The sequence below is a fragment of the Labrus bergylta genome, chromosome 23 (assembly GCF_963930695.1).
Source record: "Labrus bergylta chromosome 23, fLabBer1.1, whole genome shotgun sequence".
Taxonomy (NCBI): domain Eukaryota; kingdom Metazoa; phylum Chordata; class Actinopteri; order Labriformes; family Labridae; genus Labrus; species Labrus bergylta.
In genome coordinates, this window is record NC_089217.1 from 11,407,678 (window position 1) to 11,460,787 (window position 53,110).

General features: G+C 41.3%; 4 protein-coding genes across 7 annotated transcripts; 1 reads left to right on the forward strand and 3 right to left on the reverse strand.

The window, feature by feature from the left end:
* Window positions 1–3,748: 3,748 nt before the first annotated feature.
* gxylt1b (glucoside xylosyltransferase 1b) lies at window positions 3,749–11,656 on the reverse strand. Its single transcript, XM_020650410.3, has 7 exons — window positions 11,359–11,656; window positions 9,650–9,863; window positions 9,404–9,535; window positions 8,818–9,069; window positions 8,511–8,634; window positions 8,234–8,406; window positions 3,749–4,920 (listed from the first exon to the last, which is right to left on the reverse strand). The coding sequence occupies exons 1-7, from the start codon at window positions 11,559–11,561 to the stop codon at window positions 4,759–4,761; spliced, it is 1,260 nt and encodes a 419-aa protein (XP_020506066.2). The 5' UTR covers window positions 11,562–11,656; the 3' UTR covers window positions 3,749–4,758.
* A 584-nt stretch (window positions 11,657–12,240) lies between these two features.
* On the reverse strand, window positions 12,241–30,167 carry yaf2 (YY1 associated factor 2). Its single transcript, XM_020650404.3, has 4 exons — window positions 30,009–30,167; window positions 29,474–29,596; window positions 17,464–17,619; window positions 12,241–17,085 (listed from the first exon to the last, which is right to left on the reverse strand). The coding sequence occupies exons 1-4, from the start codon at window positions 30,032–30,034 to the stop codon at window positions 16,827–16,829; spliced, it is 564 nt and encodes a 187-aa protein (XP_020506060.1). The 5' UTR covers window positions 30,035–30,167; the 3' UTR covers window positions 12,241–16,826.
* Window positions 30,168–31,539: 1,372 nt separating this feature from the next.
* zcrb1 (zinc finger CCHC-type and RNA binding motif 1) lies at window positions 31,540–33,821 on the reverse strand. Of its 2 annotated transcripts, none has more exons than XM_020650406.3 (8): window positions 33,684–33,821; window positions 33,453–33,556; window positions 32,809–32,837; window positions 32,537–32,648; window positions 32,332–32,439; window positions 32,114–32,217; window positions 31,945–32,023; window positions 31,540–31,852 (listed from the first exon to the last, which is right to left on the reverse strand). In XM_020650406.3, the coding sequence occupies exons 2-8, from the start codon at window positions 33,534–33,536 to the stop codon at window positions 31,700–31,702; spliced, it is 669 nt and encodes a 222-aa protein (XP_020506062.1). In that variant the 5' UTR covers window positions 33,537–33,556; window positions 33,684–33,821; the 3' UTR covers window positions 31,540–31,699. The 2 variants fall into 2 exon arrangements, with proteins under 2 accessions (XP_020506062.1, XP_020506061.1); XM_020650405.3 differs by having other exon boundaries at window positions 32,108–32,217; window positions 33,684–33,818.
* Window positions 33,822–33,828: 7 nt separating this feature from the next.
* Window positions 33,829–51,797, forward strand: pphln1 (periphilin 1). 3 transcript variants are annotated; one of them, XM_020650407.3, is made up of 12 exons: window positions 33,829–33,884; window positions 34,423–34,461; window positions 34,665–34,729; window positions 35,326–35,541; window positions 36,700–36,761; window positions 38,024–38,140; window positions 38,398–38,576; window positions 38,922–39,008; window positions 39,992–40,027; window positions 40,869–40,924; window positions 45,779–45,919; window positions 50,797–51,797. In XM_020650407.3, coding segments are annotated over exons 2-12 (1,233 nt in total). In that variant the 5' UTR covers window positions 33,829–33,884; window positions 34,423–34,460; the 3' UTR covers window positions 51,070–51,797. The 3 variants fall into 3 exon arrangements, with proteins under 3 accessions (XP_020506063.1, XP_020506065.1, XP_020506064.1); XM_020650409.3 differs by having other exon boundaries at window positions 38,398–38,570; XM_020650408.3 differs by lacking the exon at window positions 33,829–33,884 and adding an exon at window positions 33,902–34,045.
* The last annotated feature ends 1,313 nt before the right edge of the window (window positions 51,798–53,110 follow it).

Consider the following 53,110-nt stretch of genomic DNA (forward strand, 5'->3'; position numbering starts at 1 on the left):
TTGATGAATACATCTGGTATTTTTGTACGCAAAGTTTTGGTTTATCTGTTTGGGTGCCCTCTGAAAGGTGCAGGGGAAAAAATAAATCAGGCTTGAGAAACTAGGCCATACACTGAGATGGATTTCAAAGATGTTTTTTGTAGGAGCAATGTGAAAAGATACAAAATTAGGAATGCAAGAAGAAAGGGAGGACAAAGGATTTTGGGGTAGAAATACAAGGAGGAAAAGGAAGATGCGTACCACACCATGAGGATAAAAACAAGGACAAGGACTGAATTTGGCAGAAAGCCTGCAAACGGCGAGCTTTTCCACAGTGTTGGCTGCTTTGAAAGCAAGCGAGATGTTGCCGAGAGCTGGACAGACATCCTTTGGCTTGGCTTCGTGGCATTTGTTGTGTTGAGTCTGACAAACACAAACACAAACTAAGCTGTGAAGTCAATAAACCAATCTGCTGAAATACCCATCACTCTCTCTGTGTCTCTCTATATTGTACCCAGTAAATTGTAGGAGCAGATTCAGTGTCAGACTGAGCAAATATGTCATATTCCATCTCACTGGGCATCAAACATACCCTGGAGTCACCCACATGTAAATAAGGAACACGGGACATGTCATTCTGTTTGTGGGGAACATTCAGAGCCTGTTCTCTCTCATCTCCTACAGCAGTGATATGTAGACCCTATTACAACATGTAAATGACCCCCTGCTGTGCAATCTAACAGTATGATGTGACATACAAGTGGAGCAGAAGTCATATTTAATATAAGACCGGGTGTGCTGGTGTGTGATGCCTCTCGACCTATTACCTCCACTCGCTGTGGCTGTGTGCGTGTGTGTGAGTGTGTGTTTGAACATGTTTGCATAATGCATCCATACAATTCATGGATGTTAGATTTAAGCTGTCATACTTGGACAGATGTGGCCTTGTCTTTGAAAATGACAAGTGAAAAACAGGGAACTTCGTCTTTAGATCTAAGCATATATTCACTAGAAAAGTCATAGAAGCTCAGCAAAAGCTCCGAACTCAAGATAAAATAGGTACCACTTGTCAGTAAGGCATGTCCATAAGGTTGTTTTTTTATGAGAAATTAGTACAATTGAAAAATCTGTATTTTTTTAAAGCTGCTCTCATCAAATTGTTTGTATTACCCATGTTACAGGAAAGCTACTTTAATGTGATGAACCTATAAATATTATCTCCTTTTTTTACCCTAACTATGTCATTAGCCCCTAAAGGTCCTGACACACCAAGGAGATCATCGGCCGTCATTGATGAGCGATCATCCCGCTTGGTTTTTGCGTTGTTTCCGGCTCTGTTGCGACCCATCAGGTTTCATGTAACTCCAGCTCTTCCACCCATTTAGTACGGTTTCTCCTTGCCGCCTCCGCCTCTTCTTCTCTTCAAGGGCTGACAACGCCAGTGCCATTTTCATCTTTTAATCAGACATGATTCTTGATTACACCTCTGTGCAGAACGTACGTGGTGGTTGCCCGCCGACTGTAGTCTTTGCGATGTGTTCAAGTGTGACTTTTTGGCCAAGACAAAAGGCGACATGAGGTGTCCCCACAGTTGGTCTTCGTTGCCACTAGTTCTTTGCCTTGGGCTTTTATTCCCAAGTCGCGTTTGATCACAAGAGTCTCTCTGAGATCTTGTGTCTGTAAAATCTTTCTGCAAAAAGCAGGTGTGTGGTCTCTGGGTCTGGCCGGGTGCTCTAGCGTGTGCGTTTGGATTATAATCTTACAAATGGGTTGAAAATGTCCTTATGTCTGTGGTCTCCCACGGTTTTTTTTAAAATCAGGTAAGATTTGACAATTGTCTAGTGTGTAGCCAGCTTTAGTAACATTTCTTTTAAGTTGTAAAAAGCCATTTGTAACTCCAAAGGGCGCCTCTAACTCATTGGCCCAATTTATATTCCTCAATTTCATCGTCAATGCTAAATCAGGCACTCCTGTCAAGAATGTCCTTGACTGAACTGTGGAATTGCATTGTGGGAAATGTAGGCACTGGGTTTGCCAAAGAAGGAAATCATCCTCAAAGCCTGAAAGTGCTTACATAGTGAACTCTTCAAGTGTCCCTAAGTAATTCTTCTTTTTGATGCTTTTTGACGAACGAGTGTGATCTAACACAGACCACATATTATAGCTTACCTTCTGTAAAAAGGTAAGCTAACCTCAGTATAATAAAATGGCTGGAAGGACGGTTTGTATGCCTTTGTGTGTTAATTGACAAAAGTTTGAGAGAGGACATCCAGTATGTAACTTTATCAGGTTCCTCCTAAAAATGCTATCCAGTTTTTCTGCTTATTTTAAAATCCATTTATTCATCCTAATGGGAAAAAGTTTTGTGTCCTTTTACATGTAGCTCAATTTTAGGATTTTTTTATATTCGTGGTTGTTTACCATGTTTGATCAAAGAGCCCACTCATAATTAGCCCACTATTCCATTCACTAGTACACTGAACCCTTACCAAATAGAGAAAACACCTTGAGTATGTTTGTTTCTCTCGAAACCTCTCAGTTTCTCTTTTTTTCATTTGATGGAACCATTTCGAGGTCCTACTCTGTTTTCAGCAAAGCTATATCAACAAGATATAGCTCTGAAGCACCTAAGTGCCCTAATTGCTATATTGGCAATGACAGCCTTGGTTTTTTTTTTCTTTCTTTCATCACTAACACACTCTCATCAGCCATTTTTCTGTGCTCCCTCTATGCTCTTATCTCACCCTCTTCAACATTTTATCCAGTGACAAAGGAGAAAAATGGCCAACCGTACCTTGAGTTAAAAAAAACAAAGCTAAACAAACAAAACACACAGAGACACAGGGACATTTAATTATTCTCCTATGTGCATATTCCCCCCCACCCCACCCCCCTGCTCTAAATGCCGGAGGTCACATATTTATTTAGAGCAGTTTCTCTTCCAGACTGGATAATACAAAAGAAGAAATACCAGAGTTATTTATTATGATATAAAACGTGCAGTTTCAGGAAAATGAAACCTTGGAGGATGGCTCATATTGAATTTTTCAACATGGTGCTCAATCCAAGCTATTGTCTCCCTCTCCCTGAGGACCTGGCCTGTTACAAGTTGCCTTTAAGCACACAGGTCAATAAAGGTAATTGATAAGCTCTCATATGGATATATAGTGATGAATGAAGGATCTTTCATGTGCAATGAATCAAATGTCTTCTGGAGCCATAAATGAACGCTCGTATCCCCTCGCCTAATGGGAATAAGCATAAACTTTTTCCACAAAGTCAATGCGGTATACGGGGTTATCTATACATCTGTGTTATTAGTCCATCACTTACACTTTATGAGCACCTCAGTGTTGGTGGCCTAGTCATAGATTATTGGCAAGACCATTGATCCGCCTCAAGGAGGTAATGGAAACATAGCATCAATCTTCAAGTTAGATTTTTATAGGATAAACTAACAAAGATGCATTTTGTCGATAGAAGAAAAATCAAATGGGCTTGTATTTGCCTACTCAAAGCCCACCCCAGCAAATTATCTACATCTGGAAACAAAAGGTCAACAATTGCTTGTTTTACTTATACTTATAATAAACCCTTCATCCATCCATCTTCTTCTGCTTATTCAAAGTCGTTTTTTTTTCTCTTTCAAAAGTGTCTGTTGTTTTAAAGTTAAGTTAGTAACTATATATTCCTTCCCTGGATTGGAACATCCAAAAAATGCTTCCCCCTGGTGGTTAAAAAAAAAAGTACACACTTACAGCACTTTTTCCAAAAATAATGAGATGACCTTTATTTTAAGAAACCACACAACAATCTCACAACGTATCAACAAGTACACATGTAACAAAAGATCTCCCCTCACATTACAACCACACCAACATAAACACCGATACGATTTGAAGTGTTCAAAATACATTCAACAATGGAAAAACACAACACTTGGAAAAAGAAAAAGAAGAAAAACTTTGGCATTAGCAGAACTTATAGCTTATTCACATGTTCAAGACTGACATAAGACAGAAGAATGAACTATTCTCAAATGTGAGCAATCATTTTTTGATTTTAATTCAGGTTAAGAGAACCTGTGTCACAGATATATCACATAATGGGACAAACACTGTTCAATCTGACTCTGATAGTGGTTATATAGGCCCAGCCCCTGCAACTGCAGAACATTATATGTATATAAAATATTGAAGAAATTGTTTGCACGATCAAATGACACTTAAAGTTCCTGACTTCTCGTCCATCATGTTGGTCCTGGAGTGGTTTCTGATGGTTGAAAAAGTGGTCCAGTGCGTCCATCTCCTCATTAGGGCCCGTCTGAAAGCCTTTGTCCGGTTCTGATGTGAGTCTCGTCTCTTTTTTTAATAAGAGCATTTTTCATTAATTCTCCAATATGGAAAGACAAAAGCTACTCTTCCAAACATCAAAGATCTGACAGCAGTGAGTAATTACAAGGAAGAGAATAAAAGATACTTAATGCTGTGAAAGTCTGCACATGGAGAAAAGAATCCATACGTGCATGTGTGGTACTTAATTTCCACTGCGAAAAAATCTGTACTTTGCTACAGGGCCGATCGGCTTTTATAGCATTTAAAGTCAATTTCAGGCATTTACATCACGCTCTAATCCAGAGCAACTTAAAAAGAGCAGAGCGGTTATTAGTCTCACTCTGAGACAACCCTGACTGTCTTATTGAGCTTTCAACATCTCCTCACTTAAATAATAAGTCTCTTCTTTTTGGCTTCTTTTCCAGTCATTAGCGTTTCCTTTGTGTCACCGTCCACGTGGGGCTTTTCTGTTGACGTTGGCCAGGCTGTGTGCCAGTCTCTTAGTGAAGAGCGGGTGGGCTTTACCACAATAAGTGTGTGTCGTCTTTAAGAGTTCTTCCTCCAGGGGCTCCAGCAGAGACGTCACTGGATCTGAACCGAAAGGGTACTGGAACGAGAAATTGTCACATTGAGTTGACACAACAAATACTGATAAGAAGGGGTGTGCTTTAAGAGACAGAGTGTCCCATTGAAGTGCTAAAACAAGGATTTGCACTGGATATAAAAGCAGATTCCTATGTTATGAAGGAAGCTTCTTTTCAGATGACTTGTACTCTCCTTCCTCTTTCTCTCTCTGGAACATGGGGGTGGGTTGGCTAAAGGTTGGATGAGTGGGCTTGGAAGACTTCAAACGAGCAGCTGAAATCCCAAACTACAGTCTAAAGTCCCCTGAGGACAGCTCACACCCCCCTACTGTGCCACTGTGATTGATCAGATTCCTCCTGTAACGTGAGCAAAGTGCTGCTGTGGGTGTTCATATCTGTCCCAGGATAAATTAAAAATCCAAATCCGGGAGGCATGCTGGACTCAGATGGGACTCCAAATCTAATCTGATCGGTCAGCTGGGCAGAAAAACATAAAGCAGTTGTTGGGAGTGCGTTTTTATGCTATAGGCTTCGTGTCCAGTGATAACAGGGGATCAGAGCAGAAATTTCATGTCTTCCCGATAATGAAGGAGCCTTTACAATGCTCTGAGGAAATCAAAGGGGAATTACCATTTTTTATGCCAGCTCATTTGCTTGCGGTTGGGTCCCTGATATTGGGTCACAAAGAGAATGGCGTTTTTATGAGCACATACTCACACACACACACACGCGTTGGTCATAAAGTTGCATTTACAGTTGCTGTATTGATTTTGTGCGGCTGATGGGGCACCCTTGGCGTACAGACTCCAACTCTAAACGTACCATCGGCTGTAAAATTTTACTGCTGCTTCTTGGGCTCAGCTTTTTTGCAGCGCAGGGGAGGGAGGAGATGCTTTATGACAGACAGACGGCTGTGGTCTGTCTGAGAAGGAAAGACAAGCAGACAGACAGGGAGGAGCAGTGCTGTCTGTGCTGCCCTTCCTTTGTGTGAGGATACAGGGACATGCACACTTATTTCCTTAAATGTGTTGAAGTTGAAAGTCATCAGTTGAGAATCATTTATTCCCTGCCTCTCTAATGTGGAATGCTGCTTTATTAATTTGATATAACTTTACTCTGAACGTGTTTAAATTCTGTACTCTGTGAGTTTCCCGCCTCAGCCTCTCACCTGACCTGCCATCTGATTACACACCTGATCCACATTAGTAATGAGGAAATCAGGCCCAGCATATCTGAGCTTTCCAAACTGCTTTCTCAGTTTGGCCAGATTGTCTCTGTTGCGTGAGCTTTCTGGAAAGGTTTCTCTTGTTAACCCTTTTTTTGTAAATGACCGTTGTAAGACAGTTGGTCCTATCCGTCTCTCTGGCTTCTTTCTGCAAACATTTGCATATTACATTGAAAAGAGTTGAACTGTATTTCAATTAGACATTTTGTGACTTTCACAGTCGTCTTCCTTTAGGTGGTTTTCTGAATGCTCACTCTCACCGACCTGTCAGTGTGGGACTGTTAGTCTTTCATTGCACAGACACTCTGAGGTTCTGTCGTAGTAAAACAAGACAAATAGAAAAGAGGAGGTCTGCCCAGTGAGACGAAAACACACACAGAGGATCAATCCACACTGCTCCATCCTCCTGGCCAAGCAGACTTAATCACATATCATTGGAAGGGTCAATATCTAACACAGGCTATTGGGAAAAGTGTGTGTTTTAGTGCATGCTCTGGGCCCTCGTGTGCGGTTTACTGCACGCTTGCAGCAGCATGCACAGCACCTGAGCGCGTGTGTGTGTTCTACTATCATTGATCCTGTCCTATAAAAGCGGGAGTTTTAACTGCGGGCCATGGGTAAGGTATGGATCAGCCATCGCTCTGATCTATGCTCAATGCTTTGTTAATAAGAAAGCAATGAGACTCCAAACAGTGATGGCTTCATTAAGTAAATGCCACTCATGCCGTCAATATCAGTGCACTCTGGTAAACAACCCATAAACATCCTCAAGGGGCAAATTAGCCTCAATCCAGCCTTCTCAATATGGTGGGGATTTGTGTTTCCGATGCAGGCAATCTGAAGACACACACACACACACACACACACACACACACACACACACACACACACACACACACACACACACTTAGGGTGTTTAGGGTCAGCACCAATCCAAAATCTAATCCAGGAGGATAAAGTGAAGGGGTGGTGGAGGAGAGCAGGTGTGTCGCTGGAGTTATAAAAAGGGCTCTTTTCATCAGATGTCGCACTAAATTACAACAACAACACTTTAAAAGGCTCAGCAGGCTCTTTCTCTTCACTTGAACGTCCCCAAGAGACTTTTAATGAGGTGCACTTTCTTGTTTACTTTCACTGTTGTGGTAGACTCTTTGTTTCCCAAAAGGCCTTTGGAGGATTTACCTAACTTTCTGCATTTCAAAAAGTACAAAGACAGAAACAATGGAATACAGTAACATGTGTGCTGTTCTTTTAATAAACAGTGAGCAGCATCCCCTACTGAGGATGCACTTTTAGACTATTGAGACTTTGATGAAGTTAGAGACACACTTTTTGATTTTGTTCTGTCATCAATTGAAATGATTTTGAATAAATTATGATAGATCTCAAATCACAGGCAGAGATGCAAAGAAACCTTGCAGTTCTCATATCTTCGAGTCGTTCATGCAAAATTACACTTTTTAATGAAGATGACTAAAACGAACATAAAAGCTGCTTTGAGGTTTACTGTGGTGCAGTTAACTTTATGTTCCGAGGGGTTACGTCAGATGCAAATAAATCTTTACGACGGATGCATCAGCAGTGGGAGTTTAATGTTGCACCGCCTATTTTTAATGTATTTTGTCCCACGCGGGGAGAATTGTTTTTTTATTCTTACAGTTAGTGTATCTGATCGATGCATTATTCCCACCTTTTAACGACAAGCTTTAGAAAAGGTTTGTGATGTCTTCACTTCAACTCACTTTCTGCCCGCCCAGCAGACGGCTGCTCCACATGAGTCTGGTTCTGCTCGAGGTTTCTGCCTGTTTAAAATGCAGTTTTTTTTCCTTGCTGCTGTTTGCACGATGTTACAACGTGATTAGCTCACGCCGTTAGGTCTCTGAAATACTATAACAAAGAGAACAGAGAACTTTCTAGTCTTAACTTGGCTTTAAAAACTCCAAGCTAAACTCCTGCTCTTTTTTACCAAGTGTCTATGAGATAACATGTGTTATGATTTGGTGCTATGCAAATCAGAAGGACTGATTGAAAATCATAACGTAGCTTAAACACGGACGAGAGCATTCAAGCATCCCACGCACACTTACAAAGACACAGAAAGGCACGCTCACCTTTTGTATGGCCTCGTAAACGGCCCTGAAGGCGGGCTGTTTTTGGTCGTGGTACACCCCTCTGTTTCCATGCAGAATGTTAATGCCGTCTTCCTCAGCTGATGCACAGTTACTGCCGTAGATACAATGATCTGGACGATAATTCCACTGACAGGGAAACTCCAGAAGGCACTCTGAAAGGAAATGATGACGCTCAAAAATGGCTAAACCCTCTTTTATGGAGGTTATTTTGTATAAATGTAAATGCCACATTTGCTGCCACAGTGTGCAGCCTTACCAGAGTTGTGGTGGAAAATGATGTTAAGAAGGTCCTGGTCTCCCCAGGTTATATTGAGTTTGTATTTCTGAAGTAGAGGCATCAGCAGCTCCTCCCAACGCAGCCCCACAGCTGTCATATCGTTCTGTGAAGTACATAAAATGGTCAAAAAGATCCTTTTCTATGTCAGGATATGATCAACGGGTAAGGGTTAAAGAGTGTGGAAATGTAACAGGATCCAATTTAATCCTCTCACAGACATGAGATCAACTGCAGCACATCGAGGACATCTAGTGGCCAATTAAAATAGTACAGTCTTTTCAACTACCTTAAAGAACATGCTCCTCATCCTCGTCATGTTCATGAGCATGACGCCCGAGTTGATGCCCGTCCTGCCGTAGTAGGGGTGGCGGGCGAAGCGGTTGTACCAGGCGATACGGGGCTCCTCGTGCTCCGGGGCCATGGCCGCCAGCTGGGAGGAGTTAAACCTGGACAGGAAGGCCCAGAGGCGGTCTACGGGCTGCAGGAAGAGGATGTCAGAGTCCACATACACTACAGAGTCAACGTCCTTCAGGAGCAGCTGAAGAAGAGTTTGAAAAAGACACAAAGAGACAGGTGTTACCGAGGAGGTGAATTATTCAGATGTTCTCCAGTGATTTTAATGATTCATAGAGTCAGTTTGTTCTGCAAAGGTCTTACACAATGGATGTTTTTCAGTATTTAACACTTACTCTATTTTTTATAAAGGTGATTTGGAAACACAAAACTTTGCATAAGTGCTCCTGAATATATACCTGCAAAGCACAGGTTCTTTTTTTTTAACTCTGCAGACAAGGATTTCCTGTCTCATGTTGTGATTTTTATACAAGAAATATACATTAAAAACAAATCTACTCTCTTCCTTCTATACTTACTGGTAAGAAGAGCCTCTGAGAAGCACAGGGTTTGAAGAGTTTCTTCCACTCCACAGCATTCTCACTGGGAAAGCTGATGGAGTAGACCGTGTAGTTAAACCTGGAGCGGATCAAATCGGGCCACGACTCCAGCTGGAACACATCCAATCAGAAAATTAAAATTTCTTGTGGAGATATCTTGTAAGAGGGAGATGATCAACACACGTCAGGCAGGCAGTTATTTCTAGGCTGTCATTTACTGCTCACCGCTTCCATAAAACGGGCGTGCAGCTGGTCCTCTGCGAAGATGTGCACGGAGAGCTGCTTGACGCTGAAAAGCACAGCAGACTTGATCATGGTGAGCGTCTCCTCCAGCCGCTCGCCACAGGCCACAACGGCCAGGTGCATGGGAGGGTCCGGTCTGCTCTGGACGCTGCCAACGACACCTGTCTCCACCTGGCCCTTCTGCCGCATTATGTACCTGAGTGAGAGGATGGATGGTCTTACCAAGTGCAGTTATCAAGTCTTTTCTGTAGGGAGTTTGAAAAAGATCTGATCCAACGATGATGTGTATAAAAACCATATAGTCTTTAAACATTAATGGCCCGAAGTCTGAGTGACGTCAGCCATATGTTACTGGAGGGGACTCAGTCACCCTGACGACATGCTGAGAGCTTGAGCTGAGGCAGGTTTTAAGCCTCTTGACGAACCGTTACATCACAGCCACCAGCTACGCACCTAACTATGGATAACACACTATTGATAACACATATCGTTCTGCAAATCATAACAGAGCCGTTTAAAAAAAAAAAAAAATGAACAGTACAGTGTGTGCCCATGATGACAATAACTAATCAGATCTATTTCGGTTTTTTTTTTGTACCAGGTTGTAAACATGTCAATTTATGCTGTAAAAACTGCTTTTTTTTTTGCCAGTCATGTGTATGTGACTTTCAGAGTACCTGGAGCCAGCTTAAAGTGGACACTCGACGAACTGCAGGATTTTGCACTTCCGCATTTGCTTCATTTTTCAAGACAGGAGGTTAACACTTGATTAAAAACTAGCTTTAACTACTACTTTAATTACATTATCTTTACAAGATCCCTACTTTAGCTTAACAAAAGTATATTGCAACTTGAGAAACATGACTTCCATGTCTGTTTTTTTTCAGCCTTCTAGAAATAAGGTTACATATTTACTTAAGATAAAATACATGACTAAATGTATCTGCTGTAGTAGAAACACGAACTTAAGAACTTTTGGCAAAAAAACAAAAATCTCTCTGGTGCCATTTTCTTGAACGTATATTAAGTTAATATAATGTAGTCATTGTAATTTTTCTCACCTCTGTGTTAATTCAAACAATATATAACAAACCTGTTGTTACACCAATGGATTGAATCTTTATTATTGAGGACTTACTTCCTATCCTTCTCACCAAACCTCTAAGATCTGGTGGAGAATTTCACGCACAGATGTTAAGAAAACAAACAAAAGTAGATTTGCGTCATGCATTTAGTTGCCAACATTTGTGCTATCTTCTTGCATGATGAAATAAGTAGGATATCTTTGGTATCAGATTCTCCACTTAAAAAAAAAACATGCTGTGGGAGATATAATGTTGAATGTTTTTGTTTGTGTTTGCTTATTCGTGACGTATGCCTACTGCTGTTGATTAATCTTTCAACCAACAATGTGTCTGCACGGTGAAGTCACACACCTGTTTACGTCTTGCGTCAATGTTGCCTTCACGATAGAAACAGGATGCGAGCTGAGGAGTACTTTGAAATGTTACTTCTCTTCGGATGTATAGGAATGTGACGCAGCCTGCTTCACTGGCCAAATGCAGACGGAGTAGCCCATTTGTTCTCACTTACCGAATAAAATGTTACTTTTTTATATTTTTTTATTTATTTTTTTTACAAAAGTTGCACCCTGTCAAAACAGCACAGACTAAAGAAAAACACAGTCTTACCTATTGTACCAGTGTGAGCTTCGGGGCCCAGTTTTGTCCGCAGCCCCTCGCCTGCCTCCAGGAACTCTCGGTGGGATGAAAACCTTCTTCGGTCCGTTTCCACCGACTGGCACGTCCGAGTAAAGCAACCTACTGTAAACATACAAACCCGAAAACACGGCAAACACCATGCACAACAAAAGTGCACGAATGTAACGCCGCATTATGGAGTTTGAAAACACAACTTACAGCTAAAGTCATGACACAGAAACTAACGCATAATAACAACTGCAAAGCGAGGCGTAATGGTGAAGTATTTCCGGTAATGGATTGGAAAATAAAAGTGATATGGCTTCCGCGCCCTCTAGCGGCAATACTAGGACTTGTAAATATGTTGCCACATTAATTGTATGGCTATAGGAAAAAACTGCAATGGGAACTTTTAGTTCTCATTCATCTGTTTACCCTGAAATGGGTGGTTTTGTATGGCCTTCATAGGCTACACTTTAAAAACTACAAAACTTGCAGTTTTTGTTTTCTATAATGACTATATTTATGCCTTTTTTTATATAAGGATGGCTATATCATTTACATGCATAATGTAATTTTTAACATGTATGCTTGAGAAAGGAGGGGAGGGGGATCACAAGACTTTAATCTGATAATATAATATCAGAGGTGTGGTTTAAACCCATGCAGATTTCTGCACTCTATCCCTTGACATTTCTGGTGTTGTAAAATTCTTAAATGCAAGGAGACTCTTTATTATATTAAATTCTCTTGCATATCTTAAACAATTTCAGCATCTTGACGTTTGATAAATGTACAAATGTTAATACTGTAGAAAGATTAAAGTTTTGGGGATGTAGGCCTACCATTTTAATGAAAATATATAAAATAAAATACATGTACTTGTGACTTTATTGTTTTCTATAAAAGCAATGTCATCAAATATCTCTGTAGTATTAGTTTCAATTCATATGTCCTGCACATACCCAATCAGTTGTCCCTTTTTTTTTTTTTGTAAAACATGAATGCTTTAATTTTGAAGGCGAAAGCAAGATTCCGGCTCTTTCCTCTTATTCTCTCCGTTTCACTTGATGCACATCACGCATGGGAAGCCGGAGGTCGGGACCCCAAATGGGGGAAGGGTGGGAGCGCTGAGCAAAGTTGATTCCTCTCCTCTCCCTCCCCCCCTCAGGCTCCGTCTGCAGCAACTTTCAATTGATTTCACCTCTGAAAAGAGCCATTCAAGGGCTTTAAGTGACTAGTCTTCCCTATTGAAGTAGCTCCATAGACAACAGAGCTGAAGGCCAACTGCGTGTTCATGAAGTGTGGGAAAATTAGGTAGTTGACTGATGCAATAGTTAATTAATTACTGTCCAAACTTACCTTCTGCTTATAACAACCGAATGCCAATAGATTGTCGTGACCATTTTAAAACTATATTTTTCATTATGAGCCCAATCTGTGATGTAACGCAACCTGTGCACTGTACAAATACAGTAGTTACCAGTTATCTAGATTTTCAACAGGTGAAATGAAAAACCCAACAAAATATGGTCCCGGAATAAAGCTAATAAAAGCTAAAAAAATAACAAAATGTAAGCCAGCATTCAAATTTAGGAAAGAAAAAGAGACTCATGATGTAATAAGTAAAATTGTGTGCATAAGGAAAGACATGTTGTGTTGGACTTTTTGTTATTTTCTTATTTAGACATGGAATAAACAAGTTCACACATGTTTAAACAATTGAGCATGGCAAAGCAAAAATTCAAAAAAATTATATATCCACAAGTGACACCAACATATTTTCAAACGTCCATTTTTTTTGCCACAACTGAATAACAAACATCTGTCTGAACAGTTCTCACCAGTTCACACACCTAGTCCCAGCTAGTGTAGTGAACATAATGAGACATTAAACAATGCTAACAAACTAAGAGACATAGCCTGTCCCACAATATACTGAGACCATAATATCATCATGCCATGACAGTTCTCAGGATCTGTGCTAAAATGTTAACGTAAAAAATCTCAATGATAACACTGGTAAGATGGATAATACAACCACATCAAAACATTGTAGTACAATAGTATTTTTTTTTTTTTTAGAAATATCCATTTGTATTTGTGTTGTATTCTACAGGTTTCATAAGTTATTGTGAAGTTAGGTTGATCTATAAGTTGTTCAGCTGGGAGATTTAGCGTCCTATATAGCTCCTCCCACTTTGCTACATCAAAATGGAGGAACTGAAACAGTTTCTGAAGTCCATCACACTGCAGGCCATCAGCCATACAGCATGTGCATGTCCAGAGGTCAGGGGTCTTTTATTCTGTTGCTCCGACTGGGTCCAAACTGGTTCCATTGTTGGGGCAGAGCAGTGCGAGCACCCTCTGGTTGTCCACGGCGACACCGAGCAGATGCAGCTCTGTGTGTGTGCAGCTTTTAAAGGAGAAAACCGGTGGGGTTTACAGCCACAGCCACATGTTTAAATTCAACACGTTTCAGTCATAATTACCTATTGTTTGAGAAATTAAAGGCGAGCAAAATAAACAAACATTTGTGATTTTGTGAACTTGTAAGAGCTAAATTGAAGAAATAAATGGAGAAATGAGGCAAATGTAAGCTGTTATGGCTAATATATTAGCAAGTTATTGTTTACGTGTATATCTAGTTAACATCCACATGTTAGCTACATTTGGACTAGCCTTCTGAAAAGTTAAGCCCAACACATATATAAGAATTGGTTGGGTTTGTATGTGTAGATAGAAGCCAATTAGCAAGTTAGCAAGCTCTTAGCAGCTGCTAGCTAACACATTTTTGCCGTTTCATGCTAGCCAAGGGCGATGTAGTAACTGGTTTGCTGGATTACGGTGCTTTAAAATAGTCACACTTTAGTCTTGTGTCTTTTTTTTTTTAACTTTGACTTTTTTGGAAAATCTCATGAGGCGAAGGGAAGAATAATTCATGAAGACTTTGTAAAACAAAGCCACGCTCCTAAGAGAGTCCAACTGTACGTTAACTAGGCTACATAACTGATGTTGTGGAATCAGTCTGCAGAGGTTGTGCCTGACATCCATGTTGCTGAGCTGTGTGTAAATGTAAATATTATTGCTATAAGGAACCTGGGGGGGAGACAGTGGTACAGTGTAGCCTAAGCTAAAGGAGATAAGACTGAGAGCAATTTTTCTTAACATTAAATAATTCAACCAGCTCTTGTTATTGTGACACTACTCGGACATTTCCCCACTTAGGAACTTTCCCATGGCAAAAAATATGACCATTTTCATGGATTGATGTGAGGGTCTAAAATCCGAACATTGTGCCAAAATCTGTCTAGCCTAGCTGGAATAATGCTAATTTTCTCTTTAATTATGGTGAATTTGATTCTAAATTTATATGAAATCCATCACTTAATGCAGGTTTATATTTGAGGTGTTTATTTTTTCACCTTTATTTCACCGGGTTACTCCCATTGAGATCAGACATCTCTTTTTCAAAGGAGACCTGGGGCCGTATTCATGAAGCTTCCTTCGTACAAAGACTCGCTCCTAGTGACAAAATTCTAAGAAAATTTGTAGAATCGTGACATTTTCTCAGAATTTCCCATTCAATTAAAGACTAGATCCTTGTGAAGATGAAAGTTATTCACAATGCATCTTAGGCCTTAAGAGAGCTCCGAAGGTGTTAACACTGGTAGGAGTGAGGAGGACTTTAGTTTCTCAAGCTGAGGAGAAAACAGAGACATTTTCTTCAATCACTACATGAAGAATTTTCTTATTGAATCAGACAAAAAAATATTTACGCAGACAAGACGTTTTTCAGTGCAAAGTGAGACATGCATGGTAAGTTCTATTTCATTCTTCCTGACCGAGGCAGTTCTCAACACTTGATAATATCTGTCTTGTGCACGCGCAGGTCGAGTATTTAATATCAACAAAGTGTCATGTGACCTGGTATGACGCGTGGCCTAGCTTAAATAGCCTGCGTCATGAGACGTCACAAGAGACGTCCTTGCACAATCTTCTTGCCAAGATTCCGAATGTTAGAGGACTCTGGTGGTCATCCAGAATTCATAGAACTGTAGTTACCTACGCAACTCTCGTTTCTCAACACCTGGTTACCTCCACACATTACTTCAATCACTAATTAAGGCTCTTTAAATGCTGATGTAACGATCAGTATGTAAAGAGGCTGCATTCAAGTGGGCATGTGATTTCAAACATTTTGTAGGCTATAAACTTTAAAACATCAATTTATCACACAGAGATGTTAATTTCAGTGTTTGTACACAATGTCTGACTAGATTCTATAATTGTGCCTAATCGATTTGACTGTCCATTATCACTAAGTGAGCACTTTTTTTTCTGCCTTTTTTGGGGATTTTTTGGATTAACCAATCACAGCTTCTGAAAAAATAAAAGTTTCTGTCCTTCCCTCGCTCAGAGTTGCCCTGAGAATATGTTCCTAAATCACGTATAGACTAAAAATCTGTGCTATGATTTTTTTTAAACTAAGTTATGGAGGTCTCTGAGAGGATTCTCAAATTGTTTGTAAATACTGGCCCTAGCCTTTTGTTTATATGCAAAAGTAAAGGGCTAATATAATGCAAAGTATTGGCACAAAAACCAACACAAACACACAAAAAATACCAGTATTTTCCTTTAAAATCATTAGCTACACCTTCCGGCACCATTTCAAAGAGGGCTTTAATCAAAACCTGCCTGATGGCTTTGACAGAGCAGTATCAAGCGTTAACTGGACTGAGAAACTTGCTCCAAAAATGATGACGAAAGACTAAATCCTGCATCAAAAAAGTCTTTCAGGAGCGGATAGAGAAGTTAAAGGTTGAAGTAGATATCATGAGCAAAGGGTTGCTGTGAGGTTGAAGATTCAGCTCAGAGTGTGTACAAGATGGTTTCAGGTTTTTTTAATAGGGAGGTAAGGATTCCAGACAGAGGCTGATAATTCCACGAGTTGAGAAAAGGTCACTCTGCTGGGTCACTGCAGAAGATGCGGGGCTGCACTTTAGTTAAACAAAAACCTAAAAAAAAATAAAAATAAAAGTAGGTGCATCTTAAGGGAGCTGCACAGCACCATGACGCTTGCCTGAATGTTTCTTTAAAATAAGACTGTCCTGGATTTTTTTTCTGGCAACAGGCCTCAGACAGCGTGTGGGATCCGTTCGAGTGCACCAAAACGTCCAAATAAAAATGTAGATCGCTAAAAAACTGAAGAAAAAAAAAATGGAACAAAAGGTGAGTCATATTGCTTTCTAAATGCAGACTTCCAGTACTGTGGAGAACTGGTTGAATAGTTGAAACTGATGTGTGTTTAATAAAAAAATTCCAAAAAGAGCAAAAACAAGTTTAAAGTCAGTTTTGTACAGCTCTACATTAGAGGCTCCACCTGTGACCTGTGACCTTGCAGATGAGTTGTGGGTGGGGGCTTTATGGGGAGAGGATCTTGAGAAAGATGGGTGGGCTCAGTGGGACTCCCCGTTGACCGAGCTGGCCTCTCCTCTGGGTGAGGAGGAGCGGGAGAGCCCCTTCTCTGTCGTTTCTGAGCTGGAGCCGTTCTGGCTGTGGTGGTCGGCGGCAGACGCGGCGCTGGACGTCGACGACGTGGTCGAGGTGGACGAGGGCTTGGCCTTCTCCTTAAAGTCCGTTATGATGACTGTCAGGTCCCCAACCGTCACCTCGAGGTGCTGGGCGCTGCTGCGGTCGATGTTTTTTAATCTTGGTCTGTGGAGAGAGAGAGCGATAAGGGTTGGAAAAAGTATGAAAATGTTCAGCATGAGGTGTAGCATGAAGTTAGCTCTTTCTTTGATCGATATCTTGCTTTCTATTTTAATGTTGAGGATCATCTATTTTATGATCTCTTATGTCTTATGTGTTGTATGGATCGCAGGAAGTAGTCAGAAACAACAGGAATACTACATAAACACATGAAAAGCATCTTCCGGCTTGTAAACATTTTCCTTTTTCTCTTCAGAAGTCCTTTATGAAATATGACAATCATCAACCAAAAGACAGGAGGCGACATAAACACAATCTGTGGCGCCTTCTCTTTATTCCTGCCACCCTCTTAAAAACCCCTCCACCTCGTGTCCGCTTCTTTACCTCATCTTCTTGTGACTGTTCTTCTTAAGCGCCGGCTCCTTGTCACTCTTCTCCCTCTCCACTCGCTCCTTCTTTTCCTTTTTGGGCTGCGAGGGCAACACGAACTGCTGCGTTACCTGCTGCTGCGAGACGAGCTGGGAGACGGGTCGAGGCTTCCTGATCCGGGGGAAGAGGGGTGGGAGAGAGAGAGAGAGAGAGAGAGGGAGGGAGTGAGGGAGAGGAAAAAAAGGGAGAGACAAGAGGATGGCAGATTAATGAAAGGGAAAATCACAATGAACGCATGGCTTCAAGCTATAGTGTACTGCTGTAATCAAGGGCCAATAGAACTGCCAGAGCTGGTTAGAGTGGTGCGGCTGAAGTGTTCTTAACGCTGGCAGCGAGGGCTTTCACAATAAAACCCAGGGTTCAGGCATCTGAAAGAGATATGGAGTGTACCTGCACAGGCTTGTTTGAGTGCTCAGAGGGATAAACACTGACATGACGGGATCTGTGTGCAAAATACCTTGAATTAAAAATACCTAAGAGTTATGCATGTATGGACAGTTTCTATTTGCTTTTGTGCTTTTTTGTAACTTGATACAAACTTACAAGATATTCCGCACAACAAAAGCTTTTACACATGAAATGCTTTCAGGCCCTTCAGTTTGTTTCTGGGTTAATGACTACGACATGTCATGAGGATAAGTCACACTTTGCAGAAAGTGTTGTGAAATGTTCACGAGTGCACTGTGATCAATCACAGTGCACTCCTGTGTTCTTAAGTTGTACGTAGCTTGAGCGTGTTGTTCCTTTAAAGTGTAGACAAAACACACTTTTGATGCCAATAGAACAGCATGAGACTGCAGTACAAGTCAAAGGAAAGTTTAGACGTCGGCACTGCCAAATAAAAAAAAAAAAACGAAGAGCGTTGATACTGGACTTCAAATGAAAGAAAAAATCTTGCGTCGCTCTGAAATGGATGGACGTTGGGCTGAGTCACGCCTTCAGTATGAATGTCAGGGCAACAGACGGAGTCAAAATGGACATGACAAGGGCGAGACAGGATCCTGGTGGGGCTATAGCGGGGGAGAACAGCACTGTGTGTGTGGATGTTTTAGTGTGTGTGTGTGTGTGTTTCCTCGCGTTGCAGAAGCACCACATATCAAAAGTTTATGCCGTTGCAGCAGAATCAATATGATTGTACAAAGGTGTAATGATGGCAGAGCTTCATTACAGATCTGGTCCTGAATTGTTATCTGCAGCATCTTTGACATGATACCTATTAGGCTTTTAATTCATAAATAGCAGTTCTGTAATTGGCTACAAATGATTACTATTCCCAAATAGTGTTTTTCAGGTATTTTATCATCGATTGTTAACAAAACACACTGTTTTTTCCTGTTTACACATTCATACACAGGCACACAAAGAGAAAAGACATGATGAAAGGCAAAAGTCCAATATGAAACATAAATGAGCGGACCATTTCCATGTAAAATGTTCCTCCTCAGTCACATTTCGATCCAACACGAGTTTCAGATGTCCCAAAAATGATACATTATGTAACCGATCTGGCAACAGTTTGTATGCGAGAAGGCTGCAATCTTATTTCTGTACAGGAGTGTGTGAGTGTGTGTGTGTGTGTTTGTGTGTTTGTGTGTCTGAGTGTGTTTTGGGGGGCTGGCAGGAGCCCGAGCCGAGAGGCAAGTGTGTTGAAAAGGCCATCTGTTGAGGGAGCCTACACATCTAGTGCCTGATTTTGCATGCACACAGAAAACACACTCACACAGTTATACTATGTATGAATGCACCAATGCTCATGACTGCATGCAGACACCGCAGCAACACTCCTGGGTGCTGTTACAGATTTTTTTTTTTTTTTTTTTTTTTTAAAGGGTGCACATGATGATGTATGCATACTTTATAAAGAAACGTAATCGACAATACAGGGGCAGGTTTTTGGCACGTTAACTGCACACACATACACACACAGCAGTGAGCAGATGAAGCATGAGGGCATGATGAGAAGAGCACACTGTGTTTACTGAGCCCTGTTGAGTGGCCATAAAAATGCACTGCAACACATTTGATTCTCCATTCTGCAAATTCTAATGTTTGACCTGCTTTTATGGCTTTTTAAAAAAACAAAAAACAGATAAGGACCAGCACAAAAACCTTCACCTTCACTTTAAATCCATCAAATTGCAGCTAATAAAAATAGGAGCTTTAGAAATGCAGCTTCGTTTGGAGCACATATACTAGAACTCTGTACAACAGTTCCTTTTTTTTTTTTTAAGTGTGCTAACCTGTGTGTGAACCCTTGGAAAAGTGTTGCAATTACTAAACACTGGCCTGCAGGTGCTGCATGATAAATGTCCTTCTGCACTTGCCTAATGCAACTCTAAGGGTGTAACAAAGCACCGAGTGTATAAATGTGCTTGCCTTGATAAAAATCCATCCACAAAATGAGTCCAAGCACCTGGTGTTGCTGTGTTTTTTTATTCTGCCAAATAAGAGCCTCAGTGGCCTATTTAGCTCCATTTCGAGGCTTCTCCTTTCTTTTTCTTTTTTTTTTCCAAGGGGAAATTATGTGAGCTGCTGGTCCGCTGTGTTGTTTCGAAGGGCAACGCTGTTGTTTAACAAGTCTGGTGATGACCTAAATTGGGGCCCAGCTTCAAAGAGTCAGGTTTTTTTCTTTTCCCAGAGTTATCACTGCCTTCACAGAACAGGCAGTATGCTAGGAAAAGGGCTAGAGCGAAATGCAAATGGGTCTCTTGGCCTACATAACTGTCTGATCGGGAGGAGATGTAGAGATTCTCTAATATGTCTGTCTTGTCAGCACGACTCTGCAGAACTGCTGACACCTTTTTAAAAGAAATAAAAGCAGAGGCCTTTTAAAACATTCCTCTGTTCCCAGCTTGAGTCACTTAATTCACTCATTGACATGCTTCACCCCTGATATTGTGAAAAGAATCTGATTTTCTAGCAAACAAAAAAAGGGACTGTCACAACCGAGCTCTGCCTTAAGGCCAAATATTCCAGCTTCCAAAAATAAAAAAATAAAGACAAGCAGCTGCCTTATTCATAACCTCTTTTAGTTCCTTCTTTATCTGACGCGCTTTAGGTTCAGGGTGTCATAATGAGCTCATGTGCTTCCTGGGAGCTGAACTGTTTTGTAATGAAGAAGATGACTGTCTCATTATGTATGATTCACTTGATGTGCGATCTAGAGAAAATGTCACCTCGGGCTGATTGTGATCTTTTTTTCTATTGAAAAAAAAAATTAAAACCCCACAGGCTGTGTGTGTGTGTGTGAGAGAGCAACTGGAGCCCAAACATAAACATATTTGGTAAACCCTTTCTTCTTCATGTGTTACAATTGAGTAGATTTTCACTAATAGAGCCGCTTCAATAACCTCGAGGTGAAAGAGGAGACGGGCAACGTAATAGATAATGGTGAGGAGAAGCAGCAGGCCCTAAACAGAGCTGCCTCTGTTAACCCAATCAGATGGTTATTATCTCAGCACTTAGGCCTTTGCTGCTGGCTCAGTCTGTGTGTGTGTGTGTGTGTTTATTGATTCCAACAACAATTTCTGAGCCCTAATGTAACAGCCTTTTCTTTCTGACATTGATACTACATGCTGAAGCTGTTGTTCAGAACAATATTTGCTCCACACGTGCCATCCATTATCCAGCAGCTAATGGAGTCTCACACTGGGATGTTAGGATGCTATGAGCAAGGTGGAAACGCGGGGAATTCTGAAAGCAATAGATATCAATCACTATGTCTTTATTTTGGGGCTTTTTAATACACTCCTGTAGTCAAGCAAGCAGGGAGTGTATTCATCATTTCCCTCCGTTTAACCCATTTTTCTGCCTTCTTTCACCGTGTTTCAGACAGAACAATAACTTTTACTTTAAACATCAGCAGGTTAAGATGGTTATTCCTCTTCAGCTTCACCACGCTAAACTTCAACTTGTCTTTTCCTGCACACTGCAGAGGTTAGAGAGTGCAAATGCTGCCACTGATCCCTCTCACACTTCATTGACAGGGGAACTCTGGCTGACCCCTTTTTTGCAAATACATCACACGCACACTTATACCCCTCCTCCTTTCTTTCTGTGCTGCACCCACTGACCTTGCACCCTCCCACCTCTACCCTGTGCTCAAAAAGAAGAAGAAGGGGGAAAAAAAAGAGGAGGAACGCAGTCGAAAAAAAACAAAAAAAACCCAGCACCAAGAGACATAAAAAAAAAAAAAAAAAATCCGCTCAGGTTTTGGTTTGGTCACAATCTGATAGTAAATGTTTGCCCTAGCAGAACTCAGCAGGGGGGCGGCTCATGACTCAGGACGGTTTGGCCAGGCTGTCCCGTTTCTGCCACAGCGGACAAAAAAAACAAAAAAAAAAAACAGGTCAAGCTCTCTAAAAAAAACTCACAGAGACTCAGACATGGACACAGATGGTGTGGTCATGTTCGAGAGCCAGAATGTGCTCAAAGATGAATCATAGTATCATCTACAGAGAGATGACTTCCAGAAACAGCATTTAAAATCTTCTTCTTTTACAGATTATGATCTCAATGTGTGTTAATACTGGTTTTGTTGCATTATGGAGACTTGGATTACTCCCTTTAAATCATGCAGACGTGTACTGAGGCAGAATCTCAACCCCCCACACTCCCTTAAAGGCCTTTATGGAAAAACAACACGTTTTCCATATTTGGTTATTATAATGTCCTTAGACAAACTATGGGGGGTAAGTGCTGCAACAATGAATCTCTGTTATGGAAAAGAACGTCTCGTTTCTCTTAAAACATGTTTCCTCTTCCCCTCTCTTGTTCGCTTTGTGTCCTCATGTCTCTCTATGAATGTCTAGTGGGATGGACAAAAACACAGACAAGGAAAGGACGGTAAGGGGGATGCATGGATACAATTTAAGAGAGAGTGTGTGTGTGTTTGTGTGTGTGAAGCTGAGCAACCGAAAGAGCACGATCTGATGTGATAACGAACACTAACAAGCTACCAATAGCCTGAATAAGATAAGAAAGATGTTTAATATGTTGAATCTGTAGCTTTTCTGTGTATTAGAAATAACTCTGTTACATTCACAGTACTGTCATCAGTATCATGTAAGGATACTTAACCCAGCTGCAGTTATGTGTTCCCTCTAAGTGTTTCTGATGATATCACTGGAACATTTTTGGCTTATATTAATTCAAAGCGAGAAAAGGTTTTGACTGAAATGTAATGACTTATTGACAAAAAAACTGGATTTTATTTTGAGTCGTCACTTGTCATTGACTGAAACTAGAAAAACTATTACAACCAATGTCAAAAATATCTTTTACACATTTTGTAAAGCATAGATCTTTTTCCATTGTGCTAGTCCATGGCCATGTTGAAGCCATTTGATGCAGCAAAGCCTATCAACATTTAGTTTGGCATTCAGTTTGAAATAATTATCTAGAATTCAAAGAAGAGCTCAAGGGTGTTCAAGCACTGAAATTCAAGCATGAAATATTGCCCTTTTAAAAAAAAAAAAAGGGATAGAATTAAGAGGTACGATGAAAATAAACGTTAGATGTAGCCTTAACACTTACCACTGCTTCCTACTGTAGGCCTTAAACTATACATTTTGGTTTTCACACCACAATAGCCACCGACCATTCCCTCAATGTCCTCTGGAGATACTGTCTATGACCCTGATGTACAGTATGACTTATCTCCTCAATTAAGGAAGAAACCATTCAAGTTTCATTGGAGTTTTAAGTGGACAGACTGTAGTGAAACTGAACACTGGCGCTGTAATAAAACCAGAACCTCCACTGTGTGGGGAGCTCAGGAGGTGAAGTGTTTGAGCTCGGACAGTGAGGATCCATACAGATGAGGTGCACGGATGGAGTTGCAGCATTTTATAAAAACAAAAGTCTTGCTTCAAAAGTCAAGACAGCTCGGATCTGTTCTTTTTTTTTTTTTTTTTTTTGAAGATTTCTCGGTTCAACACTGTGTCTCTGTTTCCTGACAGGGGCTGCTTCTGGACATTTTTTTTTTTCCAGGCACTTGCTTCTATAAATGTTGATCTGGTAATGCACGAGGAGACATAAGCATTAAATCTCTGCAGATGTTCGTCGTGCTTTGCAAACATTTGTCGAGAACATTGTGTGATGAGTAAACAGCCCACAGGACAGCTGATGGACTGCTGCGTGTGTGTGTGTGTGTGTGTGTGCGCGTGTGTGTGCTGCTATAAAAAAACAAATCTCATCTCACTGTTCTGTGATGATTGTAGGATCGCTGTGAAAAAGCTGATTTTACGCCCTGTTTAATGCTTTCACAATATAAGTGTAGGTGTGTATCAGGTTTTCTATCAGCGGGTCGTAGGCTGCTCCCGGGAGCTCCTTCTGCACCAACCCCATGATTAATGCCTCATCCTGCCTGTACATGCTATCACCATGTGTGTGTGTATGTGTGTGTGTGTGAGACAGATGGCGCTCCACGTCCTGTGGTTTATGACACCTTCTGCAGCCTGCTAGCCACACTATGCTACATTCCCCTCTAACACACACACTGCCTGTGCGCACACACACACACGCACATGCACGCGCACACAGAGCAGTATGTCATGCATCAGTGTCAGCAAAGTAATTACAGGCTTATCACGTAGCCATAATCTTGAGCCACAATGACGTGATAACAGCCAGCTTCATTGTCCCTGGTGTACGCTGTTTGTATGCTGCACGAGCATTAAAAGCTGTACGACACACAACTGAGCCCACAGTGAGATGTCGTTATTTAGAATGGATCATCAAACGCTGATTGATCAAATACCGCTTCCCATGCATTCTGTTTTTTCCGATGCTATTTGACTCAATTCTTTAGCAGAGTTGCATTAGTAATGACTATTATTTCTTGTGAATGACGCTGATTTGGTTACTCTCACTTACAGATCAAGCTCATGAAACCACTTCATTAGCATAGACTGTCGCCTACTCTATGATTCATTTCACACAAGCGCTTTTCCAAATCTGAAGAACACATACCTCCAAGGTATCGGTCACTAAATACTGAATATGTTTCATGAGTACTTTTTAAAAATGTAAACATGTGAACTCAAAATTTTGACTCATAGGTGTTGCAGAACAATACAAAGGTGCACCCACATAAACACTTAATACAAACATGAGACTCTGGGGTGAGAATGTAATGTGTTGCTTCATGCTAGTTGCAGATGTAATGTGATCAGATGGGGGAAATAACACTAAAGAAGCTAATAAAATGCTTATCTATAGATGTAAGGGTTCAACTCTTGATTATTAATGTGTACACACAGGCAGCGGGATATTACAGCAGCTAACTACACTTTAACACTGTGCACTTCAAATTGATGCATTTCTCTTCAGGCAGCATTTTAATATACAGTGCATTATATATTACTTTGCCTCAGTTGCTGCACACAGTTTTATGAGTGCAGCTATGTTGAGAGAATATTAAGACAAAAAAGGATACATAATTAATCCCTTCCATTTTTTCATTGCAAGTTCTGCAGTTGCATTTTGTTAACACAGAACTTTGAGCAGGCAACATTTCGCCTCATATCTCCACCAGAAGTCGTTTTAAGTACTCCTTTTTACATTTTTGTGAGGCCATTCATTTCAACTTCTCCAGTCCAAATAAAGTCATTTAAAGGCAAGGTTGGTAGTTTTTTTTGAAAACTAGCATGATTTTGAAAGTAGCATTCCCTCAGTGCCCTGTCTACAGTACACGACCATCTCCCCTCTGTGCTCGCTCAAAAGCCACGCCCCTCACTTACATGCACGTGCGGCGAGCTCCAGAAGCGAACCTCAGCTCATCGCTTGCATTGTGTAGAAACTACATCGGTTCAGCGGTAAGTAAACACTAAACTTGTAAAAAAAAAAAGAGAGACTATTTTACAACTCAAAACGTCAAACAGTATAAACTCTGTAATCGGTGAAGCCCTTTTTGAGTGTGGGCATTCAAATTTGTACCTGGTGGCAGACATCGGTTGAAGCTTTGGTTAAATAAATAATAAAGATATAGTTAAAAAGATATTTGCCTTGCCTTCCCTCTTCATTTTCTTCTATGTATGCATAAATACACTCCATACTAAATGTTATAATCCTGCACTAGAGGCTTGTAACATGCATGTTGGCTCAATTGCAGTCAATTTTTCCTGTATGGCTCTCAGTATCATGTGGTCCAAATACTCAAGTGTGTGCCGTGTGCACTGTACGTGAACTGTGAGGGCGAGCTTGTGCGGAGGATGATTAAACAACATCTGAAAAGCTGAAACGCTGACAGGTTCCCAGCCTGCACCGAGTGGCTCCTGCTTGTTTAGGCGGATCCGACAAAGACCTGAACATCAGTCAATCTGTCACCGAAAGACGCCCTCGCTTTAGTTCACCTCCAGGAGACGGAGAAAGAAGAGAAAGAAGGGTGAGACGGAAAGAGAAGAAAAAAACCCACACAAAAAGAGATAACAGTGGGGGACACGATCGAGCTCACTGTCCTGACCTGTAGAAATAACGCTGCTGAAAAAGTCTCCTGCACACAGCACATGCACACAGCAAGCGTTTCCCTGCTGGGCTTGACTTGTCACAGCTCAGTGAACAGATGCAGGAGGTGTAGGCGAGACACCAGAGAAGGTCACACGCACACATACACACACACACACTGCTCTATTACACCCAGTAGTATTTGGCTGTGGGCGGTGTTTGGATTGGGGTTTCACAGCTGTCTGTCAACACCACTTCACATGAGATTTTTTAGCCTTTATTGCAAAAAAAAAACAAAAAAAAACCCCAGACCGGAGTGTTACGTCTCTAAACAAGCCTCTTCTTCCACCTTCAAACATTAAACTGACACTCAAGGCCTAATGGGTGCACTGGGAGGCCTTTAGTGTCTTTTAGCTGATAAATCAAACGTGTGACCTTTACCTTATCAAACAGCCTTTGTAAAAGTAGCCAAGCGTTTTCCTCTGATTTCAAACCATCATGTTAGCTATCACAGACTGGGCCTGAGCCAAAAGACCGGTAACAGGATAAAATGTCTTCCACTGTTATTTAGCAGAGGCGAAATGTAATGAGGTTGTGATCCCAGAGCTCCTCTAAGACAGCTTTAATTAAATACTGTAAGCTAGCAGGAAGCTTGCATTAGAAGGACAGCATATTTTCCCCATATTTAGAAATGCACAAACGGCTGTTTTGCTGCAGCACTCACTCCTAGTTTTGCCCTACAGGTGCAGGATACTCTTGTATTTGCTGCAAAAAGTTTCCATGCTGCTGAGGGAATTAGTGAAACATCAGCCAGCCAGCCAGCCCCTTCTTTGTCAGTGCGTCTCTCTTTCTCATTTCACTCCACCTCCTCAGATAAGCGAGTCCAATCCTGCTGATGTGTCCCTGTCTCCAGTCCAGCTCACAGCGCTCTCAATCAGTTGCCAGCTTTGCGTCCCTGCAGTAGATCATCTCATCACATAAGAGGGATCTCGGCAGCAAGATCTGCGGAAAAAAACATCACCTCGACTACTTTTCGCCACCTTTCCAAAAGTGTTTGTTGCAACCTTCACTTTAAGTGCTATGCGATACCATACACATTAATGGTCCCCCCCCCCGATGGAAATATGCTTTGGACACATATGCAGAAAAAAATGTACCTGCAGAGAAGACAAGTGGAATCTGACTTTCTATGCAGTTAGTTGGAGATTTTCAGATCATGTCAAGAGACAACGTTGACGCCAGAGCATCACCCACCCACGCTTGCAGTCAAACCTGTGACCTTCAGGCTTAGAGACATTTCCTCTAACCATTGGGCATTAATTCATTACTCGCAGTAATAGCTCAGTCATGCTTGTTTAGTAACCAGCGAGGGAATTTGCAGTGTCCTCCATTAATATTCCACGTGTCGTTTGCCCTTTAGCACCTTCGGCTTTGCTCGCCGAGAGAAAATCCACTTGTCTGCCGTGTTCGGTCGTTAACAGCTGTGACCACCTGTGTGGCCATTTTGCTGCAGCATTAGCCTGCGTGTGGCGGCGTGAGTACGTGTTTATGTTTGGCCTTCTGTGAGAGCGTGTGACAAGGCTACAGTTATTTTTTTTGCAGCACTGCAGTTGGAAGGACAGGACAGCGGGTTATTAAGATTAAATAAGACCTTCTGTTGGGAGTAAATTTGCCAGAGAGTATCTCAGGTGTAGCAAGGAGTTCTGGGTCCTTGTGTCCTTGCCAAAAAAAATAAAAACCCAGATGGGGAAGACAAAAGGGTGTCACTGCCTTTGTTGACATGAGGATTCAGACAGCTTCTTGGCAAAGCTGCTGGACGCTTGTTTTTTTACGGACGTAGATTCAGAGTCCCTGAAGTGTCTTCTCGACAATCAACGCTCAATTGCAACAATCCCGACCCTATGACAACAGTGAGGAAGCTTTTCAATCAAATGTTGGTGTGAGCAGCACTTGTGCACTCGAGTGTGTATTCATGGCTGTGCGTATGAAGAATGTGCACATGTGTTTGTGTACGAATATGCATGCAGTCATGTGTAAAATTTGCATGTCAAGTGCATCTGTACGCAAGTGTGTGAGTGTGTGCGTGTGTGTATGTGTGTGTGTAATGACAGCAGGGCTGATTAAGCTGTTGCATAGTAATGAGCTATGGCTGTCTGTCTGGCAGCTGCTCTGACAACCTCTTTTCACAACTAGCCCTCCCACACACACACACACACACACACACACACACACACACACACACACACACACACACACACACACACACACACACACACACACACACACACACACACACACACACACACACACACACACACACACACACACACACAGAAAAACACTCAGGCGCACAAGTGCATGCACCAACATGAAAAATACCCCAATTCTTAAAAAAAAAAAAAAAAAAAGCATCAAAGCTTACAACTGCACTGATGTGTTGTTGTTGCTGTCGTAGTGAAATCAAGATGTGCTAATGCAGAAGAGGATAATTGGCAGTACATTAAAGAGGAAAACAACACACACACACACACACACACACACACACACACACACACACACACACACACACACACACACACACAGTACCCTATAGCCAGTGCTAAAGGCTTCTCTTTCCTCTCCTTCCTCCTTTGTTGTGTTTTCATCCTGATAATGACTGCCACTCAGGAATAACACTGACTTCCTGCAGCAAATCACCAATGTCAGGACGAGTATCAGCCACAGCACAGAGGGCACAGAGCGTGTTCATGCTGTGTATTTGTACACTTAAGTGCCTGTACCTGTCTGTTGCACACAAAAAATCTCCAGGGCAACAATATGGATGTGTGCGCTTTAAAGGAAGAGAAAGCCATCCCTCCACCTTTAATTCACAGAGTGCAGTGTCAAGACCCATGGCAAGAACTTAGAGACTAATGCACTGCTCGGAGTAGTAACAGTTCTACTTTCCTCACTGATGTATCTGCTGACTATTGTCACAATGTGAAGCTTAGTCAGTCCATAAACTGCTGTCTAAACAGCTCATTATTACCACGTTTTATATGAGCCCTTCATTATGCTTATTTTGTCCAATAAACAACCAAATAAAAGAGAAATACTGACAGCAAATCATTCAGATGAATCAAATATCCCACTCACTGGGACTTGATTTTCTTTCGAGTAATTGGTGTCGAGGTGTAAAGGTGTTGAGCTTGAGGAAATTAAGTATTTGGCACACAATTTCTTGCCAAATGATTGCAATCATCTCCAAAACTTCAGGATATGAAGAAGCCTATGCCGTGTTTGTTTTCTTTTACTATCTGAATCGTAATGTTAACTGACTGTGTTAACTGGAGTCAACTAATAATGTGCTTTTTTCTTAATCCATTTTCTGGTAGTTGTTAAAAAGGGGGTGGTCGCAACATTAACCTGTTTGTCATCACGCTGGGAGGGAGGGGAGGGCAGTCCCTTAGTCCCCCAAGGACCCCCCTCTGGGACCCGCTAATGCAAAGAAACCAAAGGTAATGTATATCAATCGCCTTACCTTGTTGATGTCCCCTTCCTGACATCACACATCATGCACTTAAAAGCTTCTGCCGTGTTCTTGTACGTGCACACGCTGCAGTCCCAGAACCCCTCGTCGGAGGGCTTCGGTTGACGCTTCGGCCTTTAAAACAATAAATGTGGAGAAAAAAGAGAGGGGGACAAATAGAGAATTAACAAAAGAGATGAAGAGAGAGACAGGGGGGAAAATGGGGGCGAGAGAGAGCGAGTTCGGCTCGCATCCACGAAGGCTATCGATAGCAAACATCTGGATAAGCCTACAGGATTTAGGAAATCATCTGCAAGCGCTCTGTGATCCGACACTGTAATTGGCGATGAGGTTTTAACACTCGCGCGCGCACACCAACACGCGCACACACATGCAGTGAGGGAGAGGGAGAGAGAGAGAGAGAGAGAGAGCCCGTGGAGAAAACGGAGAAAACCCATTTTTTTTTCCCCCCTTGCGTTTTGTCGATGTCCGCTCCCCTCTCCTCTCCTAGCTTCAAATATCTCGAACACACTGACTCAGTCGTTACCTTGTGGGACTCCTCTTGTCGCCCATGCCAGACCTGGGTTTCTCTGGAGGTGCTGAGACGAGCAGAAGTCGTGTTATTTCCAATATTTCACAGCAAAGAAGCGATGCGCCTGTACCGCTCGGCTTCCAGCTGTCGTGGAAACTCCGCTTGGGAAATGGTCACGTGACTCGGCTAGGCCAATCAGCGCCCGGGTAACATCCCGAGGCTGACATTCCTCTTGATGAATATATGCCGCCTTCATGCACCCCGTTATAAACTCGTACACTTGTGTACTATGCATGTAATACGCGAGTTAGATTATTTATTTATGATGAAATGTTCCGTATGACTTGTAACTACGCGAGTCCTCTGTTAATCCTTAATTAATAACTATAAATGTTGTTATAATAATTAAACACTGCAGCTGATTTAGCGATTTAACTCCTATTTGAAAAACGGACCCTGAAAAATATTACTTTATTTTAAATGCTGATATTTTACTGATTCATTTCCATATAATAAGTAAACAACAGCTAACAGAAAAATTGTCTTAATTGTCCGTGTACTAAAAAGACCGTGCAATTTCAAGCAGACATTGGGAACATTCACGTCCCCTGTTCGTTACATTTTGCAACAACACATACATTTGATGCATACCTTTTTTACCACTAGTCGGCGCATTTGAGATCATTTTCACTCAATTGAAGTGCAGCTACGGCAGCAATCTCATTTTGTCCAGTTTTTTTTCATAATTAGGTGTATATTTATTCAATTTCCGTGTGCACGTAAATGCAACAAATGCCATAGATGCCGACAGTAGGCTCATTATAAAAACACGTATGGTTCAAAGCACGGTTCATAGCAGCTCACTGATTCGGAATCCTTTCATTTCCCAACATCTTTGAGCTCACTGATTGAAGAAATGCCGCTGCAGTTTTTAGACCACAGCTAGGCGCAAAAAAAAAAAGAAAGAAAAAAAAAAAAAAAAAAAAGCATCGGGGAATCCCTCTCTTTATTTGCCCACTGACGCAAGCGAGCATCAAACCTCCATATTTTCCAAGCGAACCACCGTACCGTGTCTTTCATTTCACATGCTGAACGCTCCAGACTCGAGCAGCCAGAGGTTCCCATCGTTTTCATATCAAAGACAAGCAGATGGATTCTCCATTTATCCCCCCAACGATTAGAATTTACCGCAGCAAACCCCCCCCCCCCCCCCCCCAACCTTACTGCAGCCTTTAAGCTTTTGCAATATTCAGGATTTTCACACAAGCATCTAGGTCACTGCAAGAGTATGGAAGTCGAACAAGGCAAATGCATGTTTACAGAGCCTTTCTTCTGTGTCTTGTCGGACATAGTATGAATAACCCACACTTGACATTTATAATAAAACGTTCAGTTGAGTAATCCAACTGCAAAAAATAATTTACCAGGATCAGATTTAAATAGTGTTATACCACGTGCTTAATTTAACAAATCATTTGTTGTAAGTAACCTTTAAAAAAAAAAATCCTTTATCTGAATCTGAATTAACACCAACAATACATTTGGATTGTTGTTAAAAAATAGGGATTTATTGCCTGACAATGAAAACAACACATACACTCTGAATCGATGAAGGAACAATAAGACAGAATTTATAAACAATCATGACCTATCTGTACAACCTATATGATAAAAACCTTTACGTCATGAACAAATGTATATCAGTTTCAGTCACTGAGCTCCTCCTCATCGCTGAAGTAAGCGCTCTTTTTGATCCTCGGTTTCTTAGAGTCTGAAGATGTCGAAGCATGAGCGTCGTCCTCTTGGGACAAACGTGTCTGCTTCTTCTGTGTCTCCTCCTCTTCCTCCATACAGGCTTGCTGAAGGGAGACATGACAGTTCTAAGTTATTCCTTTTACCCGGTTGACACCGTTCTTTTTTTATTTTTTATTAATATGTAATAGACACAAACCTGAAAAGCTATAGCTTGGCTGAGACTATCTAATTTTGGGTCCTCTCCCTCTTCTTCACTTTCTTCTTCTTCTTCTTCACTGTTTTGGGAAATCATGTCGCAATTACAATCCGGAAACATTCTACTGTGCAACATCTCATGATATCAGCTTTAAGACACTTACACATACTCGGGTTGCTCCGCCTTTTTCTTCTTTTTCTTTTCCTTCTTCTTTGGGGGTTCTCTCTCTCCCAGGATATTTTTGGGGCACGCATAGCTCAGATGACCCGAATCCTTTATAACGCAGCAGTAAAACATACATACATTTCCTCAACGCAAAAGACAGAATAAAAGGATTCATAAAATGTGATAATCGAATAGGACAAAAAGCATTCACTGTGCGCTGACCCCGCATTCGTAGCATTTCGTCTTGTCCGTGTAGTTCCTTCTCCTTATAAACTCAGTAGCTCGCCCATTGTCGACGGCAATGCTCGCTTTCACTGTTCTGCCAAACAACTAGGAGACAAACACATCGGTGAGCTCTGAGGCTCCAGTTCACCGTTCTCAACACATGCATCAGAACAATCAGGCTTGTAATGGGAAGTAGACTCACCTGTTTGTTGTTTACTGCTCTGGCACAATTGTGAGCTGATTCTCTGTCTAGGAAGAGAACAAATGCCACTCCTTTGCTTTGGCGTGTATCTTTATCCTTTACAATTGTGACCCTGGAGTACACATTACAGTTATGAATACTTTTTTTTAATGAAACGTAAAAAAACAATTCTATTACTACAAGCAAATATTTGAAGACTTAAAAGGGGGTGGGTTATCTCTCTTCTCTAACAGCTGACACACGGATGAAAGAAGTGAATAAGAGCAACTTACTTTACAACTTTTCCATATTTGGTGAACAGCTGAAACACAAAAAAAAAAGATGTTCCACTGATGAATTGACCTTAGTTTGTAAACTTTAGTGTCATAACACTGTTATTTGAATATTTGCATTTGTTAAATGTTATGATAAAGATGAATCCCGGTCAACATTAGTGTTAAGTGTTATTTCTGTAGTAGATGAACAATGATGAAAACGGAAACAGACTGTGGATCTTGTTAGGATTTATTCAGCCATGGTCAGACAACACAGAAAACACACATCAATGATCGCTTGCAATCATTGGCAAAGTCTTCATCGCACAGTGTGGCTTATATTCTGCTAGAAGGTACAGCCCACAAATCCCTTTCCATTTGGGTGCATCACTATAAAACAACAAAGATGACACTGATTTGTGTACCTAACAGATGTAGACTCTCGGTCTAACAGTTGTTGACAACATATGGTTGGCTCCTATCCAAACATAGATCTGCTACAATTTACATGTTTCACCCATGTAAGGTTACAGCTTCACAGACCCAGAAGGAGAATCACTGTGAGCTGGTTGACACAGTTTAAAGAGATGTCCACAAAAATGATCCAAGATTGTGAATGAATCCATGAAAACACACTAACAATGAAGTAAGGACTGACTTACCTTGTGTAGGTCGTTGTTTGTGAGGGAGAATGGCAGGTTGGACACATACACAGTGCTTTTGCTTGGTGCCAAACCCCCGCTCATACTGCTCGTTTCTAAAAACACTAAAACACGGAAGCAAAGGATTGTTTAAAGCACATTCATCCACACGGCGAGTGTTTGAAAGAGCAACATGCGAACTAATTCACGTCTATATTTGCTTCTCCGAAATGCACAAGCGAAATAACTTACCGACGCAGCTTCCAACGTTGAATAAATTGGTTTCAATGCAGAGTTTTCTTGCACTTTCAAGAAGCTTACATTAAGTAAAAAGAAACAAAACATGCCTTTGAGTCGCTTCCTGATGACGCGTGCTCCCCCTCGTCCAATCATAAAGCTGTGTTACATGTCGCCAGCGGAAAAGGCTCTGCTAACCAAAACGTTAAGAGAAAGGTGAGATTGTTTTGCTTGTTTACGTCGGATATGTTGTATTTAAAGTGTCTAACTTAACCCGCCTTCATCTGCCGGGTGCTTGATTTCACAGTCAATGTTTGTAGGTTGTTTTTGGGCGGAAGTAGAAATGACCAAACCTTTAGTCGGATCAAAACAAACCTGTGAGTGTTCTGCAGCATTTGTGGAAGGTTGGCTAATTAGCGATGCTAGCTCTCCTTTCTGAAATGGAAAATAGCTTGATAGTGAATTCGTGGTATGGTGAATGTGTGTGTGTGTGTTTATCGGCTGGGTAATGTCGTGTTGAACAGTGTGTTTGTGTAGTGGACATTGAAGTGCAGGTCAGTCTGCAGGAAGAGACCGGCTTAGTTAAAGCTCACATGTGACCTGTGCTCTGTGTCTTATCGCCTTTCAGTGTATTCAAGTCAGATAAACATCTTCTTCCTCTCAGTTATTTAGAAAATAACAATTATGTGTTGTTTTCTTTCATAACCCAACAGTGGAGTATTAACACGTGTCTTCTTTTTTTTTTTTTTCACAGATTTTTGTCAGAAGGTTACAGAAGTCCTTGAGTGAAAAAGTAAGTCAATGATTACAACTTTCCTTTTCCAAAATATATTTTTTAATTTTTTTAATCTATGTCTGCTTTTATGTGGGTGTTTTTTTTTTTTTTTGTCTGTTGGGATCGCTCTCTTTTTAATCTTTTTATACTGACACATGTGAAAACTTGTTTTGTCTTCATTTTGTGAAATCACCCTTCTGCACGCCCTTTGCCTCTTGCAGTGACGTACAGGAGAGACAGGAGTATACGAGAGGTGTACGACGAGCGCTTTCTAACCGAGAGACCGGTGAGTCTGACTTCATGGTTTACTTTCTTCTCTTTTGTTTTGTTTTTTTAACTCTTGACTTCAAGGTTAGCCCTCCGTCACTCCTAATTCAAATGACACGGGGTGCCTGTTTGTGAAAATAAAGATTATTGTAAAAGCACACGACTGTGGTTCTATCAGTTAGCTGTAGAGCAGTGGAGAGAGTTAATGTTGCAGGGGCTAGAAAACTGGAATTGCTTGTAGTTGTGGGGCGGCAAGTAGCTCAGTCTGTAGGTGACTCGGAGGGTCGCCGGTTCAAGTGCGGAAATTGGTCTGGTAGCTGTAGAGGTGCCAGTCCACTTCCTGAGCACTGCCGAGGTACCCTTGAGCAAGGTACCGAACCCCAAAACTCGCTGTGGGCAGCCCCCTCACTCTTAGACCTCTCCATTAGTGCACGTCCACAGGATCCTGTTTGTGCGCGTGTGTGTGTATTTAAGAGGTTTATTTCTACATCAGGTGAAACAAGTCGGCGTAGGCTCCCGTAAACTACAGGCCATTTAAAAAAAAAAAAAAAAACGCTTTTCAAAACACCAGCTGAAGTGCTAATTTTAAATTCTGATATGTTCCCTGCCTGCCAGGGTCCATACCCACGAGCAGCTGGCGGGGGGGAAAGGAGGGGCCCTTTTGGCAGGCCGGAGGAGGAATACGGTCGGGGTGGATATGAATACGAAGGAGGTCAACGGTTTTTCCCGAATGGCGGGGGCCCAAGAAGTTACCACGAAGATCAGCGGGGCTACCATGGTGACAGCATTCATTTCCCCGCTGAGCGCAGAGCTGTTCCACCTGCGAGAAGGGTGAGTGCATGAAAGTCAGACAATTAATGTGTTTAGAACATATTTAGAAAACTGCAAGGAATGAATTTTAAAGGAAAGACAAAAAAACAAACAAAAAATGTAGTGAATTATTGCAGAAAATATAATAACATGTTTGGTCCACATGCGTCTGAGTTTTTAAATATGTTTAAAACAGCAAAAAAATGGGGCACACACAACCCTAAAACATTTTTTATCTCTTTAAATATGTTTACAAACATATACGAATGGTCCTTGAAAAAAAAAAATATATATATATATATATATATATATATATAAATATATAAACTTATTCAGCTTTTAAGGCAAGCAGTGGCTTAATATGTTCCCATTTTGAACTGACGTAAACATTTATTTTAACTGCAAGGCATGGTGAGAATTTTGCTTTAATAGCAGCTCTCATAACCGACCAGCAGAGGGTGCTGTTGTGTAAGGAAATATTTTCCAGCCACAAAGTGTGCTATAGTGTAAAGTAAACAATGCATCTCATTAACCTCTTGGTCATGGACGTTATATGATAAAGGGTTGAGTTATTTTCTTTTTTTTTTCAAGCTGTAACCCAGGTCACAAACAAAAGATATATATATATTTTTTATTTTTTTTTGCAAAAATACATTTAATTTAAGACTCATTACATTCCATTCTCAGTGTCACAAATAACAGTTTTCCTTGAGGGATGTTCTTTAACTCTGGCGAGCATGTCTTGACATTCACATGTTTTTGAATATTCATCTTCAGTGTGACAGTAATGAAGGCAGGCGACATGGTGACGCAAACTGTGGAGAGACATTTAGCTCAGTGGTTGTCAACTGGTATAGCCTCACGACCCACCACCCATCTCCTTAATAACAAGTCGTAACCCCAAATTCATAATATTCTCAACCAATCAGATTTATTTTTTGAAAAACACGTTTAAAATGCGCTTTATAGACTTTCTGACAGTTTTATTTTTCCAGGCGGTTGAGAACCACTGATTTAGATGAATGGAGATCGGACACACATTTCAAGATGAAAACTTGACAGATGTTTTGTAACAAAGTTCATCATTTATCTGTTTTTGTGACGAAAGGTTGCCTGAATGGATTCTATTTTTAATTCATATTTTTGACCCTTTTTTTTATTTTTTTATTTTATGAATAGGAGGACTATCCTTACAGAGTACCCAGGGAGGACCCCCACACAGGACGGCCTTTGGAGTTTGGGTAAACTGCTTTTTGTCTTTAAAGGAGCCAAACTCAAATTACAAATCTAGTTTGTCAAATGGTTCCATGTATGTAGTATTACTCCTGAAAACTGGATGTGATCATTAGCGACAGAAGAGGGCAGCCTTTTTTTTTTTTTTTTTTACACTCTGGTGTACTCCTCTGGTTCAGTATGGGGGGAGGGGGGAGGGGGGTATTTGCTGGAGTGGGCCTTGAGGATGTGTTTGAAATGTTAGTTTACATAGCAGATATCATAAATCATGGTTTGCTCTGACCCAAACTGGCCTGTCTCATCTTATTCCAATGATTTAGTCGCCTGGCTCCTCAGTTTAGATTTCATTCCCACTGAACTTTCTGTATTTAGAATACGGGATGAGTTGCAAATTCAGGGCTGGACTTTTTATTTTGAAAGTGTTACAGTATTCTCTCTGGTCTCACTCAGCAGTTTAAGTAAACATAATGTCACATGTTTCTTAGTGAGCAAAGCCACAACAAAGTGAGAAGCGTGTGTAGTGTTGGTCATCAAAGAAATGCAGCTTCATATTTTATCGAGTGACATTAAAACACTAATATGAAAACTTTTAAGATGTAAAAAATGATTATCAAAGACATGGAAGACGTTTCTCAAAGTGAGCCTCTCCCCCCAAAGGCAAAAACTTGCAGTTAGTCAAAGTTCGGATTGAGAAGAATGTCATTGTTTTGTAAAATATTTCATGTCTATTTTTAGGGGAAGTCATCATTTTCAAGAAACAAAAACCGTTTTTGCTTCAGTGTCGTAAATTTGAGATTGAGCATTTGTGATAGGAGACTTTTTTTTTTTTTTTTGGATCAGGATTTCAGGATGCACGTTTGCTGTTTCACACTGCCAAACCTCTGACTCAACATGATCAAACAGTGAAGTGACATGTGATGACTCAACTTTGCATGGAACTTGCTGCTCTTAAAATCTTTTGGGTAGGTTACTGCAGGGGATCCCAAACATTTTAGTCTGTGTCAGTTCCAGTTTTATTGATTGGATGAGTTGGTGTAAGCGGAGGTCAGTGGAGACATGGTGGCGAGTTGGGCCATCAGGTATTTGTGTATGAGGTAAAGACCTAAGCTGTACACAGCTGACTTGCTCATGTTACCTCGAAGCACACACTGAAAAACGATACACCCTTTAGTCGACCAAATAAAACGTGTTGCTGTGTCATTCTATACGTGTTTTGTATTTGCAAGTGACTGCACACTTTGCATGTTTTTTTTTTTTGTTCCCTCTTTAGTGCACGCGCTCCTGCTCCTCACAGCGTGCGGAGCCAAGGCGTTTATCCGGCTGCCAGATCGCTACCCGAGAGTGGAGAGGACACATTAGTGCAAGCCATCCTCAACCTGGACAGAGGGTAAGAGGGAATGCACGCGCGGTCACTGCATGAGACGAGTCATGGACAAATCAAGTTTGACTCATTGCAGCCATCGATACTGCAGACGTGAGGGGAGGAAGTGTGTTAAAAGTGAAAATGAAGTACTCACGGGATCCACTATTTGAATCCTCCAAGTGTCCTTTGATTCTCAGAAACAGCAAACACTGCTTTGTTTGGACATCTTCAGATCATGACATGTCTCTGCATTCCCTCTGTGTGTGTGTTTTTTCTTCCAGGGAGGACAGAGACCTGTTCAGGAGAAAAGCCGCCCCCTTCCCTCCTCTCAGAGAGCGATCCCCTGTGCGCCGCGATGTGCCCCGCTCCCCGCACAGCCGCTCGGGCTCCAGCGTCAGCAGCCGAGGATACTCACCCGACAGAGCCAAGGGCCTGCCATTCCCCTCACAGCAAGGCAAGAGTATGTAGATCTTAGAGAGCCTTCCCATGGTGCACTGTGGAGCTTTTGAAAAGGAACATTTTAGTCTCCAGCCTGATAGAAGGAGATTTTAATGCTACTCATTGGCAAATCTTTGCAGTTGGCACATCCTGAAATGTACAGATGGAATCAAAGACAGAACAGGCAGATACAACTTGCTCATACAGAACTGGCATTGCTCCATCAAAAAAAATAATCAGGCGTTGCTTTAGAGTACAAGATTTAAATTCAGGACGATATACCCCAAAATGAAAATTAATTGTTAAGACCTCTAAACTCTCCTCCCATTTTTTTCAATAACTGATGATCTGTCTGGCTGAATTTCAGGTGTGGACGGCGCCGAGGGTCACGCAGGAGTTCCTGAGCACCTCTGGGGGGCGCTCTTTGCTCAGCAGAGTGGCCACGACGCTTTAGGTCTGTACATTGAGCTGTGAGAGCGAGCCTTGACATGGGTTACAATAAGCTCATATCCATTCCTCGCACGTCTCCTCGCACCCCTGTCATGTCAGGAAAATGTCAGCGGCTGACATCTGTGGAAAGCAGAAGTAGAAGCACGAAGAATAGATTATCAAACCTGTAGATGTTTGAAATCAGACAGGATGAAGTTGAATGTTGTCAACAGTGAGAATAATAGAACACAACACATGCACCCTGTGCTTTTTGACACAAGAGAAAATCTGTCATCCAGGTCTCTGGAAATCACATTTAGTTTGAGCTAGCACCCAGTGCTGGCTGTGCTGTAATGAGTCCCTGTCATATAGAAAACAAATGTGTCATCTGTTGTGGAGGTGCAGTCACACTTTCCTGGGCTTCTTGTCTTGTCAGAAAAAGCTCCTTTTTAATTCAGTTCAGTGCTGCAAACACAGAAAATAGAAGGCAAAGATCATTTGCAGCTGCAGCATGTGGAGTATATAGCTCAAATGCTACCTGGGATTTTATTCCCTTTTTAAGATTAGTGTTTTAATTTTCATTAATTTGCTTAATGTAGACTTCTCAACCCTAGTTTTTAAAAATGTGAATTACAAAAGGCCTACAGCAAATCTTAAAACAGCAACTAAATGTGCCAAAGTATTTCCTTATTTATAAACCATACATTTGTAGATGTCCAGCTCTGGAGTTTTGGAGCAGACTTGGGTCTGTGAGCATCTTGGGTGCGGCCCGCAGTTCTTTTCATCTCCTCTCTTATTGGTGCTTTTAACTCGAGTGGCCCCCAAAACAACAGCATGGGGTTTGTGCTGATGTGAGGCAGTCATGTTGCTACAATCAAAACATCATCCATCACATTTGAGTGAAACTAATTGATTAGGCTAGATGTGCTTGCTGTAAGATAAGAATGCTTTTTTTTTTTTTTTTAAATCTACACTGTAAGTGACTGTATGGTTTTGTTTTTCTTGCAGGGTTTGAAGAGACGTTTTCCCAAAGCAAGATGGCTGGTGAGTAAAGTTTACTTGCGTTGATGTTTCATTACACTCCGTTTTTACGACGACATCTACATCTCTACCCCTTCATCACACTGTCGCTCAGCTGATTGATTCTCCAAAACAAATGAATGACAGCAAGACGAGAAGATGTGCGGAGGGTTTGTTTCCAGAACATGCAAAAGGTTACAATCGTTAAACCGAACCTATTCCCAGTCCGGGTAACCTGATAGAGACAGGGAGTGTTTCTAATATGTCCAGCAGGCCAGCCTCCCCTCCCACCGATCCGTCTGCCACTTTGTCAGGCCTCATAAAAATGCCACCAGGTCGTGTGTGGACCAACGTGGAAGAGGGTATAGGATGTCTGATGGATATTCCTGAAGCCATCGAGGTGTTTTTGTTTCATAGCGAGGTGCTCGGAGAGCCCCTTTTTTTTTTTTTTCTTTGGTAGACTCGGTTGGTCAGCTTACAAAAACTAAGAAACCGCTGAAGAAAAGTGGAGGTATAAATGGAAAGTTAGAGAGGTGGTGTTCGATTGATGAGTGGGAGTCCGTACAAAAGACAAATGTAACCTTCGGAGCCGGATTGAGAACCATCTGTTTCTGGATTGTTCCAGATGTTCAAGTCGAGGTACCTGTCTGGGTTTTTGGAACCAAACTTCCCAATTAACACAAGCCCTTACTTAATTCCCAGACGCATTAATTGACTTTTTTTTTCCCATTGATTGTCAACCTCCTGCCTTCTCAAGTTGATCATTTTGCTCAATCTTAAACCAATTTTTTTCTCTGATTTAATTTCACTCCTCACTCAAGGCTTACTTAAAAAAACATTTTTTTTGTCCCTTTTCTCATTCCAGAAAAAATCCCAGGCCTGTCAAGAGAAGGCTCCCCACACAGCGCCTCCTCGATCAAGGTGAGCTCAAGTTTATGAAGAACAATGTTCAGTAATTATCACAATATGTTCCCTTTCCTCAAGTGTATTTATGCTTTTCAACATTACACTTTTTAGTTTTTCTAATTTAAAAGCACAACAGTTTAGTCCTGGATGTATATTACAGACTCCTTCTCTGTCACTGTGCAGCTGGATGCATCTGGAACTTCTTAAATCCCATCCTTTTTAATAAGTGTTTCGTCCCATTGAAGTATGTTAATGGCTTTTAAAGTGGCCCTCACGCAGAGCATAAAAGCCATCAGGCCTGCGCTTTGTTTACCGGTGTTGTAAGCAGACTTCAATCACAAGGACTCGTAATGGTGTAAAAGAGCTCAAATGTCGATGAAAGAACGCTCTGTGCCTCCTTAAAGTGCTCTCCTTTTCTTTCTTTAAAAAAAAAAAAGATGCACTAAATGTTTGAACGACATACAGAACGTAGATCCCTTCTGTCTGTTTTGCAAATGAGAGCTTGTTCTGCTGATTTCCCCTCCATCTCCCGACTCCGCAGAGGAGTGTAAATAGAATCAGATGTGATTAGGCGCAGTGCGTCTGGCCGTGGCCACCCAGAAAGTCAAGAGGCTAACTCTGTGGCTAAGTCAAAGCTTTATCATTCGATCTTTGCCTCGAAACGAGGAGGCGTCCCCGTGGATCTCATTTGGATGTGTTTAGACGGCTTACAAAGAACAATCAATTCCTTTTTTATTTCCTGCTGAAGAGTAGGACTCGGTGTGTTTGGTGCAGCTGTGACTGTCCAGCAGGTTTAAGTGGTGCTGTGCCTGTCAGAAATGGATTTGTAGTACCGGTATATGGGTCACAGGAATAAGCTTTGATGTACCGACAAGCAACCAACATTTCTGTAAGGAGATGTATGGTGGAGGCGGGAAAAATGCCAGCGTTAGTGACCTGAAAGTGCTCATTTGATTTGACAAGTTAACTTTCAAATTACCAGAGCACTAATTATGTAAGGGCTTTAAAATACTGGGCACAATCCAAACTACAAAACATCCATTTTATGAGTTTAATGGCATTGTTGATGATGATGGACTCAAGGCATCAATATTAGGTATGTTTCCAGACCTGCTCCCTAATAAACATCCTATAATATACTGGAGCTCTAAGAGAACTCGAATGAATGCTCTCTGGTTTGTAGCCATGGCTAGCCCTCGTTAAAGTAAAAAAAAAAAAAAAAAAAAAAACATTTTCTAAAGGTGTTGGGGAAACATAACATCAGAAGAACTGACGTTTTGAAATAATCATTTATTTATTTTAAATTCATATTGGAGTGACGTTTCTATACTGTGACTGCTGCACGGTGCATAAAGTATCTGCAAGCGACCGCTATGATCGCCGTTGAATTAAACGGCTGCATTATGTTTCCTGTTCGTCAGTATGTTGTTCTCGCTCGTTTGTGGATGTTGTCATTCCTTTGTATTACACATAGCATTGATATTAAAGCGAATATTATAATTATAGCGCCGTGTAGCGGACTCTGTTGCTTCAGCCCCTACGCTGTGAGGAGCATATGTGAACGGCTAGGTCGGGAGAATCTCCGGAGCAGTCCTCCTCGAAATGATCTAGATATTTTCCGGAGTGCATATGTGAAAATGGCTATACATGAATTATATTCATGTTTCATTGCATACACATTTGTCTTTTCTAAACTATTTTAGATGGACAAGAGAGATTTTCTTTTGTGCCTTTTATTGAGAGACGGGACAGTGGATAGAGGTGGAAATTGGGGCTAGAGAGAGAAATGCGGGAAAGGAGCCACAGGTCGGATTCCAACCCAAGGCCGTCCGCTTCGAGGACCACAGCCTCTGTACATAGGGCACACAAACTCACCATTCGGCCACCGGTGTCCCTAGAGAGCCCTTTTTTGTAAATACTTAGTGTCTCATACTCTATAAGAGTGTATAACAATCATAAGGAAGTCAACAGTTTCTGCATTGTTTTAGTTATTCCTTGCAGAAGAAAAAAAAAACATTCTCTCAGTGCAGCTGCTTCTCTTGTAACTGCTGTTATTGTCCAGGACTGAGAAAACACCTCACGATATTATTTATTTTAAAGTGCCTTTTTCTAAAAGCCTGAACAGCTGCATTTTTCAGTCCCCCCTTTTAGAGTCTTATTCATCTCATTATCCGCCCTTAGATCTTTCAAAGAACCTACTTGAGGTTATTTATGTTGAAATTGTTTGCTAAAGTGGGCACCTGGATGTCTTTTTGAAGCCATGCACTTGCTTTATGTGTCTGAAATTACAAGACAAAAGATAGAACAAAGTCCTCTTAATGTGCTTTTTTTTTTTTTAAGAACCACCCAACCCCATCTAATCAACTGCTGTGATGAAAGTTTCACTAAGTGCCCCACCCCTCCACATGCACACATGCACACATACACACGGCTGCCTTTCTTTCTTTTTTCTTCGTGTGTTTGATGTAGCCTGTGGTGCATTGTTGTCCTCTGTTCTGGGGGCACAAACCCGTAACCTTGGCTAAGATGAAAGGCCTGTGCTGTGCCCCCAGTAAAGCTTTTGCACTCATGGCCCTGGCCACTGCCTGTTGTGGGGGGGGTGGGGGGGATTCAACAAACACACACACAGGCTTTCTGGAGCCATCCCAGACGGAAGAGAGCAACAAGGGGGCCCGAAAAGAGCAGCTCTGACTCTGGCTGCGAGCCACGGTGGCCTAGCGGGTGGTAGAGCACGTCCTGTGACTGAAAAGGTCACCAGGTTGTTTTTTTTTTTGTTTTTGTTTTTTTTGTCCCTCCTCAAACCATCAAATTCCTGACAAGTCCAGCTTGATAACCTTTCACCACCTCAAATAATCGCTGCAAACAAAAGTCATCCATACACAGGCAAAAAAAAAAAACCTGTTAGAATTTTAAAGGTCTTCAAGTCATTCTGATATTTTTTAGCCGTGTTCACAAGGCGGCTTAAGAGAAAGCGATGCCTTTGCATGTGTGGTATTCTGACTACAATTCAATAAATGTCGTAACATTTGATATCTAGACACTTGTCACATAACGGTTTTTAGTGACTTAATTTTCTTTACTGAAGCAGGATTGGACTTTTCCTGTCACTTGGTAATGACAAATTCTGCCAAACTCGCCTGCGTTTCAGTTTTAGAGCTAATAAACAATTACAGACATGCTCAACTAAGATGCTGAATATTGGAACCAGTAGTAGTGTTTAGTTGACACAGTTACTAGCATGGCTGTATATTTGAAGGCACCTTTTTATATCTTCTGGCCTCTACCTGTAAATCATTATTTGTTTTGCGCACATTCATACCAAATGACTCTTTACAAAAGAGCAGGTTAAAGACATTACTCACTGTTATGTGGTGGCTGAGAGTCAGGGACGTCGGGAGGTAGTAGTGAACGGTAACTTCGCCGGAGGTTGGTGGAGCTCCATCATTTATTTCAGTTTTGCACAATATGTATCAGCCAAGCTTTCTGTTAAGAGTGGGATGACCCTTAAGGCGGTGGATAGCCCATAGGTTATGTTGCGCACCTCATATGTGGAGGCTGTAGTTTTCATAGCAACGGCTGTGGGTTGGAATCTGACCTTGGGCCTTTGTTCGCATGTCATGCCCAACTCTCTCCTCCCTTGTCCTATCTAAATGTACACGTGTTTGATAATGAAGATATGTAGGATGGTTTTGATGCTGATAAGAGAATAGAATGCTTTGCTTCTGGTCACTGCCTGTCAGCACCTGTGTGTCCGATCAGACTTAAAGCTCTTCGTTTGCATTAACTGACGTTGTTTCCTCCTGTCTAGATCCTTACTTGTGTTGCACTTACTCCCTGATGTACGTCGCTTTGGATAAAAAAAGCATATACTGAGTGAATTGTAGAATTGTAGAAGGCAAAATGGCCCAAAAAATAACATCACAAAGGGAAAGGTTCCAGGTTGTGCTGTGCCAAGAAAGAGGAAAAAAAAAAAAAAGACTTGGGACAGGAATATATTTCCAGGGCTGAAGAAGACAAAGACAATCTTCCCTGACCCACTCATCGCCTCAGGGAGCGAACTGGAAGCAGTAATGATTAGATGATGCTTTACGAGCTGTGCTTTTTATTTTCGACCACACTCTTTGCTTTGTGATGCGCCATCCCCCTGTAATTTCTCTCCTCGGTCATCCAGAGACTTAATAAGAATTTGGTCCGCTTAATGTATGAGTGGACTTCAGTCATGGCTGGGCAGTTCCGCGTCCTGGACTACAAACTCTTAATAGTATCAGGAAATGAGCAAAAGCAATTGAGCAGTGATCCGAGTTGGCCCCGTTTTCCCCCCCCTTTGCTCTTTCTTTTGGCTTTAACAGCAATACTTATGGGTACTAAAGTTTCCTTTCTGCCCATTAAGAAGGCTCCTAATGGTTCATCGTGGCTTGTACAGACATATTCCGTATTCTGAAGATATAATAAACAGCTGAACACAGTTTACATAACAGATGAGGGGTAAAACCGAGCTAAACAAATGTATTTTTCTAAGCTCTCAGAACATATCTCCTCACTGAAATTTAAATTCCTAATCGTTTTTTCTATGAATCCTCGCCACCTTACATGTATGGACTATCCTGTGGCTTTTCAGCTACTCTGTATCTAAGCTTCATCCTCTGGTACACCTCATTAAACACATCTTTCCTGTGAGGTTAAACAGTCAGTCGGTCACTCTCTGTGGTTGCTGAGATGCTGACCTAGATCCTCTCCCATCCTCTCCCTCTGTGCCATGTAGTCGCCCGCATATTGTCACGTATTAGAAATCATTATAAGATCTCACAGTTTGTTGCTCACTTTTCTAAAAAAGTATGTTTGACTCCATTCTCTCCTCTCCATGTTTAGGAGGACTGCCATCCACCAGACGTAAAAAAAGAGGAGCTGCAGGTGGCGCCGGTTGCGGAGGAGAGGCAAAAGCCGTCGGCGGACAACCTTCTCGAGCGGCGAGCCGTGGCCATCGCATCCAAAGCACAGGAGATAGAGAAGGTACCCAAAACACCTCATCATAACCTAACTCTGAAACTTGAAAACCTTCTAACTAGAGGAAGTTTAAAGAAGCCTATAATAACACATTATCCCTCTAATCAAACTCAAAACCTTTTTTTTTTTCCAATTGTGCTTTAGACATTTTTTTTCCACATATTTTTGGCGCCTCAGCCAACATATAACTCATGTAGATAACATACCCAGACTTATTCATTGGCACCCTCTTTGTGAAGCATTAGTAAAGGGGGGAAAAATAGAAAAGATTTAATTATGTGCAGTCACACTTCCAAAATGTCTACATTTACGATCTGCTCATTACGAGTTAATAGTTTGTCAAACTTTTCTATAAATGTCAACCCACTGTGTGTGACACATGCTGCCCTCTTGGAGAAACAGTTCTTTATATATCTTGGCCCTGACTTCTCTGACTAACACGCAGCTTTACTTTACTGGCCAGGCATTACTACGGGAATAGAAAACCTATGAGGTTTCTAACGAGGCAGGAAATGAACTTCTCTGTCCACCAGTCGTCATTGCAAAAGGGTACATCCTGAAACTCACCTTTTATGACCCACATATCGTCTTCTCGCGAACTACCACCGCACATCTGAGACGAGCTGGTTGCATTTATAGTTTTGTTTTTCCTCTGGCTCTTGTTAATCTACCCTTTTGACTGAAATAGCTGCTCATTATACCCAACTTAACATCCCACAACTCTATGTGTATGAAAAGATGAGTCAAACCCACACACATGCACACTCACATAGAGGCCTGGGTAAAAGCACAAGGATAATGGTACATGGTACAAGAACCCATAAACGAAAGCAGAAACACAAGTAAAGTTCAGACATGCTATAGCTCTGCGCTAGCTATAAATTTCGGAGGCAGACCACTTTACAGAGCGCACACCGCCCCGAGGCTCGACGCTCCAGCTCCAGCTCGGTTATCTAATGAAGGCCCATTCCTGCACCAGTGAGCACCACCGCTGCTTTACTGGGAACGTTAAACCTGAGCCAGCTCTGCCCTGGAGCACACACATACATACACACACACACACACACACTGCGCCCTCGCATATAGCTGCGCCACAGAGCCTATACGCCGTTATAATGCTGCTGCTGACACTGCAGCTTGTGGCCTGTTTTATAGCAACGTCTTTATCTCTCCCATCTGCGTCCGCCTGCGTACATTGTAGCTCTATTGTGCAAACTTTACTGGAAATTCTCAGGTGTTATAAAGACATTGAAGGCCTTGATTTCACACGAATGTCTTGAAAGGTCTTTAGCTTTTTGTTTAATTGGTTCTGTTTTGTTGAGGTTTAAGCTTTTTTTTCTCAGGAATTGTAATTCTTAAATAATCATCCATGTGTCCTGAGAGTCAAGTTTCACTTTCTGTGGCATGCTGTATATCCAGGCTGTCATCACTTCTTGAAATATAAAACATCCAAACAGAAACTTTGGAATTCAATCTAAAATTATGCCCCAGCATCTTTTCCTAAATTCTGTTTTTTAAGCCTTGCATACCGTCTAATAAGAACCTCTGAGAATCTCTTTCATGTGACACTTGGTTCCCCGCCAAAGTGGCATTTGTAATATGTATAAGCACTTGTCTTTGGGGCTGGTATCAATTTCCCATCATGCCCAGAACACACAGCCCAAACACTCTCAAGTTAGACTTTTCTTTTTTTCCAAGCCAAAACAACAGAGTCCCTTTCTCATGCAGCGACGTTTCTGTTGCAGTCGGCAGCTCGTTTTGGAGCCTCTTGACAAGTGTCGGCCAGATGTTTGGCTTTCTGCACCCAATCTGGTCTAGCCATCTTGTTCTGTACACACTGACACAAACACATTGCAGCCCGGTAGCTCCTCACCAACCGTCTCGACACTTTTCCATACATCCAAAGCAGCACTTTCCATCATCGTGCCGGGCTACGTTTATACCAGCGGCGCAGCGTGTTTGTGTAGCTAAGTGAAGTGGGTCTGCTGAAATTCAACCTGAACCCCGCTCTCATTGTCAGAGTTGACTTTGGCTGCAGTACATACTACTGGTTGTATTGAGTGACAAGGCATGAGAGGCAATAAAGTGTATGATGCTTTACTCCTCCGCAAAAAAATCCCAGGCTGTGAAACAAAAGGAGTTTTATTTCATTTGTTCAGGAAACCTAAATATACTTGGCTGCAAGACAGTTCCAGCCTGTTTTTTATTCTAGGTACAAAGATGGCAGAACTGGACTGAGGCCCCAACTCTTGTTCTTTTCTCCGGCCAGGCGTCCTCACTCATTCCTAATCCTGCTTAAACTGGCTATAAAAATAAAGTTTAAACAGGTTTTTCTTAGAGCGAGAGTTTAAAGGCTTTATATGCGATTTTTCACACTTAAATATAATAGAAATCAAGTATATCCTCTGAAAATAACTCTGTGAGTAATGACTGTCAACAATGGGTGTAATACCCGAGTCCCACTGTCTGTGATGTTTTCAGAGTCATATTTTCTGTTTGTTTACATCGCCTGGACAGCGGCTGACTCCTCCCCTGGCGAATAAAAATTGTTTAATTGAGGGACTAGAGAAAAGAAGAATAACATACTGTACTCACTGCTTAACTGTGTTTCTAGATCACGCTCATTTCAGGTAAATTTACATTCAGTGTGAAGATACCAGCGTAATAAAGATCGCTAGCATTAGCATGCTAACACAACAATGCAGCGCGAGTTGTTTTGGTTTCATGCTGGTGCTCAAGGGCGACATCTGCTGGATCAAAAAATCACATATAAAGCCTTTAACAAATATTTCTCCAACGACCCCACCCAACGTCAAGAACCGGTCCTTTCCTTCCTGATTGGATAATGAGGGAGGGGATTCAGGAAGTGCGTTTGAATACAGGAAGAATGTTTTCAGCACATTGTTGTCTAGAAATAACTTTCCCTGTATTCATAGTAGTTGTCCACACACTTGATTGGACACTTCCTCCGAAAATTTGATGAATGACCTTTAGTTATCAGCTGTTAAATGAGAAATTCAGCGCAGAGGAGCAAGTTCCCCTCACAGGTTTGTTAGTCTGACTTGTTCAGTTGTTGTATACTAGGAATCCTCATGTGATATTGATATGACTAAGGGGGGGTCAGGTGTTTGATTATTTTGCGTCAAAGCACTCCTTTCTAACACTGTATGTATTCTTGTGTTCAGCAAACATTTCCTGTGAATGCATTCATCTTATAGTTGGATTCAGGTCATGCTTTGAGGAAAACATGTTGACTACAGATGGTGTTTGGTGGACATGATTCTGATTTCATAACATTAAAACAATCTTCTGTTGTCACATAATTTGAAACATTTCCAAAGGTTTATTCTTCATTGAATGAGTTCCAGAAATGCAAAGAACTCCCTTAAATCTCTAATGGAGCTTTAACATATGAGTGGAAGTAATTCAGACCTACGGTTTAAGAAAGTCACCATTTGTTGTTACAAGTACGTAAACTCTGTTTGGCAGCAGAACTTTATTTTGGATCCTCCCCTACTTCTCTGACTACACTCAGTTTTCCAGGAATATGGTTAAAAGCTATAAATAAGCGTACGAGATTGAACGCCCTGCAGGAAAGACACCACTATTGCTATCCAGTGAATGACTCAAATTTGCTTTCGCCCAGCTTTATTTTACACACACATGGATAAACACAGATCCACGCATTACAATTGTCATTGGAAGTGTCCTTGCATCCGCCTGCAGCACGAAGGAGATGCTTTATTTAGTCCTAGTTCCATTTGGATTAATTCTTTACCACTTTAATAAACATAAATTACCAAAGGGATGTTAGGCAAGACAAAGCAAGGCAGAGAAAGACTGACTGTAGAAAGAAATGTGGAGGGACAGATGGAAATGACCAGATTTAGAAGGGAACAACATCTCAGAGTCCCTCAGGGCTGTCAACTAGGACTTGGTCATTTTTGCAGAAAACAGAAACACACTGTCGTAGTAAAGGATCCCACATGTGATGAAGTTTGAGTTTAGATTTCTTGCCTTCATTTGATGACGATAGTGGAGGAACTACAGAAAACAATGTGATGGCAAATGTGTTGTTGCATCCCAGTGATGACTTTTATTTTGAAACCAGGTTCTACTTAAATTCAACACCAAAAGGTTCACACGCAAGGCATTTGGCTGGCAAATGTATGTAATGTAAAAAATTGTCTCAAAGTCTTGTGTGTGGGAACCCATCTTGTCCATGCATGGAGCTTTAAAATGAAACCCAACACAAAAGGGATTCCCATGAGATTAGCTGAATGGTATTCTCCCCTTTGGAGTTTCTGTAAGCTATTATCAAGGATCATGAGTCAAACTAATATTTTGGCTGTTTTTTTTGGATCCCACCAGTTTTTCGTGAAGCAGCGGGCTCTCTCCGTTTTATGAGACATTTGAGGCTCGGTGTGAAATCACAGCTTCCTAACAGGACACCGGAGCTTCTTCCTCATTGTCCCTCCAACACCTGTTATAAGCCTCTGAGCCCCCCCTAAAGTGGGGGTTTATTGCCCTTTGGGCTACCATGTCCTATATAAAGGGCCCTTATTAAAGTGGAGAGGAGAAGTGTTTATCTTTTGACACTACATGATGTGTGTTAACACCAGAATGATCAGCACAGGCTCAGTGAAGCTGGAATATTTACACCTAGGCGTCAGGTAGACCAGGAAGGAAACAACTTTACATCTACTCAAGTAAGAGCTTTTCTATTTAAGGTTTTGACCTTTGCCTGTTAACACCTTTTAAGTTGTAAAGCTACGTACTAGAGTGTTTTTGAAAGGAAAGCTTTCATCAGATTCCTCTTTTGCTGTTTATGTTTGTTGATTTATTTGTGTACATCATGCTTCTCCGCTCATATCCCACTTCAGGTGTATCGCCAGGACTGCGAGACATTTGGCATGGTGGTTAAGATGCTGGTGGCTAAAGACCCCAATCTGGAGAAGCAGCTGCAGGTTCCCCTCAGGGAGAACCTTGGGGAAATCCGCGAACGATGCCTAGAAGACCTCAAGCACTTCATCAACGAACTGGACGAGGCCATACGGCAGCCAGAACCTTCTGTCTGTGACTCAACAACCCCATCTACGTCCTTAACGGGTCATAAACTTGCAAAGACAGGAGTCAATCACAGCTCGTCTTTCTGACACTTTGGCCTGAGGTATTCTATGTGAGACTGAGCATTATGGGATCGACTGCTGAACACGATGGACTTCTCGGCTCTATTTTGGATTTCTGGACTACAATGATTCTACAGCACAGAAACCAGAGGAGTGATTCAAAATGGAGAAGTGTTGTATATGGGGCTGAACAGTGTTAGTTTTGAACAGATTTCTTCACTGTCAGCTCTCTGTGGAAAGTTAAATTAACATATTCTTTAAAATGAGTTTTCTGTTGTTTTGCTGATTATTTAAAAAGAGACATCAGTGTCACGTCAGAGAAAAGCTGGTTAACCATTATTTGTGTTCGTTAGTTTACCTATTAGGATAAAATGAAGCCCCTCCAGCATGATCACTTTTCCAAAAGAATTGAAACAGTCCTGATTTGTACCATTTTTCAGCTAGGTACATTTTTACGACATTGACTTGACTTGGTGCTGCTAGCTTAACAACTCTACTTTATATTTCTTTCAATTTTTACTGTTCAAGATTGCCTTTTCTGTTTCAATGGTATGTCTCATTTTGCTTTTCAAACTGTAAACGATGCCCTCCCTCTCATTCTCTGTGCATTCTGTGCACAAGGATCATTTTGACGACATTGAGACATAGCTTTGCACAAACTGAGATGTCTCTGAAGGTTGTAGTAGATACAATTTTTCTTAAACTTAAGGTTTGTTATACTGTGATATATTAAAATAAACTGCATAAATATTCCACAGGCATGCTTGATCTCATCAAAGATATCCATGGATAATTTTACTGACATTATTTCAATTCTGGGTTTTATTTCAGGATTCCCTGAGGCATGTACCTATCTGATTTTTCTTTTTTGTTGATATAGACTCAGAAATGTTTTCCAACTTCTAGCAGATTATTTTAGTGTCAGTTCTCTTAAGATGTGCATACTTCTGAGTCAAGAACCAACTCGCTCTACATCAGTAGTGCTGGAAGTTATTGAAGCATATTCAAAAGTATCTGGTTACAAGATTAACTGGCACAAGTCAGAAGCCATGCCTGTTTCCCAAACCTGCTCTCCTAACCTTCTCGCAAAATTTAATTTTAAATGGTTCCCAAAAGGCATGAAATACTTGGGAGTAGAACTGAACCCAGAAGTTGAAGATATTATTACTACTAACATGGAAAAACTATTAAACAAAATTAAAACTAACCTTGAAAACTGGAGCAGGTTACGTTTGACTTTATGGGGGAAAGTAAACATAATAAAGATGGTAATTGTCCCATAGATAAATTACTTAACTGGAATAATACCTATATGTATTCCAACGCCATTATTGCAAAGATATAATGACATGATAAAACATTTTCTCCGGGAGGGAAAAAAGCCTAGAATTAATTTGGATAAACTCTGCCAACCTAAAAAAGCAGGAGGTCTATCACTTCCGAACTTGGAATATTACAGCATTTCATTTGAAATGGCTAAACTTGCAAAACATTGGGTAGAAGTTAACCCTGAAATGGACTGGGTCCTGATTGAACTCACTTCAATTTAAACTTCTCAGTTTAAACCTGTTGAGGCCCTCGCACAAACATTAAGGATGGTTAAAAAAAACAAGGGTAAACCCCATCTTGGCTTATTCCAAGACAGTGTGGCAAAGGGTTCATAAAACATGTAAACTCTCTACAACTAACCAAAAATATTCATCCCTATGGTATAATCCTAAAATAAAAATAGGTAAACGAACAATTTACTGGGCACAATGGCTAAGACGAGGTATTAGACTGATTGGGGACCTATTTGAGGATGATCAGTTTTTTTCTTATAAAAGGATGAGGGAGAAATTTAACTTAGAAGGGTCATGGTTACCTCTGGAAGTATCTGCAAATTAGACACTGTATGGAAAAAATGTTTCACTTTTCTAAGGGTAAAAACACAATCGAGCAATACTTCTAACCACCGGTAATGTTCCTTAAAGCCTCAAAGTGGTATGAAATGTGTCCATGGTTAAACAATAATAAAGGTAAAAATCTTCAGAGGATTTAGGAAAAAGATTTGGGATACACGCTGAAG

Excerpts from the sequence above, each read along its gene's own strand:
- gxylt1b (XM_020650410.3), bottom strand. The coding sequence starts at position 11,561 with ATGCGGCGTTACATTCGTGCACTTTTGTTGTGCATGGTGTTTGCCGTG. Across the intron at positions 8,635-8,817 it reads TGAGGAGCATGTTCTTTAAG|AACGATATGACAGCTGTGGG; the intron begins GTAGTTGAAAAG and ends TGTACTTCACAG. Across the intron at positions 4,921-8,233 it reads TTTACGAGGCCATACAAAAG|TACCCTTTCGGTTCAGATCC; the intron begins GTGAGCGTGCCT and ends TTCTCGTTCCAG.
- yaf2 (XM_020650404.3), bottom strand. The coding sequence starts at position 30,034 with ATGGGCGACAAGAGGAGTCCCACAAG. Across the intron at positions 29,597-30,008 it reads GACAAGAGGAGTCCCACAAG|GCCGAAGCGTCAACCGAAGC; the intron begins GTAACGACTGAG and ends ATTGTTTTAAAG. Across the intron at positions 17,620-29,473 it reads AGGAAGGGGACATCAACAAG|GAAGCCTCGACCCGTCTCCC; the intron begins GTAAGGCGATTG and ends CCCCCGGATCAG.
- pphln1 (XM_020650407.3), top strand. Across the intron at positions 38,577-38,921 it reads CCCCTCACAGCAAGGCAAGA|GTGTGGACGGCGCCGAGGGT; the intron begins GTATGTAGATCT and ends GCTGAATTTCAG. Across the intron at positions 45,920-50,796 it reads AAGCACAGGAGATAGAGAAG|GTGTATCGCCAGGACTGCGA; the intron begins GTACCCAAAACA and ends ATCCCACTTCAG.
- zcrb1 (XM_020650405.3), bottom strand. The coding sequence starts at position 33,536 with ATGAGCGGGGGTTTGGCACCAAGCAAAAGCACTGTGTATGTGTCCAAC. Across the intron at positions 32,218-32,331 it reads CGAAATGCTACGAATGCGGG|GATTCGGGTCATCTGAGCTA; the intron begins GTCAGCGCACAG and ends TGCGTTATAAAG. Across the intron at positions 31,853-31,944 it reads GCCAAGCTATAGCTTTTCAG|CAAGCCTGTATGGAGGAAGA; the intron begins GTTTGTGTCTAT and ends GTCTCCCTTCAG.